The 72,089-nt window shown below is 32.9% G+C and overlaps 4 protein-coding genes across 5 annotated transcripts; 1 reads left to right on the top strand and 3 right to left on the bottom strand.

Annotated features, from left to right (window-relative positions):
- Positions 1-15,379: 15,379 nt before the first annotated feature.
- Positions 15,380-20,662, top strand: LOC124944610 (UV radiation resistance-associated gene protein). Its single transcript, XM_047484909.1, has 6 exons — positions 15,380-16,049; positions 18,126-18,332; positions 19,357-19,531; positions 19,690-19,841; positions 19,947-20,207; positions 20,288-20,662. The coding sequence occupies exons 1-6, from the start codon at positions 15,822-15,824 to the stop codon at positions 20,405-20,407; spliced, it is 1,143 nt and encodes a 380-aa protein (XP_047340865.1). The 5' UTR covers positions 15,380-15,821; the 3' UTR covers positions 20,408-20,662.
- On the bottom strand, positions 20,611-24,667 carry LOC124944608 (flowering locus K homology domain-like). 2 transcript variants are annotated; one of them, XM_047484907.1, is made up of 7 exons: positions 24,478-24,667; positions 23,839-24,125; positions 22,576-22,822; positions 21,767-21,915; positions 21,338-21,685; positions 21,048-21,245; positions 20,611-20,968 (listed from the first exon to the last, which is right to left on the bottom strand). In XM_047484907.1, the coding sequence occupies exons 2-7, from the start codon at positions 24,118-24,120 to the stop codon at positions 20,738-20,740; spliced, it is 1,455 nt and encodes a 484-aa protein (XP_047340863.1). In that variant the 5' UTR covers positions 24,121-24,125; positions 24,478-24,667; the 3' UTR covers positions 20,611-20,737. The 2 variants fall into 2 exon arrangements, with proteins under 2 accessions (XP_047340863.1, XP_047340864.1); XM_047484908.1 differs by having other exon boundaries at positions 21,048-21,242.
- A 19,114-nt stretch (positions 24,668-43,781) lies between these two features.
- LOC124910729 (uncharacterized protein At2g34160-like) lies at positions 43,782-44,975 on the bottom strand. The gene is made up of 5 exons (XM_047451409.1): positions 44,733-44,975; positions 44,580-44,628; positions 44,407-44,469; positions 44,256-44,323; positions 43,782-44,175 (listed from the first exon to the last, which is right to left on the bottom strand). The coding sequence occupies exons 1-5, from the start codon at positions 44,880-44,882 to the stop codon at positions 44,035-44,037; spliced, it is 471 nt and encodes a 156-aa protein (XP_047307365.1). The 5' UTR covers positions 44,883-44,975; the 3' UTR covers positions 43,782-44,034.
- A 1,368-nt stretch (positions 44,976-46,343) lies between these two features.
- On the bottom strand, positions 46,344-49,389 carry LOC124910307 (light-inducible protein CPRF2-like). The gene is made up of 6 exons (XM_047450935.1): positions 48,916-49,389; positions 48,492-48,588; positions 47,921-48,125; positions 47,361-47,436; positions 47,145-47,270; positions 46,344-46,969 (listed from the first exon to the last, which is right to left on the bottom strand). The coding sequence occupies exons 1-6, from the start codon at positions 49,321-49,323 to the stop codon at positions 46,622-46,624; spliced, it is 1,260 nt and encodes a 419-aa protein (XP_047306891.1). The 5' UTR covers positions 49,324-49,389; the 3' UTR covers positions 46,344-46,621.
- Positions 49,390-72,089: the final 22,700 nt, after the last annotated feature.

The following is a 72,089-nucleotide window of genomic DNA, read 5'->3' as shown; positions in this document are numbered from 1 at the left end:
TGACAGACTTAAGGTACTGGAGACCATAAGTAAGAAGTTGGAAACCGATCTCGCTCATACCAGCCAAAAGGTCGGTTTGATAGACCTAAACCTCATAACAACCAATCAAAAGCTGAAAAAGATTGAAGGGGATCTGTCTCAATTCGATGTGCAGGCTGGATCCACACTTGAGAGAGTGGAAATGCTTGAGGAGAAGCATGCCAAGACCGAGGTCGATCTAAAGGCGGTCACCGAACAGCTGGCGGAGATGGTAGCGGCAAAGCTAGCAGCCGACAACGCACTTGAGGAAGAAAATGCGCTTGCGGCTTAGAAGATTCAGGATGCCCTGGACGAGCAAGCCCGGCTTCAAAAGGAAACGGAAGAAGCGGATGCGAACTTGGCCGGACATATGCAAACATTAGAAAACGTTGCACCGGCCATAGCGGTTCAGCAAAATGAAGATGCGGCTTGACTGATCGGCCAACAGATAGCATTTGATGATTTCGCCGACGCCTATAAGAAATCAAAGGTGGTTGCCTCCCCTTCCGGACCAACTACTAGAAAAAGAAAGGCTCCTACCAAGAGGGCGGCAATTTCAAAGCTCTTGGACAACGTTGCTGACACGGTCGTCGATCCCCCAATCAACCCGATTTTGCAAGAAGATGAGGAATTCGAGGACGGATCCGTACCGCTGGTCAAAAGAACGCGAGGTCTCGAAGCGGTCCCACTAAGATCGGTTGCTCCACCGGCTTCACCTTTTACCGGCACTTCAGGTGGTCAAGGATCCTCCTCCAAACCTGGCGTCGATTCTCGCAATCCGGGCACGGGAACGATGACTGCAGAAATGCTGGACAAATACCTGCCCAAGAAAAAGAAATAGAAGTTTTCTTTAATTATATATTTTTCCTATGTTTCACTTAGTATTATTTTATATATATATCAAGTATTTTTGGGAACCGGCCTACTTCTTACTTCTTACATGGTTTTGAATATTTTAAATAAAATAATCAAAAAGGGAGAAATTGATGAGATAAAAAAAATTTCAAAAGACAAAATTTTTCTAAGTCATTTCCCAAAAATCCGGCCAAATGAACTATTTAAAACAACCGGCCTACATTCTAATCCTTACATGGTTTTGAATATTTTAAATAAAATAATCAAAAAGAGAGAAATTGTTAGATAAAATTAGACCGATTAAATAGAACTTAACAAAAACAAACTTCCTGTGCAGGAACGGTTAAAGAATCCAACCGGTCAAGTAATTCAACTGGTCAATCAAACCAACCGACCAAAACCTAACCGATCAGAAAGACAAGACCGGTCAGAAGAAAAGAACAAAATCGGAAGTCATTCGGTTAACCTAAACAACCGATCGGTGCAAATAGATACTTTGAGTATCTGTTGAAGATGATACTAAAGGACAGATCTTAGTATTACCATATTCATACAAGTCTGAGGACAATCTGCAGACTGCAGAAGACCGTCCGACAAGATCTTTCCACTCCGGGATAAATCAGAGACGCAATCCTCCAGGTACAGGTAACTGTCCAACCGATAGTTACCATACTAAGTAAAAGACAAACCTAGCTAGTTTGACCTATACACTGGAAGTCTAGACCGCCAGGTCTGAATCACTGAACCTCTGCTCAACCAATCAGATTCAAGGTGATGAAATGTGACCGTTGGCACATTTCACCTATAAAAGAAGAAGTTCAAGAGAAATAAATGCAGCCCTAGAAACAAGAGTTTGAGCAACAAGTTACAAGAGTTACTAAGTTCCACCAACCACAAGCTTTAAGAGTTATTACAAGTTTATCTCTCTAAGATCAAAAAGAGCTCAAGTGTTTATTTGAAGTGAGATTACAATTTCGGTTAAAATTGTACGGGTGTTATCGAGCAGAAAATAAGTCTCGATCGGATTGTGTTTGTGTATTCATTAGTGAATATCCTTCTCGCGGTTTCGAGAGGAAGGGGTGACGTAGAAGTTTTATCTCCGAACATCCATAAAAACATGTCTTGTTATTTACTTTCTGTCGGCCTTACACTCTAACCGATTCTACCTAAACTGACTTACTGAATCCCAAACCGACCCACCATACTACAAACCGACCTTATCCAAATTCGGTTTTGTCCATCCTGTGTGTGTGCTGCTTCAACCTGAAACAAACCACTTCCGCACTTGAACTCGGTTCAAGGGTTTGTGACAGTTTGTGTAGTATTGAAACCCCGGTGTTAATCTCTAACCGGATTAATCACCAACCGTTGAGTGAAAGGCGCTAACCGGCCAGACCCTGGTCCGCCAGCCGTGATCTAGATCCTAACATCTTCCTTAATTAATTAGGCTTTAATTATCACAATAATTAGCTTAGTTAATTGTTTAAATTGGATTTTAGCCATGAGGTTAATTATTTTGATCTTCTTTATTCAAAAATAAGTCAAAATAATTATTTTAATTTTATAAATTGGTGTGTATATTTTTAGTGCTTATAGAGTGCCTCGAATTGAGTTTGAATACAATAAAGTGGTTATGAAAATGTTGATTCGAGTATGACATCTAACACTAGGTTATCTAGTCCAATTTATACTGAGGGGATTTAGAGAGATAGAACATGTAGCGTGCTGATTATTTGAGTGACCTTGTGATGTTGTGTATATTAGTTTATCAAGGTGCTTCCAAGCGTTTCTGTAGGGATTTTTTTTGTAATTATCCTAACAATAATAGTACTTGGGGAATCTTGTTTTACAGAACTTAACAAGGTATTTGTAAAATCCATGTGGTAATGATAATTGAAATATCAATTCCTATCTAGCATGTATATCAACATATTATTCAAGATTTAGTCATGTACAAATGACTATTGATTAATGTCATGAGATAGGTAAGTGAACATGAAAGTTTTAATAACTTCCATGTAGGTTACTAACAAGTAATACTTAGGGTGATCATAAATATATGATCATGAGACTATCAGCATATAAGTCTTGGTGAAAGCTAACAAGCTTGCTTATGAGGGCTTTACTAACAAGTAATGAATCATGTGATCATGTATATATATGATCATGGTGTCATCCAAAGATAGATTTACCGCGGGAGTTGATAAAATTAACATGAAGGTCGCTCATAGGTGAGGTCGAAAAATGATCATGTATAAATAATTGTGGTGCTATCAATATATAGATTTATGTGGTTGTGAATTAGAAGGAGGATGCCTATTGAGAAATAGGATTTTATTGGGGTACGTATCAAGAGATATGGGTTTGGTTGCCTATCGAGTGATAGAGTTTTGTTCGAGGACCTATCAAGTGATAGGGTTTTGAGGTACCTGTTCGGATGACAGGGTGTTAGTATTAATCATATACATACAATCTCTGGTCCTTGTCGGACGAAAAGATTATTAATGGATAATCATATAAATGATCTATGTGCTTGTTAATAAACAAGGCTTGGATACCTATCTAGAGGTAGGGTTTGTTTGATAGTATTTTGATTGGAGAATACCTATCAGGGATAGGATTTTGGAATAACTATTTGAGTGATAGGTTTTATTTACCTATTCAGGCGATATGATTTCGTGTGATTTGATTATGTACAAATGATCTAAAGGCTTGTTAACAGACGAGGCTTGGGCATCTATCAAGAGATATAATTTGGTTGCATTGATGTTGTGAGAAAGGATACCTTTCAGGAGATAGGGTTTTAGCGAAATCATATATAAACGATGTCTCGACCAATTGATAAATATGGTTTTCAGACGGAATCGTGTACGAATGATTAGCACAACAATTAACATATAGGGTTTCTAACGGAACCATATAAATATGATGTCTCGACCTATTGACAAATAGGATTTACATACGAAATTGTGTGTGAACGATTAGAGAACCTATCAATAGATAGGATTTCTAACAGAACCATATACAAATGATGTCTTGGCCTATTGACAAATAGGGTTTTTAAAGGGATTCGTGTACGACCGTTTAACACACTTATCAACAAGTAGGGTTTCTAACGGAAGCATTTACAAATGATGTCTCGGCCTATTGATAAAAAGGATTTTCAGACGAAATCATGTACGTGATTAGCACACCTATCCACAGATAGAGTTTCTAGCATAATCATATACAAATGATATCTCAACTTATTAACAAATGGGTTTTCAGACAGAATTGTGTATAAACGATTAGTGCACCTATCAACAGATAGAGTTTCTAACAGAATTGTGTAGAAAATAATTAGATGTGTATCAAATCGATTCCCTTATTTATGGAGGTAAAATTTGGGATAGTTGATTTATTGTGCCCACACAAACCTTCTATTTTAGCTCATCCACATGTTGGTTCATATTTACCACCATTGTATTTTTCATAATAAACTTACTACATTCTCCTTAATATTTTTTCATTTCTTAAAATTTTTTTTTGTTTGTAAATCCCTTTAGTATATTTTAAAATATTAATAGGGTTTTCTATAGAAATGATTTTCAAGCTTAAATAAATCATATAGCTTAATTAGATCACATACATCACTCTATCATTTCATCTTTAATTGTTTTTTTGAGGTTCGCGTATCTTCGTCTCCAAGTGTTATTTATCTTCTCATATGTTTCGTGTAGATAACTCATTTCATGTTTGACAAAAGTGATATGTTAGCTCATGCTTATTTTGGCATATTCTTATATAGGACTTGTAGAATATTCTTTCATCCAAAAGTCGCATGGAGATAATGCATGATTATTGCATTTTTTCAGTTGTTCCCTATTACTCCACATCTGAAACATACATCTTTGAGCTTTTCATACTTGAATACTATCCAAATACTTGATTTTCCATCTCTAGTTATTTTGATACATGTTTAGATCGGTAATGTGATACATATTTTGATTTTGAGTCTAACAAAGTCTGAGATGTCTTTTCTATAAAGGCATCCATTTTATTATTGGGCCAATATTCTTTACTATTCTTCTATTTGATTCTTCTATAATTAGTCTCTATGTGAGACCGTGGATCTACATCCAAATAGGTATTTTTGTCAAATCAATATCTTAAATCAGGTCATATTTACATCATTCCTTTGTTATCATTAGTTGGTTATCAATCATCTAGGGAGATTTTTGTATAAAGTTGTTTCGGTCATCCTCTTTATTGAAAATGAAAGAAAATATGTTGTCTTCTCTTTTTTGGATCACCAAACTGTTGTGTTTCCATTTGCCTTTTGTAATCATCCATACAGATGATTTTCTTTTTTATTTGTTGCAATAACTTTCTCGACTGGATTTTAAACTATTCATGGTTGATATATCTTGTTGTATCGTCATAGTATTGCTTGATTTTTCCAAACTTTATTGAGAAATTAGATCACTAAATAAAATCTTCAGAAGAATTTACTAGAGAAAAAGTCTCATAATCTATTGTAACGGTCAATTAGACGTTATAATTTTAAAGAGAAATAAAATAGAGAGAAAATCCTACCAATAGCTTAATTATTAAAATTTATAATAATATAAGTGTCAAAATTTTAATGCCGTTTAAAATTTAGATCATTTTAAATAAATTTGATATTTTTTACTAAGTTGGTATATATAAATAGAATTTTGATACTTAATAAATAAATTTGACGCTTTAAAAAAATGGGACAACAGATTAAGTATGTAGCCCGCAAACACACATAACCATTTAACCAAGTGCAGAACTTGCCGCCTGACGGACTCGAACCCAGAAACTTAGGGTTAGTATACACCTCTTATTGCCGCTAGGCTAGAAGAGGGGATAATTTGATGCTTTAATTCAACTTTGGATCAACTACAATTATTATATAATCATTTCACGCAACCAAACCATACCAAAAGAATATCGCAAGTGTTGGGTGTGTTCGACCCATTGAGCTTGGACTAATAATATATTATATTATTGTATAATATAATATATTATATTATACTATATTGTTATATATTATTTTATATTTTAAAATAAGCAGCAAGGGTTTTCAATCAACATAGACAATCAAGAAAGAAACAAGAAATCAGACAAAGAGAGCAAGACGAGGCATGCGTGAGGAAGAAAAACTATTTTTCTTCAACTACTTTCTCTTCTCTTTCTAGATACTTAAGTTTAGGTAATTCTAACATTTGTAAAGATACATTATATACCCTTAACGATGATGAGGCTGTTAAAAGTTTAGGTGATCTGTTAGATTGTAAACCTTATTTTGTAAAAAATTTGTGTAAATAAAATAGCTTATCTCAAACTTGACTTTAGTGCTAGTACTGAAAGACATTATTGAACGAGTTTCCCTGATAAAAGTAATATTATAGTGGATGTTTTAAGTAGCCTAAGGGTCTTGTGGTTTTTTACTCTTGTTAAAGCGTTTTCCACGCTAAAGTTCGTCTCTTTATTTATGTTACTTGTTTGGATAAATGAAGATTGATAGGTTATAAACGGATTACTAAAATTAAAAAAATATATATTTTCCGCATTAACTTTTTTTGAGATTTTTTTATCAACAAGTGGTATTAGAGCGATATTGTAGTCCTTGTGTTGTTTATAATAATGGAGAGCAATATGAGTATAATAATTATTCTTAATGTCTCTAACTATCATGTGTGGAAAGAGAAGATTGAAGATCTCTTTTACGTCAAAGATTATTATTTACTTGTGTTTGCTAATGAAAAGCTAAAAGATAAAACTGATGAGAAATAGACCTTGAGTCATTCTTAGGTGTGTGGCTATATTAGGAAATGGGTGGATGCTCATATTCTCAACCATATTAGTGAATGGATACACGTGAAAGGTTTGTGGAGAAAACTTGAAGAGTTATATGATTGGAAGACTAGTAACAACAAATTGTTTCCAGTCAAACAAATGACAGGCTTGAAGTACCAAAATGGAAAAAACATGTCCAGTCACTTGAATACGTTTCATATAATTATTAATCAATTAGTTGGAAGGAGGATTCATTTTGATGATAAAGTTCAAGGGTAATGGCTTCTTGGTATATTGTCGAATTTATGGGAGACGTTCAAAACGTCATTGTCTAACTCAGTTGCTAATGGTATTTGTACTATGGAGGTGGTAAAGAGTAGTGTCCTCAAAATAAGATATGAGAAGAAAATCACAAGGTTTTTCTTCGCATTATGACGTCTAACTTACTAAAAGAAAAGGAAGGATTAAGAGTAGATTCCCAAATGAGAAAAGGTAAAAGTAAAAACAAATCTAATAATACTAATACTAAGTGTTATCATTGTGGCAAAGGGGGGCTATCAGGAAATTTTTTTGAATAATCCTAGGAAAGAATAAAAATACAAATTATAAATAAAGGAAAATTGATGATAGTGACAAACATGATAAAGTCAATGTGATTGTCGATGGTTTCGTTAGTTGGTATGACGATGATGTTAATCTCGCTTGCTAGGAGACTAGTTGGGTGATTTATTCACATACTACACTTCCAGTGATTGTGAAAGTGTTATAATGGGTAACGATGAAATTTCCAAAGTTATTGGTTTTAGAAATGTGTTCCTAAATCAAAATAGTAACACATTAGTTCTGAAGAATGTGAAACACATCCCTAACATTCGTATGAATTTGATCTCCACTAGTAAGCTCAATGATAAAGATTTTGCAATACTTTCGTGAAAGGAAATTAAAGCTTACTAAAGATCCTTCATATTGGAAAAGGAAGAAAAGTGCTCCTAATTGTATATGATGTGGGTAACAATTGCAGATTCTTTATTCTATGCAATTGATCATGAAGAAAACGTTGAGCTTCGGCACAACAAACTTAGTCATATGAGAGAGAAAGGCTTGATGATATTGTCTATAAAAGTCTTTTCTCTGGAGTGAAGAATGATTCTTTGAAAAAGTGTTCTCATTGTTTAGTGGAGAAGCATACTAGAGTTACCTTCAAGAATGTTCATCACTCGTGAAACTAGGTATACTTTATTTAGTATATTCTGATGTGTGTGGTCTTATGAAAACAAGGACACTTGGTAGTGCCTTATATTTTGTGACTTTTATTGATGACCATTTAATGAAGAATTAGGTGCATAAATTAAAGTCTAAATATCAATTTTTAGATATTTTCAAACAATTGCAGCTCTTTTTTGGAAAGGAAAACTAGCAAAAATACTTAAGTGTGTTCGGATGGATAGTGGTGGTGAGTATTGTAGGAAGTAAGGAATTTAATATCAAAAATACCTCAAAACACACATCAATTAAGTGGTTTAGTTGATAGGATAAATCGAACACTAGTTGAAAGGGTGAGATGTTTATTTTTGCAATCACATCTTCCAAAATCATTTTGGGTGAGGCTTTGAATACATTGGTACATGTTTTGAATCTCACGTCATGCATTTCATTGGATTTTGAGCTGCCAGACAAGATATGGTTGGGAAAGAAAGTTTCTTATGACAATTTACGTGTCTTCGGGTGCAAGGCTTTTGTTCACATTATAACAGATGAACGATCTAAGTCTGATGTGAAGATGAAATAGTGTGTTAATCATTTATGGATTGGATGGGTTTGATTATATATTCTATGTTTTGATTCGAAAAAAGCTTGTTAGAAGTCGAGTTGTTGTGTTTATCAAAAAATTTAAAAAAAATAGATATTGATAAAATAAAAACAACTAAGAATAATAACGATGATTATATTGAGTTGGACCCATTTCCTACACATGCAACACATCATAATCAAGGGGGATATGTGTTAAATAATAGTGATGTTTATTACTAATGATCAAATTTCACTGACCAATGATGTTGATCCAACTGAAAATGTTGATGAAAAAGTTTAAGATAAACATTCTTTGAGAAGATCTATTAGAGAGTGTCATTCCTCGATGAGGTCCCCCTCAGGTGAGTATGTGATGCTCACGGATGTAGGGGAGATAAAAACTTACCAAGAGGCAATTTCTATTTATGAGAAAAAGTCTTGGTTAAAAGTTTTGGAATATGAGATGCACTCACTTCATGAGAACCACACTAGGACTTGGTAAAGTTGCTACAAGGCAAGAAGACTCGGGGATAGATAAATTTACAGGATTAAGATCGAAAATAACAATTCATAACCCAATAGATACAAGGCTCGGTTGGTTGTTAAAGAGTTTTGTCAAAATAAAAGTATTGATTTTGAAGAGATATTATCTCCGGTTGTGAAGATGTCCTTGATCCAAGTTTATCTTGGTATAGTAGTGTGCTTGAACCTAGAGATTGAACAACTTGATGTGAAAACTGCATTTTTCATGGTGATTTGGAAGAAAATTTATATGGAGCAGCTAGAGGGATTCAAAGTCAAGAGAAAAGAGCATCTTGTGTACAAATTGAAAAATAGCTTGTATGGTCTCAAACATGCTCCAAGATAATGGTACAAGAAGTTTGACTCTTTTATGGTAAATCATGGGTACAATAAGACAGTGTTTGATCACTGTATGCTTGTCAAAAGGTACTCAAAAGATAACTTCATTATTATTCTTTTATATGTTGACGACATGTTAATCATCGGCCTTGATACTAGCAAAATTGATATACTGAAGAGAGAGTTGAGAAAATCTATTGCGATGAAAGATTTGAGACTAACGAAGAAGATACTCGGCATGAATATTTCTCGTGATAGAAAAAATGAGAAACTTTGGTAATCTCAAAAAGATTACATCGAGAAAGTTCTTGAAATATTCAACATAATTAAGGTCAAGACAGTTTGTTCTTCACTTGCATGTCATTTCAAGCTCACTTTTGAGCAATGTCCTAAGAGTGAGAAAGAGGAAGCAAAAATGAGTAGAGTTCTATATTCATTTGTTGTCAGCAGTTGATGTACGCCATGATTTGTACTTGGCCTATAATTGCTTCATATGTTAGAGTAGTTAGTCGTTTTCTCTTAAATCCTGATAAAGAGCACTAGGAAGTTATGAAATGGATATTAAGATAATTGAGAGGTAATTCTAGAGTCAGCTGTGTTTTGGTGATAGTGATCATATGTTAGTTGGGTATATAAATTCAGATATGGCAGGTGATGTTGATTCCAATAAGTCTTTAGGATTTCTGATGACTTTTGTACGGGGATCTGTTTTAAGGCAATCAAAACTGCAAAAATGTGTTGCGTTGTCCACCATAGTAGTTGAGTACATTACAATCACTGAGGGTTACAAATAAGATTTTTGGCTGAAAATTTTCTCGAAAAGTTGAGTTGTAACCAAGAGATATTTGTTGTGTTTAGCTATAGCCAGAGTCTTAGCCACCTTTCCAACAATTCGTCATTTCATTCAAGGTAAAAACATATTGATTTGAAATACCACTGGATTTGAGACATGTTTGAAACAAAGAAATTGCACTTGAAAAAAGTTCACACCAGTGAGAATGAATTGGACATGTAGACAAAGACTTTGTCGAGTGAAAAACTTGAGGTTTGTCGGTGAAGAGCGAACCTATTGGAGCCCACCATATGAGACGGAGGGGGATTGTTGGGGTGTCCGGCCCATTGGGCTAAAACTAATAATATATTATTATATATTATTTAATACTATATAATAAGCAGCCAGAGTTTCTAGTCAAGATAAACAATCAAGAAAGAAACCAGACAGAGATAGCAAGAGGAAGGCGTGTTAGGAAGAAAAACTATTTTTCTTCAACTATTTTCTCTTCTCTTTCTAGTTACCTAGGTTTAGATATTTCTAGTCATATTTAACAATGATGATATTTTTAAAAGTTTAGGAAATCTGTTATGATTGTAAACCTTAATTTTGAAGAACTTTGTGTAACTCAATATAAACGATATTATATTAAATGGTTTAAGCGGTCTAAGGGGTCAGTTGTTTTTTACTCTTGTTGAAGGGTTTTCCACACTAAAGCTCGCATCTCTTTATTTATGTTACTTATTTGGTTGAATAAAGATTGATAGATTATAAATTGAGCACTGAAACAAAAAAAAATAATTTCCACATTACTTATCAACAACAATATTAATAATTCGATTACAATTGTTTTAGAATTTTGAAATCGAGTTTTTCGATTTTAACCAATTTCAATGGGTTTTATTAATAAAAAATCACTCAATGTTGTATGAGAACTAATATGAATCACCAATTCAAGCCAAGAAAATTGTATACATGAATTCAAAAAACTTATTATAAATCGGGTTTATTAAAATTGAAGTAGCAAACGTTTAAATGAAAATCTAGAATCGATTTCAATAACTTCAACAACTCAATAGTAACAGCCTAGCAATCCCTATTGGGTCCAAACAAGCTAAAACAATCAAATTGAGCAAAGGAGCTCATTAATGTCACAACTCAAATCTTTTAGTTTATCTTCCCCTAATTGCTCTAACCCCTCACTTATGACTTATAGAAGCTATTTATATCAAGCTCCAATTTCGAGTCTTTGAATGAACCAATTTAGAATTTTTTTTCCAATTAGTAACTTAATACTATCAAATTTGTACAATCGGTTTGATGATTTCGGTTGAGGTCTTCTGAAGAATGATCATTGTCATTCATTTAACAATTATCTTCGAAACTTTTGGATAAAGAGCTTCGGATCAAAAATTGTCACACGAAAAAAAGGCAGTTGAAGAAGACACCCTTGGCCAAACTTCGTCATTTCGAACTTGACTCTAAGTTTCAGAAGGGATCCTTAAACAACATGTTTCAATTCCTGCACTATGAAGTTTCTTTCTTTGTAACGCGGATAAAAATTGTTGTTTTAGACCACAATACATATTTTTTTCAACTCGTAAAATAAACACAAATTATTATTTAAGATATATTTTTCTATTATGTTTTATTTATTTATATCTCATCTAATTTTTTTTATCTTTTACTTAGGATGGCAATGAGTACCTGTATACCCGATACCCAAGGGTAACCAATGGTCGAGTTCAAATATTTAAAATCGGGGTCGGAGTAGGGGATGGGGAGTGAAAATAATTACCCGATGGGTTCGGGGATGAGAAGTATGTGAAATCCAAACCCGATACCCAAAATATAAATATATATATATTTGTTAAAGCTTAAAATGTCTTTTAAAATTGCACATCATTATAATTTATAATCATTATAAATTTACAATAAATATATTACGTTTAAATGAAAATCTAGAATCGATTTCAATAACTTCAACAACTCAATAGTAACAGCCTAGCAATCCCCATTGGGTCCAAACAAGCTAAAACGATCAAATCGAGCAAAGGAACTCATTAATGTCAAAACTCGAATCTTTCAGTTTATCTTCCCCTAATTGCTCTAACCCCTCACTTATGACCTATAGAAGCTATTTATATCAAGCTCCAATTTCGAGTCTTTGAATGGACCAATTTAGAATTTTTTTTTTCCAATTAGTAACTTAATACTATCAAATTTCTACAATCGGTTTGATGATTTCGGTTGAGGTCTTCCGAAAAATGATCATTGTCATTCATTTAACAATTGTCTTCGGAACTTTTGGATAAATAGCCTCGGATCAAAAATTGTCCCACGAAAAAAAGGCATTTGAAGAAGACACCCTTGGCCAAACTTTGTCATTTCGAACTTGACTCCAAGTTTCAGAAAGGATCCCTAAACAACATGTTTCAATTCCTCCACTATGAAGTTTCTTTCTTTGTAACGCGAATAAAAATTGTTGTTTTAGACCGTAATATATTTTTTTTTCAACTCGTAAAATAAACACAAATTATTATTTTAGATATATTTTTCTATTATGTTTTATTTATTTATATCTCATCTAATTTTTTTTATCTTTCACTTAGGATGGCAATGAGTACCTGTATACCCGATACCCAAGGGTAACCAATGGTCGGGTTCGAATATTTAAAATCGGGGTCGGAGTAGGGGATGGAGAGTGAAAATAATTACCCGATCGGGTTCAGAGATGAGTAGTATGTGAAATCCAACCCGATACCCAAAATATAAATATATATATATATTTGTTAAAGCTTAAAATGTCTTTTAAAATTGCACATCATTATAATTTATAATCATTATAAATTTACAATAAATATATTACGTTTAAATGAAAATCTAGAATCGATTTCAATAACTTCAACAACTCAATAGTAACAGCCTAGCAATCCCCCATTGGGTCCAAACAAGCTAAAACGATCAAATCGAGCAAAGGAACTCATTAATGTCAAAACTCGAATCTTTCAGTTTATTTTCCCCTAATTGCTCTAACCCCTCACTTATGACCTATAGAAGCTAAGCTCCAATTTCGAGTCTTTGAATGGACTAATTTAGAATTTTTTCCAATTAGTAACTTAATACTATCAAATTTGTGCAATCGGTTTGATGATTTTGGTTGAGGTCTTCCGAAGAATGATTATTGTCATTCATTTAACAATTTTCTTCGAATTTTTTGGATAAATAGCCTCGGATCAAAAAATTTCACACGAAAAAAAGGCAGTTGAAGAAGACACCCTTGGCCAAACTTCGTCATTTCAAACTTGACTCCAAGTTTCAGAAGGGATCCCTAAACAACATGTTTCAATTCCTCCACTATGAAGTTTCTTTCTTTGTAACGCGGATAAAAATTGTTGTTTTAGATCGTAATATGTATTTTTTTCAACTCGTAAAATAAACACAAATTATTATTTAAGATATATTTTTCAATTATGTTTTATTTATTTATATCTCATCTAATTTATTTTTATCTTTCATTTAGGATGGAAATGAGTACCCGTATACCCGATACCTAAGGGTAACCGATGGTCGGGTTCGAATATTTAAAATCGGGGTCGGAGTAGGGGATGAGGAGTGAAAATAATTACTTGATGGGTTCGGGGATGAGAAGTATGTGAAATCCAAACCCGATACCCAAAATATATATATATATATATATATATATATATATGTTTGTTAAAGTTTAAAATGTCTTTTAAAATTGCACATCATTATAATTTATAATATTTATAAATTTACAATAAATATATTACGTTTAAATGAAAATCTAGAATTGATTTCAATAACTTCAACAACTCAATAGTAACAGCCTAGCAATCCCCATTGGGTCCAAACAAGCTAAAACGATCAAATCGAGCAAAGGAACTCATTAATGTCAAAACTCGAATCTTTCAGTTTATCTTCCCCTAATTGCTCTAACCCCTTACTTATGACCTATAGAAGCTAAGCTCCAATTTCGAGTCTTTGAATGAACCAATTTAGAATTTTTTTTTCCAATTAGTAACTTAATACTATCAAATTTCTGCAATCGGTTTGATGATTTCGGTTGAGGTCTTCCAAAAAATGATCATTGTCATTCATTTAACAATTGTCTTCGGAACTTTTGGATAAATAGCCTCGGATCAAAAATTGTCACACGAAAAAAAAGGCAGTTGAAGAAGACACCCTTGGCCAAACTTTGTCATTTCGAACTTGACTCCAAATTTCAAAAGGGATCTCTAAACAACATGTTTCAATTCCTCCACTATGAAGTTTCTTTCTTTGTAACACGGATAAAAATTGTTGTTTTAGACCGCAATATATATTTTTTTCAACTCGTAAAATAAACACAAATTATTATTTAAGATATATTTTTCTATTATGTTTTATTTTTTTATATATATTTTTTTTTTATCTTTCTCTTAGGATGGCAATGAGTACCCGTATACCCGATACCCAAGGGTAACTGATGATCGGGTTCGGATATTTAAAATAGAGGTTGGAGTCGGGGATGGGGAGTGAAAATAATTAACCGATCGAAGTATGTGAAATCCAAACCCGATACCCAAAATATATATATATATATATATATATTTATTTATTAAAGTTTAAAATGTCTTTTAAAATTGCACATCATTATCATTTATAATTATTATAAATTTACAATAATATATTATTTATTACCCATAAACATACTCCAAAGTCATTATAATTTCAATTTCTCTTCTCTATAATTCTTACTCTTTAATTTATTTAATAATAAAATATTTTATCTTTTTAGTCACTTTTCATTTTTTATTTTCAAGTTTATCATTCATTCAATTTTCTTAACTTTTCAACTTCTCTCTAGTTTTTGTTGAACTTTATATAATAATAACAACAAAATTGTTATATTTTTGTTAAACTTCTATAATATAACAATGCAAATAAATAATATTTTCATTTGTGTTTTTAATATCTAGAAAATAATAAATATAAATTCATATTTTTATCGGGTAATTTGGTATCCGTCGGGATCGGATAATTAACGAATTGAGAATGGAGATACAACTAGAGATACCCGTCGAATTCGGAATCAAGTAATAAAATAAAATTCGGGTTGACGATTCGTTGTCATCCTTTCTCAAGTAAAACAATAGTTAAAATAAACATAAATATATATAAAATTTTAATGAAATGGTTTTGGAAAATATCTTGAAAATGTAAAACGGCAATAATATAGTAAAGTAGTAGAGCAAGTGGTGTACACCTCCTTAATCCAAAATTACTCGTCTGTCTATGAATTTTATGATCGAATGAATGCACTGAAGAACAAGGTCTGAACGAAATTGGCAAAGTCTGTCCGCCGGATTGAAGTGGCGCATCATTTCGATTCATCCACTCAATTTCACCGGCAATCTCATCCTTTCTCTTTTTCATCGCCCATCATCTCCAGCAGCAACAGATTTTTGCTTCTTTCATGATCTGATTTCCTGGATAACCGATACTTTAGCTGATCGTTGAACGAACGTTTTCTACAAACCATTAGCAATTACTCAATAAAAGTAATAATTGATGGTTCCTCTTTCGGTATACGAACCCTAATTGCTCCTATTTGGGACAATGGTGGTAACAGTGAGGTTGCTTACAGATGATCTTCTTTGTTTCGTCTTCTCTACTTTCGTGAACCCTAATTATTCAACTTTACTCGCTCTTCGCCATGGACATGGACCAGATAAACCATTCCACGGCGGAAAACATTAGCAAAGCCGTGGTTACTTCCAGAAAGAATCCGCCGGAAAGGGTTGCTTCTTCGTCGTCTTTGAAGGTTATACAGTGGGAGGATTTCGAGCATGAGCTTGCTAGATTGCTTAGTCTCTCTTCTGCTCTTAATGAAGTCAAGCAAAAGAAACTCTTACTTCATCAGAAGCTTGATTCTCTCACGCAGGTACCCCCAAATCTTCTTCTTCAAATGGTTTTTTCTTCATTTTTACTACATCCTATTAATGAGTCTTTATATTTTTCTACTATTGGTTGTTTCTTTACAAAAATGTATCTGTCCTTACCTATTCAGTTGGTTGGATGATGAAACTGTCCAAGTTGTGGAAATGTAACATAGTTGGATGCTTGAATTGAACAAAATGAAGTACATAATTGACATGAGATTAATTTACTTGCAATTGTACCAGTCCTGGACAGAAAACTTTGTTATTGACAGGAGACAATGTCTTTGTTTCTTCAATTACAGTTTGGGACTGAATGGAAAGCTTTGTTAGAATGCCTCAATAGTTTTACATGCAGTTGTGAAGCTCGGTTAAAAGGATATGTTGAATGAATTTTAAAAGTATTATAAAGACTAATGTTAATGAATGAGGAAAAGCCAAATAAAATGGACATAGCTGTAGAAAAATCATAAATGAGGTACAATATAACCTAGGGAAAAAATATCTTAACCATAATTTTTTTTTCTAATATCAAGATAGAGTTGATAAACAAACAGTTTGAAGTTGAACATCTTATGGGGGAAAGTTTTGAAGTTGACCATGCCTGGAACTGTGTACAATTAACAAATAAATGTGTAGCCCAAATTAGAACTCTGTTGCTTGTCAAGAAAAAAGAATTTCATGATTGCTGCCACCATCATATGCATTTCAGCTTTAACTTATCTCACATCTTATTAATTGTACTGGGGATTCTCAATGATCTAAAACTATATACTGTTCATGATGATTTACTCGTTTTCTCTAGTGCGCTATACATCTGATGTTGATACAGGATGTTCTCAGTTATCTGAAACCTTAAAACCTTAATGATTATTTACACATTTTCTCTAGTGTGCTATACAACTGATGTTGACAAAGGATGTACTATCACTTTAGAAAATAAGAACTGGAAGAAGGTCTGGGAACATGTTCCTTTCTATCTTTAGGTTGATATATAGTTAGAAACAGGCAAATTAATTCTCAATGTTTTGAACAATCTCGTTTCAAGGACAGTTGGATATTATGCTAATCATTGTTTTCAGATTAGATTCTTTATCCTGTAGTCTGTTGTACAGGTTCTATGAGTGCTCTTTGGTATTCGTGGTTCTAGGTTTTGTATTGTTTTCTCTCCAGGCTTAACCCTTTTTCAGTTCTTATACTTATCAAATTGTCTTAAATCTTGTAGATAACTCCATAAAAGATTTCATGTAATACAATTAATCCTAATCTATTTAGGACAAACATAAAAATACACTAGGTAGTACATCTTAATATTCATAATCCTATGCTGATATATTTCTTATTTCTACAGTGATATCTTAATTTACTGTAAACATCATTTACATATTATTCCCTCGACCTAAAATGGGGGATTCCATGAAGCACTAGATTCTTTTGGTGTTTGACCCAGCAAAACAAAATAAAGAAGTGGATAGAACAATGTACAAGAATGTAACTCGAGTAACCACGTTTCTGGAGTTTCATGGATTTTTTATGGCCTACCATTTAAAGAGTGGTTATATCATGAAAGTCTTCCTTTTTGGACTAGGAAAAGACTTTGATTTAACATGTTGATTGTTCAAGTGTTGAACTCCATTTGGGGATCATAGGTCCCTATTTCTCACAGTAATTGTAACCATTGCTTAAGATAGTTTGTTCATTCTATGGAAGCAATGAAGAAAACACAGTTTGTTAGTTACACTTCTTCAGCAAATAACAAATCTTAAAGTATGTTTCTTGTTTTGTCTTGTCCATTTAATTGATTGAGGAATTCAAGGAAAGAAGCCAACTTTTTATCACCTTTTACATCCAATGCTTAACACTAAAGACTGCCCAGCTGATTATGCATGCCATTAAACATAAATCCGATATTTTTAGTTTCTAAAATACCTGTCTTCTCCTTTCCTTTTGTATGATTTTACTAGTGTCTCAACAGTTGAATTATCATTAGGTGAATCCATTTTCTGATGTCCGTTTGTTGGAGTATATTTATCATTAGATATGTTCCCTCTTTTCATGAGTTCTAATTACATATTGGTCAGGTGAATGGAGAATCTATCAGTCGGTCAAATGAGCTAGATGAGATGCGTGAGAAACTGGAATACAGAAAACTGCTGATGGGAAACATGTCAATGCATTCAAAAATCATACAAGAGAACGTAAAAAGTGAAAAAGATAGAATTAGTAGTGAAATACGATCCTTAGTCGTTGCCGGAAGCGCTCTTTCTGTTGCCAGCAAGGGCCTGCAGGTACAAACAAAGTTCATTGAAATAGGACATTATTGTATAGGTTTGACTGTGACGAGCATTTGAAGTATAATATGTTGTTTTTTCTGTTGTTGTGGGAACATTATAGTGGGACATTTTTGTCATTGAATTGAAATTTACTGTTGTTTGAAAAGACTGAAGGAGCAAAAGTTAGTTATTTTTCCATGTTTAGGTGTGGATTATTTATGTTGGATCTTTTTCAGTGGCATACAATTACAAGAGTAGGCTTCCTACAGAATTTTCGGAGTTCTTATTTATGTTGAAAAGACAAGCTTAAACTTATTACTTTTAGGAAGAGTTACAACAGATTATATGGAGTTCTTCTTGGTTTCCCAAAATGTTTAATATATGGTCACATAGGATTTACATCTTACACCTTATAAATTGAATTAGCCAAGAATTATGTCACTTACCATCTTGGGTGTTCATATCTGCTTACATGTACCTCTATTGATCAAGACTCACCTAGACATAAAATGTAATTGGTAACAAAATATGCAAAACCCATAACCACATAAGATACTTTCTTCTACAAGAAGAGGAGTTTGGAAGATTGCATATTAGGAGTTAAGATGGTTTCATTCACGAAAGAATAAAAACACTAGATTAAGCTTAAATTATCCAATATAGAATATCATAATTTACCTCTGCATAACTTTTAGTCTGGAAAGGCCACAAAATGGTCATACGGATTGATTAAAGTTCTTAAGTACAATTTACTTGCAGAAGTCTCTCAACAATTTCTCCTTCCTATTTTTAGGTTTTGGGAACCAGGAGAATTGATGTGAATTCTACTTCACATTGGGTCCATCTGTATTTCCTTTCATTTGTTGTACAATTCTTGTGAATTAGCATATCTTGAAACTGTTATATAGTTTTGCTTAACACTATAGAAATATATAGAAGAATAAATGGAAATATGTAGGGTGTTTGAGCATTATCAAGCTCAGTTGAAATTATCCTTTTGTCATTAGAGTTGAACCTGTAGTGGTGTTTTTTGATTCAGGAATCTACTAGATCACTTAGTGGGGAAGGAGGAGGATATGCAAATCTGAGAAGCTTGCTGAAGCTGCTAAGAGTTAGGCAACAGTATATGATATCACAAGTTTCATTGCTTTATCCTGTAAAGGTGGTGATTGGGCATACACGTGAACAGGAACTTGAGTCATTTAGAAGCAATAGTAAGTCAAGTGAAGATGATTTCTAATTACTTCCGATTTAAGGGATTCCACCCTCCCCAAAATGGTCTTTCTCTTAATAATATGTTTTATGTTGCAAGATTTGTAAGTAAGAGTGTCAAGTATTATTGTCTTTCTTTTTGTGGTGTCTTAATTTTCAGGAGGAAGCAGTGGTGAAGCGAAAGGTATTGATGAAGGATCCATAACTATTTCAGGTCTGTATCTGACAATGCAACCTTTCAAGAAGATGAGCCTTTTCACTGATAAGAAGGAGGTACAGAGAACTTCGACTGCACTGGGATACATCGCACACGTGTGTTCACTTTCTCTCTCTTTGTATAATTGATGGTTGTGATTAAGAAATAGCTATTGTTGTGTGGTAGTAATAGTGAGGAATTGAATGTGTTGTGTTGCGCAGGCTGTGTTTCTTATTGGTTCGTACTTACAAGTTCCTCTTCGGTACCCACTGCAGTTGGGGGGTTCTAGGTCATATATACATGATCATGCGTCTTCTTCATCAGTTGATGAGCCTACTCCAAGTGATTCAGCAGCAGCAGCATCATCATCATCGTCAAGTTTATTATCATCAGTTTCAAGTTTAAAGCCTGCAGAGTTTCCTCTGTTTTTAGATAGTCAAGATACAACAAGAGCAGCTTACGCTATGTTTCTGCTTAACAAGGTACACTAACACCATGTCATTCTCAATACAATTTTTACTTGCAATTTCCTTCTTTTCTTAGGATGCTAAATAATGGACAGGATATAGAACAGCTGTTGAATTTCATTGGGAAAAGAAGCTTGGGGCCACGCCATGTACTGGGAAATCTAAAGGAGCTTTTGAGGACGATTCTCTCCCCTGAATACATCGTCAATACCTAGTAACACAAAAGAGAGTTCCTTCCCATATGTAAAATGATTGGGTTATATAATTCTTTAGCAGGGTTGCCATATTTGTTCTTTTTTCTTTTTAAAATATTGCACCTTGCATGACAATGTGTGTGGGTGGGTCTTAAATAGTGTTGGATCTTATTGTAGAACAGTGGATATTGACAAAAGTTCACAAGAAAGTTACTCATTCATAAGAAATTGTTGCAATAATAATGATACAACAATAGTCAATAAGTTGTACAGAAGGAAAGTAAAAAGACTACTAGATGTTGGTAAAAATGAAATGAAATCAAATCAAAAGCAAACTGGAGAGAAACTGGATCAGTAACCATAGTTGTTGCTTCCATAAGCAGCTGCAGCAGAAGAGCCATATCCTCCTCCAGCAGCAGCACCTCCATATCCTCCTTGACTCGAAGGTGGTGATGAGTAAACTGAACCATGCCCACCTCCTACAGCTGCAGCTGAATATGATGTATTATTATATCCTCCTGCTTGTTCAATTGACCCACCGGCCTGCCCCTGTGTCGGTGCTCCAGCCCCCGCCATAAAGTTCTGCAACACAAACAAACCCTAACTAAATCAGTTCTGCAACATAACAGATCAATCATTTTGCATTGATTGAATTTTAGACCTGAATGAGCTGCTGAGCTGCCTGAACCTGGGAAGCTGTACCACTCATTTCAACTGTCATTTCACCTGGAACACCTCTTGTCTCTTGTATAGCAACTGTTGCTCCACTAGCTCTTCTAATGTAGCTAATACTTGAACCCGCTGTTCCAATAACTGCATCAGCATAAGCTAATGGTATTTGCATTTGTTGTGTTACCTGCTGATCATTATAACATCATCATCAGCATCCACTTCATTCAGATAAACAAACCATTTCTGACATTTAACAAAATCTAAAAATAAAATAGATACCTGTGTGATCATTGATGTGGCTGTGTGATGAGCATTATTAGCTGATAAAGTATGGACACCACCACCGCCTACTAGAGGTTCTCTTCCATATGCAGATATACCTTGATGAGGCTGTTGTTTCTCCATAAGAGGAGGAGCCATTTCTGCATGTGGATAATAGTTTTCATGCTGCCTGCTGCTTGGAGCTGCCAGGTAATGAGGATGATTATTAGCTCCGTATCCAGAACTAGCAGCAGGGGGGAAGCCCTGATGTTGTCCTCCTCCTGCTGCTGGACCCCATGATGACGACTGGGGAGGGGGAAGCCCCATGTTGTGATGATGATCCATCTGAGAATTCGCCATTTGCATCTGATCATAAATGTTTCCAAAATAAATTACAATTTCTCACTTGTCAACTGCAACTATTTGATCAAATTAACAAACACTCACTTGCATTTCAAAAAGCGGAGTGATACTCTTATCAACTAAAAACTTTCGTAGGTGAGAAGCAATTAATTCAATTGCCTTGTGCACCCCAGAAGGTTCCCCTACAACCTCAACAATCCTATCGTCTTGAAGAGCAAAAATTGGAAGGTCATCTGCAATTATCAATTTTATACAAAATGTCAAAGTCCAGAATCATTCAAGAAATAGATGTTGAGCTTTAAAAGAAAAGCAATAGTGAAGGCTCAAAACATATAGATATGATTTCACTGCATTATCAAATGGGTTAAACTAAACAAAGAAAATGATTTACAGGCATGTTTAATAATATGTTTTCTTCTTTTTCTTTTCTCTGTAGATCGTTATGCTATCCATACACATTAACAAATTAGAAAGGTATAAAAAAACATTCTTTTTTTTTCTTATTTGTACCAAAAAATATGGAAACAATTAATAGTTGTAATACCATACTTAAATTTGGAAAACTGGAAGGTATTCAGATAGTTTTGCATAAGATGACAGGTCAGGGTGCCAGTAGAAGAACAATCAGAACACTAGGTCCCTTACCCCCATAACAAGCACCAACCAGAACAGGCGAGAATAAACAGAAAGAAGCAAATGAACTTTAAATTAAACTGATTTGACATAATATACTGCAGCAAATCTTTTACACCCCTCATATTGCAAATCAATATACAGATCTTAAGCATATACAAACTTATACAAGAACATGTTTCACAGAAGAAGAACCGTAGGTAATAACTCAAAAAAGTCGTACAAATAACAATAATGTATACAGGGACAGGAAGGCATACCAAGCACTCTAACAATGCAACTAGATGCTTCTTGAATTGATTTAACAGTTGTTCCTTGTTTTCCAATTAAGCTACCTGCCTGAGCAGCAGGTACCAGCAGCCTAGTAGATACCTTGACTCCCACAGCTGGTAGAGCATGAGAAGAATCATCATCCAATCCATCTACTATGCGCATATGAACTCTTAAAAGTCCATCAATAGCAGGGGGTAGAGAAACATGAGGCTCTTCTTTTGCGGATACCATAACCTTTTTAAAAAGAAAAATAACACAATGAAATAAGTATATGAGGAAGACTCTGTTTAAGTGGTAATTTTTTGGAACATTCAACCAAACATGTCATGCTATGCTATGGAAGAAGTCTTGTTTTTAACTGATGGATTGACAACCAATGTAGAGAAAATGCAACATCTATCTTCTCTGACTTGGAAAAATAAACAAAAATAAAGATACATGATACTTATGTGGTTGGGAAAAACAGTTAGTAATGGGTCCTAGACATGATGCTCAAACTTCAACCAAGTCAGCAATCAAATGGATGATACATTTTGGTTCATTTGGAAACATCATTTCTATGAGAGATGGGATCACATATGGAAACAGAGTATATCTGAAGTGAACATTATCTAACAAATATTCAGAAATTCATTGTCAGATTCTCTGTTAAATCTGGATTCAGGAACAAGTGTTTCCAAATAGGGCATATTTGCCTGCCATTATGTTACCCCAAACAAAAAAAATACTTCCCAATTGAGTCATTTCTTATTCTAACATAAGTAGTTCTCAAGTAGATAAAAGAACTTAAATTGACAAGTGATCTCCATTGAAGAAAAAAGTAACAAAAGACCAGTGGCATTTATTTATTTAACAAATATTTGTTTGATCCATTGACATCAACTCTTAAACCAATAAACTTGGTGACACCATGGAGAGTATATGAGCCAGAGTGACACATTCCAAGGAGAATTGTATAGTTTGCATATCTAAAGAAAGATTCACAATGAATTTGTAAATAAGAAAATTAAGTACATACAAACCAAAACTTGATCATCAATCAAGTGCACTCAATTTACGAATTCTTACTTTCATTAAGAAACAAATGGGAGGAGAAATTTGAGTAGGAAACAGTCTGAGAAACACACTAACATTTGAATTCCCATATATAGATAAGAGAATCGGTGAGAAATTAATTTTCTTATTCAGCAACTGCTTGTCATAATCATACAAGAAAACAGCAAGGAAACACAACACAACAAAAGACTTACAGCTCTTTCAGAGGTTCCAGGAGGACCATCAAGAATTTTTATTCTGGCTCTTGTTTCTTCGCACATTTTCTTTATGAACTCCCCTTTTCGTCCAATTATACTACCTACCTTCTGCACAGGAACCAGCATTCGGAAGACACTCTCTCCAGGCCATCCAGGCCACCTCTTTTCAGTTCCCTCAATAACTGTATTATCTTCTGGCTCTTGTTTGACCTCTGACTCTGTGCTTTCAGGAACTTCTTCAATTTCATTTTCATCAATGTCTGGTTGGTTTTCTGCCATATCCTCTGCACAACAAGAAATCATGCATTGATGCAAAAGAAAAATCAATAAAGCATATCCATTCGTCTGTACTTGAAGAATTGTTTTTTCTTAGGACTTTACATTACAAATAAATTAGAAACAAGAAGATTTAGCTATTCAAAAGTAAAGATTTCCTACATGCATGTCATATCAGTTGAATGCTAATGGTACTTCTAAACCCACATGTATTGAGTCATAAGCGTCATTACCCATCAACTATAAATACTGAATTACGAAGGAAATAAACTAGAAAGTGAAAAAAACACACACACATAAAATAAAAAACTAATCTTGGGTCATGATATAAGCACAAGAATGGAGAGTGGACTGACTAACCACAGAAGAAGAAGGAATGGAGAGATGTTGGGTATGTTTCCCTGCAGCGTACGTGTGAGGCAGTAGTGCGAGGAGCCTTCTCTTGGTTACTGTAAGTTCTCTCTGTGCGCTTTTCCACCACAATTAGGGTTTATTTCCTCTTTTCGCGCTCACTCTCTCTCTCTATCCTTTCCTTCTGTCTGACTAATCTGATGTAGGTCCTTTTTTTTTAAGATTCTAGGATCTATATGTAATAAAGCCCATGATGACTAGAAGCCCATAGAACTTTACTAAATTTGTTTATGATTTGTATTGTAATAAACAGTTAATATTTATGTTTTGTTTGGTTTTAAGTATAAAAAAAAACAGTATAAATTGTTATTTATAGTTTTAGTATGGGATTAAATGAGTTGTACAAGGATTAAATGATATTTATGTTATTTTAGTTTGGTATAAATATTAAATTTATCAATCAACTTTTGTTGGAGTTTCAAATTTATCTATTAATTAAAATAATATTTTATGCATTAATAACTTTGTAAATTTGTTTCATATTTTATTTTCTTGTCATGTTAGATAATAAATGTATATTTTTTATAATAAAATACGGGTACATAACTCAAAAAAAAAAAATAATAATAACAAATTATTGAAATATAATATTTCAATATGAGTTGTACTAATATAGGCTTCATTGCGTTATTAAAAAAATCAATTCAAAATCAAATATCACTCTACATCACATCACTAAATCATTAACCAAAATATTAAAATATTTTTTATTTTAAATTATTATTATTTATTTTATTTATATATATATATCAATATTTTTTAAGTCTTTTTATCAAAAATAATCATTATCTCCTCAAAATCATCACCAATTTGATTTTTCTCTCTCTTTCTTAATTTCTTAAAAAACTTACAACCAAACAACCTCTTGATCTTTATATATGTATATAAAGGCAGAATTACTTTATGGTTGAGCTGGAATTAAGCCTAAAACAAAATAAAAAAAGGAAAAATTATCATTATTATTTTTTTTTAATAGTAACCTAATCTTGTAAGTTCTTTATTTTTTCAATTTAATTTGTTATTTGTTTATATAGTTAAAAAAAACAGACTTATTGATTCATGAGTGATTCTAAATTAAATTTTGGTTGTAAAATATGATTCTAAATTAAATTTGGTTGAAATTTTACTTTTACTTAGTATATGTTGAAGCTAATCTAATTTATTATTTAAATTCAATTCTTTTATTACTATTTATAATATATTTTTATTAATATTATACTTTATTGTTAAATATATTTTAAATTTATTATTTATATTTTATATTTATATGTACACAATTAATTTATTATTTTTATATAACATTATATATTATATAATATAATCATTATCATAACTGCAATTATATTTAATTTCTCATCTTTTATTTTTTTTTTTTTGTAAAATTTAAATATATAATTTTAAATCTTATATTAAGTTAAATTTATATCATAAAATTTATAACTATTTATGTTTGTTAAATCTACTTTTAATAAATAAGAAAAAAATAAAAAATAAAAGGGTCAAAAGTCAACTTATTTTTTACAATAATAAGGTAGGGTAAGGGAGGGGAGATGTGACTAATAAATATATATATTCAGTCATTTTAAAATAAAATTATTGTAATAATATTTATTAATTATTAAATTAATGTATTATAATTATGAAAATATTTTAAATTAATTATATTATTAAATAAGCATATTTTTTATAAAAATATTAAGTTATGATCTTTATTATTCATATTTAATATATTATATATAAAGAAATATATAAAAAAAAATTATAATATATTTAATAATAAGATATAATATTAATAAAAATATTAAAGGTAAAATAAATATGGAAAGTGAGTTTTAATAGTAAATTAGGTTTGTTATATACCTCATACTAATGGAACGATCGAAACTACAAACAAGAACGTGATATTATCTTAAAAAAGATCACACAAACATAGAGGGAGTGACATGAGAAACTTCCTTATGCTTTATGGGGTTATTGAACGAACGCTCAGACGTCTAAAGGAAAAACTCTTTATTCATTGGTCAGTCGATTGAGCTCGAGATACCTACTCTTAGGGTACTCTTAGAAAGTCACGTCATCGAAGAAGATTGAATTAGATCTAGGTACAATCAACTCTCTTTTATCGAGGACAAAAGGCTTGATGCCTTGGGCAAGACACAAACATATCAATGACGCATGTCGAAAGCTTTCAACAAGAAAGTCAAACCTCAACATCTTGTAGTTGGAGGCCTAGTCATCCGCAAAACCTAAGAGCTTTAGGATCCAAGAGGGAAGTTCCAACCACAATGGGAAGGACCCTACATCATCAAGCAACTTTTCTCTAAGAGAGTTGTACGTCTAGCCTCTATGGATGGTAACGAATTATTTGCCCCATATAATCTTGATACGCTCAAGAAATATTATGTCTGAAAGTGGAAAGTAAAACTCGAAAAGTTGTACATTCTCTTCCTACCAATATCTCATCTTAATCTTAGACATGGCTATCCCAGACACTTTCCTTAGAGGATTGTAGTCTATAACTGCACAGACCTCTAGCTTACACTAGAGGCATTTCTATGAGAAATATGATGAATTCTTTAATTCAGCCATTAAATGATCGTTTTCTCTAGTGAATTGCATCATATTGTAAAATTCTTGATCATTATAAGAATATCTAAAAGCGGAAAATGTGGGACTCTTGAATCTAATTATCAAGATCCTTTTCTCAGCAAGTCACATTCTTATATAAGATTCATAGTCTTACTAGGGATGCCCCGAGGCAGAAAACACAATGCTTTTCGAGTTAGTTGGTAAAGGCTTTCCTTCAGCAAGTCGCCTCCTTGTGCAAAATTCCTGATCATACTAAGAACTTCCCAAAGCGAAAGATGCAAGTCTATTGAATCTAATTATCAAGATCCTTTTCCAAACAAGTCACATTATTATGTAAGATTCTTAGTCTTACTAGGAATGTCCCAAGGCAGAAAACATAACGTTCTTCGAGCTAACTGTTAAAGGCCTTTCTCGAGTAAGTCGATTTCTTGTGCAAAATTCCTGATCATATTAGGAACATCTTGAAGAGAGGATCACGACGTTTTTATATTCAATTGCAAGGAACTTGTCTCCAACAAGAAATGCTTGGAACAAGTTAAGACCTTGATTCACGTCTCAAATTTTGTAAGACTCCTGATTCTTTTTAGGATCGTTGCAATTTCCATATCTTTAGTTTCTACTCTAAGGATACTCTTGTTGCAAATTATTCATTGAATTCTCGAACATACTAGGGGGATTTTTTATACAAAAAATGCATACACAATGAATTCATCGTTCACCAATCAATGCAGATATTTTCCTAGCGTATCATAAACAAAGATTCTAGTCCATACGAGAAGCTTCTAGCAGGAAAATCATTTAGATATTTAGCCCTTGCTATAGATTTTTACCAATGTGTTACATTGTAGAAAAGAAAAAAAAACTCCGACTTTGGGCATAGAGTTTTAAATAAAACATAATGTGTCTTGTTTTCTAGTTGTTGCATTAAATACAATTCTCTATGGATCATTTATTAGATCCTTAGCCTACATTAGGGGTATTTTTTCTAGAAATGCATCAAAACCTGTTTAGGTAATACCCTTTAACCAACCGTTAAGGATGTTTGCATACCCACGTGGTATTTTGACTTTAGATCTATTTCAAATTGTGAGTATGTTAAAAATCCTCTCAAAATCCTTTAGCTCCGAATGATGGTAACTCTTTTAAGCTTGTTCTCGAAACCCTTCAACATCTCTAAGGTGGATGCCACAAATTCTTTTGAAATCCTTCAGCTCCGAATGTTAAGGTAACCATTTTGAGCTTGTTCTCGAAACCCTTTAACATTGCTAAGGTGGGATCCTCAATATCCTCTTAAAAGCTTTGAACGTTAAGGTAACACTTTTAAGTTTTCCCTTGAAACCCTTCAGCATCACTAAAGTGGAAGCTTCAAAATCCTTTTGAAATTATTCAGCTCTGAATATTAAGGTAACCTTTTTGAGTCTACCCTCGAAACCCTTCAATATTGTTAAGGTGGGAGCCTCAAAATTCTTTTGAAATCCTTCAACTTTGAACGTTAAGGTAACATGTTCGGTCAAATTATTTTGACTAAGTGTTGAAATAGTTTGACTATTGGAATTTTGATGATGAAATGATGAATGAATAATCTATGTGTCTAATTGTTTTTGATGCAGGTGTATCGAAATTAGATTTTAATTAGACTTGGTTCTAATGATGTTCATTAGACCGATTTGGTATTAGATGCATGGTGTTAGACGTGCAGTCTAACTAGCGAAGTTAGACGTGTAGTCTAACTAAGAGGTGTTAGACGTGCAGTCTAACTAGTGAAATTAGACGTGCAGTCTAACTCGTGGAGTTAGACGTGCAGCCTAATAAACTCGGAATTAGACGTGTAGTCTAATGGACTCGTAATTAGACGTGCAATCTAACTCGTGGAGTTAGACGTGCAGTCTAATAGAATCGTAATTAGACGTGCAGTCTAACTCGTGGAGTTAGACGTGCAGTCTAATGGAAAGAGAAAGTTAGACGTGCAGTCTAATAGAACCGTAATTAGACGTGCAGTCTAATTCGTGGAGTTAGACGTGCAGTCTAATGGAAAGAGAAAGTTAGACGTGCAATCTAACTCCTTCAGATTAGTCTGAAGTGATTGTAATTAGACGTAAGTCTAATCCCATTAGACCAGGTGGGTCTAATGGATTCTGTTATTAGACGGGGACGTTTGATTTCATTAGACGAGGTCGTCTAATTGAAATACGTCTAATGCCTTGCTTAAGCAGTTGCTTGAAGCTAGCACCCGCCTACCCACGTGCTATAGATGTACGTTACTCCTACTCCACTTTCTAGTGAAGATCAGTTCGACAGCCAGATGCAACCAATCAACCAATGACACGTAAGCGAATATCCTTCCCACTACTTGTTTTGCAGGTAAATCTCTGAAGAATATTTGGCGCACTACCTGTTGTGTACGGCCACGATCCTTGTATTCAAAGTCTGATGTGTACTATAGAGGCGTTCCAATGGAAGAGTGCCACGTATCAGTATGAAGATTCGACCGTTGGTACTTGTTCATATTTAAAGATTCTTAAGGACAATAGAAGAAGAATCTTCCTTGCCTTACTTACTGGAATTACAGAGAGTGAAATTAATCGATCTATTCATTCTGTCAAACTGTTAGCTGCTTTCCTGATTGTATTGTGTGTTAATCAAGAGAAAGTTAGAATCAAAGCATCGTTTTAGCTGAGTAATATTCATCATATTGTAAGTTGAAAAGAATCTGTTATGTTCAACAGTGAGCTATTCGTGCAAACTGTATTTGATTCAAATCATATTATAGTGAAACCTTCCGGTGGTTGAAAAAAGGGGTGACGTAGGAGAGTTTTCTCCGAACATCCATAAACAATCTGCTGTGTTTTTCATTTCTGTCATCTTCTCATTCTTGATCATAAGCTTCAAACCTAAGTAAATATTTCCGCACTTGATTCTGTTTCAAGTGTTTACAAGGGTTTGCGTAGAATGGAAAGTGAATCAAATCCCTAACAAGATTTCTTTCAAACTGTTTTTCATAAGCCTTCATCAATCGCCAGACCCCCGTCTCTATTGATAAAGTCGATCCTATCATAACCCATTTGAGCTAACCCTCAAACCCTTCATCATCGCTAAGGTGGGAGCCTCAATTCTTGAAATCATATAGCTTTGAATACTAAGATAACCCTTTTGAGCTTACCCTTGAAACCCTTCAGTATTGCTAAGGTGGAAGCCTCAAAATCCTTTTTAAATCCTTTAGCTTTGAACGCTAAGGTAACCCTTTTGACCTCATGGTCTTCGATTTCCTCAATCAAACTACATGTGGACCTAATTCCCTATTTACATGGATATGTAGGCACCTCTCGACAGGTTCAGTTCATTATATCTAAATTCTTCCTTCCCATTTATGAAAACCCAAGACCCTAGTTCACACTAAGGGCATTTTTCAAGAAAAATGCATAAACATTATTAGTATTACATGCATCATTCACATGATCAAGAGTGCATTGCATATCATTGCATTAATTATATAGCTATCAATCGGTGAACATTCTGAAATATTTTAAAACCCTTCGACATCATGCTAAGGTCCGAAATTTATAACCAATGCATTCGGTTTCCAAAAAAATGGAATTACCTTTGGACATGATTCCTCTTCCATGAGGATAGGTAGGCAACCTATCAAATATGTTTGGTCAAATTTGTAGAAAATCGTATCATTCTAAATTGAAGAAGATCAAGATCTCTTTCGTAAGAAATAATGACACTATGAAACGAGTAAGCTTTAATAATATATCTTAAATGAGGGATTGTTTCAGGTGCAAAGCAAGTGTCAAAATCTTCTTAAAATTTATGTGAAGGATTAACTGTTTTAGTTCCTTTCTGTGTCTAACAAATTGCTTAAAGTTTTCTAGACTCTACGATGTTCATCGACAATCAAACCCTAGTCTCAAAGCTGAGTAGATTAAGAAAAGTGTTTAACTTCTTGAAAAGAAAAATAAAATTAAAAAGAGGGATTGACTTCAAACTTTGGACAACTAAGTAAATTGTCAATGAGAAAAAAGTATTCATCACAAGGTTGAGACAATAAAAATATGACTGGACAATATCGCTAGGTATGTTGATTTGTCAGATATATCGATGATACTTCAACTAAAATAATAGAAAAAGACAACAATGAACACTTCTATGAAGGTTGAGGTTTTTAAATCATCAACGGAAAATCTCGCTAGGTGTGCCGATTCGACCAGATACACCATGATTGTTAAATAAAATATAACATACTCATAGTGGTTAAGTTTTTGAAATCACCGTTGAGCATCTTTGCTAAGCGTATCGATTAAACCAAATATTTTGAGTATAAACTCGCTCAAGTTCATAGTTTTTTAAGATTTCTCTCTTAAAAGAGAAGTAAAAGAAAAGAGCATGCTAAAGTAAATGAAATTATGAAATGTTAGGCTCAAAAGACGAACGACACGAAGAATTAGGATCTTCACTAAGATTCAATCTCTAGTTATCAAATAACCATGTCTCAAATTGATTGCTTGCATACAATGTGGAACTTACTCTAAGTAATTCCATTTGTATAAAAAAAAAGCAAGCTGAAATTAATCTCCTCTGAAACGGTCCAGAACCTTTCACGAGTCTTAAAATGCTGAAGATGTTTTGATCCAAACTTGACAACACAATGATGAGATCAAGATCTTCACTAACATCTACGCCAAGAAAGAAAAATACTCTAGTCTTCACTAGGAAAATTTTCAAGCTTGCATTCACTTAGTTCTAAGTTAATCATGCAATTTGCATCCTAAGAATTCTAAAATGCTTTAGTTCATGCTAAGAGAATTGAATTTCAAAACATGCTTTCATTTTTACAAGTCTTACATAACAAAATGCGTTCCAATATTTTGGCCACATGTCAAGCATGCATTCATGCATCATGAAATAAAAAATCCATCGTTCATACTAAGAGTGTTTGTTTTAAATCATGCATATAATCATTAGAACACCACCGACACTATGCCCATATTTTCCCTAGTTTATACCATATATTATGATTACAAACCGAGAGAACCCTCAATTCATCTTGAGAGAGTATTCCCCAACAATGTTCGTACTAATTGCCCTAGCTCAAACTAGGCATGTTCTTCGAAAGTTCTTTTATGGCATGTCAACAAACCCATAAAAAATTCTTTCCTCAAATCCTTTGTAGTGTAAAACCAGTTCTTGAAACATCGGTAACTCTTATGACATCTTTCGAAATGTCATATAGAAATAAAGAGACATGGTATCAATCCCTAGATGCAATTAGCTCAATTTACTAGGTCATGATTACATGAATTTATAGTCTTTGCATGATAAATTCATCTTGGTATTTTCTCTAAGATGTTAACAAATATCTATCAAGGTTTGAGACGATGTCTTAGGAACCATGTTTCAAGATGTCATATCAAAGTAAAGAGATATGGTATCGCTCTTTAGATACACCTGATTCAAGTTATCAGGTCATGATTGCTTGGATCTACAAGCTTCACGTGCTAGATTCATCTTTTGCTTTTCTAAAAAATGTCGGGTCTTGGTTAAGACCTAAAATGAAGTTTTAGAAAACAAAACTAAGTTACATATTCTTGAACATTATCAATTCCCCATGGGAAATGGATGATGTGTTTGTACCACATTGATTTATCATGAATATTATCTCATGGATGTTCATGAATTAGGCATTTATGTTGATCACAATAGCAGAATTAGAAAATTTCCCTCAGTTCCTCATCATCGCATCGATATAAGAACCTAGTGTTCTACGGTAGTCTCTCATCATTATAATGATATGATGACTCTTCGTTTCTAGCAGTTCCTCATCATCACATCGATATGAGAACTTAGTGTTTCCCATCAGTCTCTCATCATCACATTGATAATAGAACTTCATGTTTTTAGCAGTCTCTCATCATCATAATGATATGAGGACTCGCTGTTTCCACCAGTCTCTCATCATCGCATTGATATGATAACTCATCATTTCCAACAATCTCTCATCATCGTATCAATATGAGAACTCAATGTTCCCTAATAGTCTCTCATCATTGTAATGATATGAGGAAAGTAGTCTCTCATCATCCAATTGATATGAGAACTCATTATTTTCCAACAATCTCTCATCATCGCAATGATATGAGGAGTCTTCGTTTCGAGTAGTCTCTTATCATCGCATAGATATGAGAACTAGTGTTTTTCAACAATATCTCATCATCGCATTGATATGAGAACTTAGTGTTCCCTAATAATTCCTCATCATAGTTTCAATATGATAAGTTAGTGTTTCCAACAATCTCTCATTAACGCATCGATATGAGAACTAAGTGTTCCCCAACAGTCTTTCATCATCGCAATGATATGATGACTCTTTGTTTCTAATAGTATATCATCATCACATTGATATGATAACTCAGTGTTTCTAGTAGTCTCTCATCATCGCAATGATATTAGAACATACCAGTAAGCTCTCATTATCGCATCAATAAGAGAACTCAGGGTTCCCTAGTAGTCTCTCACCATCGCAATGATATGGAACTCTTTGTTTCCAACAGTCTCTCATCATTATATCAATATGAGAACTTAGTGTTATTTGGTATCCTTTCATCGTGGCATCGATAAGAGAACTCAGTGTTCCTCGACAGTTCATCATCATCGCGTCGATATGAGAACTCAGTATTTCCAGTAGTCTCTCATCATTGTAATGAGGACTCTTCGTTTTCAGTAGTCTCTCATCATTGTAATGAGGACTCTTTGTTTTCAATAGTCTCTCATCATCGCATCGATATGAGAACTTAGTGTTTCCAGTAGTCTCTCATTATTGTTTTAATGTGAGAACTTATTGTTTCCCTAGCAATTCATCATCATCAATTGATATGAGAACTCATCGTTTCCAATAGTCTCTCATCATCTAGTTGATATGATAACTCGATATATTTAAGTTAGAAATAATGTGATCATTGGTAGGCTTTCATTATTTCGGAATAATTGAAACATCGATGGTCAAGATCAACTCCTCATCTCAACGTGAATTCACGTCAACATGACTTGTGTTGGGTTGAATAGAAAAATGAGGAAGGAAGGTTACAAAAGGAAATGAAATATTATTATTTTGTTTTTTTGGTTGTTCAATCATCCCATTACAAATTAAATATATAATAAAGATCAAAATCTTTTCACTATCTTAGAATTAAATATTGTAACTTATAACCTCCCAATATTATCCTAATCAATACCATAATTAATTAAAAACATTAATTTCAACACTCCCCCTTAATGTTTTGTTGGTCATGCCTAACAAATCTCGTAAGTAGACGAATTTGTTTAAAGGAAGTGCTTTAGTGAAGATATATGCAAGTTGATCTCCAGTCTTTACGTGCTTGATCATCACTTTTTCATCATCCACTACTTCACGAATGTATCGATGTGTTTTTTCGACTATAAAATACCGCATTTTTCGACATAGCAATTTCCGATTTTCTATCGCAAAAGAGAACTATAGCCATATCTTGTTTCTCCCCCATGTCTTCTAAAATCTTCCTTAGTCAAACCACTTGTTTGGTTGCTTCGTTTTCCGATACGTATTCGGCTTCGGCGAAGGAATGTGCAACTCTCTCTTGCTTCTTCGACGCCCATGAAAAAATACCTAAACCGAGTGAATAACAATACCTGGATGTACTCTTCATGTCATCCATGCTTCCAACCCAATCGCTATCACAGAACCCAAACAACTCAATATCTTCACTATCATTTCTTTCAAACATGAGACCATACTCCATAGTCCCTTTAATGTATCGCAACACTCTCTTTGCAACTCTAAGACGTATTATTGCTTGGTCGGTACATAAACCGAGATAATAAACTCGTAGCATACATGATATCGGGTCTCGTAGTCGTAAGGTACAACAAACTCCCAACCAGACTTCTATATTGTACCGCATCAGCATCACCACTACCATCATTTTTCACCAACTTCTCATTTACTACCAATGGAGTCATCACGGGATTACAATTCTCCATTTTAAATTTTGAATGAATGCTTTGGGCATACTTCTTTTGACAAATAAACACACCTCAATCATTTTGATCAATCTCAATACCCAAGAAGTAATGTAACAAACCCAAATCATTCATCTCATATTTCTTCATCATATCAGTTTTGAACTCATTAATCATGTTTTCATCATTTCTAGTAAAAATCAAGTCATCAACATAAAGAGAGACTATGAGTATACCGAATTCACCATGCTTGATGTAGAGTGTCGGCTCGCTAGGACTCTTGAAAAATCCTCTCTTAGAGAAATAGTCATCGATATTTCCATACCAAGCACGAGGTTCTTGCTTCAATCCGTACAACGCTTCATCAACTTGTATACTTTTTCTTCTTCTACTTCAACATTGAAGCCTTGTAGTTGTACCACATACATCTCTTCTTTCAATACTCCATTCAAGAATTCAGATTTCACATCAAGTTGGTAAAGCTTCCATCCTTTGTGAGCGGCTAATGCAATCAACATCCTTATCGTTTCGGGTCTCGCAACCGGTGTAAATGTCTCATGATAGTCGACTCCGGGTTGTTGAGAATACCCTTTTGCAACCAATCTTGCCTTGAATTTTTTATCCGAACCATCGGGACTCATATTCGTCTTATAAATCCACTTCAACCCAATCACATCTTTTTCTTTCGGCTTCTCTACTAACTCCTAAGTTTCATTTTTTCGATCATGTTGATTTCTTCTTCCATTGCTTTCACCCAAATCTCCTCTTGAATAGCTTGTTCAAAGCTTTCGGGTTCTACAACACAGAAATTACATCGAGCATATATGTCGTTCAAATTTCTCATTTTTACAAGGATCGGAATGGATGAACTCACCCCGGGTTGTGTTGTCGGAGATTGTTGATGCTCACTTTCTTCATAACCACTTTCATTGACTTGTCTAGATGAATCTCTCCGATCTTCTTCAAAACCCGACATCTGTACATCTTTAACACCTTTCTCTTTCCAATCCCATCGTTCTTTATCATTAAAGATCACATCCCGACTTTCAATCACCTTATTTTTCTTCAAGCTAAAAAGTCGATATCCCTTTGACTTGGTTCTATAGCCAACGAATATACATTTTCACATTTATCTTCAAGTTTATTTCTCATTTGCATCGGGACGTGAGCATAGCAAATGGATCTGAATACTTTCAAGTGATTGACCGACGACTTTCTACCCCCGGACCATGCCTCGAATGATGTCTTGTTTTCAACCGCCTTTGTCGGACATCGATTCAACAAATAAACTGTTGTATAGGTTGCTTCGGCTCAAAAAAGTCAATGGTAACCCCTTTGCATTCATCATGATTCTCGCCATCTCGATAATTGTTCGATTCTTCCTCTCAGCAGCGCCATTTTGTTATGGCGTATAACTCGTCATCAATTGTCATTCAAGACCAATATCTTCACAATATTTCTCGAACTCATTCGAGTTGTATTCTCCTACTCTATCACTTTTTAATCTTGTAATCACCTTACCACTTTGTTTCTCAGTCATTCTTTGAAACTTCTTGAAAACAAAAAGTGATTCCGATTTTTGCCTAAAAAAATAGACCCAACACATTCTTGTAAAATTGTTGATAAAAGTGATAAAATATTTGTTACCTCTGTGAGAGTTTTTGGACATCGGACCACATATATCAGTGTGAACGAGCACATGCCTCGCAAACATCATGTTTATCGTCAATATTTGGCAACCCATACACCATAGTTTTTCTACTTAGAAATTTCAAGCTCTCAAAGTTCACATGTCCAATCCGTTTATGCCACAACCATGACATATCTTCAACATTGGTCTTCATCGATGCACAACTTGCAGGTTTAAGATTAAGAGGAAAATTTCGATTCTTCTCCATCTTAACAACCGCAATCAACTCTCTATTATTTTTCTCGTCAAAATTTTTACAATTATCATCATCGAAATAGAATGCATGATTATTTTACATAAGTTGCCCAACACTCAACAAATTTTGAGCTAAATCCAGAACAAACAACACATCATGGATTAGCAATTTACCTTTCTTTGAATCTACGACAATTGTACCTCTTCCATTTGATTTCACCACAGCACCATTACCCATTGTGATCTGAGTTGTGTCACTCTTGTCAATTTTGCAAAAAATCGACTCATCTCCGGTCATGTGATTGCTGCACCCACTATCAACATACCACTCGTTATCATTTTTTCCGATAGCCGCTTGACATGTCAAAAATGTGCTTCCTTCACTTTCACAATTCATTTTCTCCTCGGTATAATTGGCATGCTCTCTTCTTTGATCTCAACAATCCTTTTTCATATGACAAAACCTCTTACAATTAAAACATTGAGGTTTACCTTTGTGATAATAGTCTTCTTCAACGTGACCCGATCTTTTACAATGATGGCAAAATTTGTTATCATGGAAGTTTCTACCTCCCCCTCGTCCACACCCTCGACCTCTTCCATAACTTCTACTGCCACGAGAATATTGACGTTTACTCGAGCTTTCAGTAGAATCTTCTTTTACACTCACTTTCGATTGAAAGGCACTTTCGAGGGAAGCTTCGGTATGTCGCTTCATCCGTTGTTCATGCATCTCAAGGGAACCCATCAAATCGTGAATACTGAGTGACGAGAGGTCTTTCATTTCTTCAATAATGATCACCATATTGTCATACTTTGGAGAAAGACTTATCAAAATCTTCTCGCAAACCGTTTTGTCGGTCAAGTCATTGCCAAGACACTGATTTGATTTACAACTTCGATCACCCTTGAGAAGTACTCTTGTAGAGTTTCTTTCTCCTTCATCCTCAAATTTTGAAACTCTCGTTTGAGAGTTAGGAGCTTCACTATCTTCATTTTTTCGCTCCCTTTAAATTCCTTTTGAAACATATCCCACGCTTCCTTCGATGTATTAACCCCTATTATTCTCGGAAAAAGCTTACGAGAAATACTTTGTTGAATAATAAATAAGGCCTTCGCATCTTTCTTTTTGTTCTCCTTTAACCTTTTATCGGATGAACGATATGATGATCCTGCGGCATCCTGGTCTTCAGTGTGTACGTTCTCCACCAAATCCCACAGATCTTGTGAGACTAGGAGTGTCTTCATCATAACACTCCAATAATCATAATATTCTCCGTCGAAAACGAGTTGAACTCCTCGTATCGGCCAAAAATCTTCTAGCATCGTCATGGATCGATCTTGAAGCTCTGATACCACTATGTTGGGTTGAAGAGAAAAATTAGGAAGGAAGGTTACAAAAGGATATGAAATATTATTATTTTGTTTTTTTGGTTGTTCAATCATCCAATTACAAGGTAAATATATAATAAAGTTCAAAATCTTTTCACTATCTTAGAATTAAATATTGTAATTTATAACCTCCTAATATTATCCTAATCAATACCATAATTAATTAAAAATAGTAATTTTAATTAAAAACATTAATTTCAACAACTTGAACTTCACTTCTATCATTGATATGATTCCTTAGTCACCACGACCAGGTAATCGACAAAACACAAGACATATTGCAACTCTAATTATTTGTCAGTTCTTTGTTAATTGATGTTGTAAGTTGTACTACTCGAGATGTACACTTCATGATCGATACACAAGTAGAACTATCCAAAACATTGCTTTGGAGGTTCATGGAGCCTCTACGTGCAAATACATGATTGAAAGATAACTTGTTATGACCCTACATGGGATCAAAACACAACGAGTTCCAAAACTTATACTTTGAATACATTGATATTTTTCTTGCATGTTATTTCTTACCGATAATTTGTATGAATGTTGCTACAGATACGCATATGATTCCTCAAACACATGTGGTCACGTAAAGTAAAACAGAATAGAAAATACACGACTCTAGGTTGTATATTTCTTTCTCTAGTTGATATTTTACGTTTTGGGTGTACAAAATTGGTGCATATTTGATCAAGCTTGGACAAACATTTTACTAAGCGAGAATCTTCTTCTTTAAACTTTGTCCAAGAGGGTCATTTTATAGACACTCCATTTTTATACCCATAAATTAAAATTAATCTGGCAGTCTAGTATGATGATCACACTTGATTATTGGACCGAGCAAACAAGTATTAAGAAATACTTTTTAAAAATGGATTAAAATGACCCTGGAAGAGTGGTCCAAATGCCAAATTTTGAAAATACTTAGAATTTGATTGACCTAATACCTTTGGATTGACCCTTTTGAAAAATCATGAATTTTGAATATAATGTTGATATTGGGAAAAATATATAGGACATCTATTTTTAGGCTTGTTCTTGCACTCATACATCATTTTTCATAAAAGTCGGAATTTGGAAGACCTGATACGTTCAAATTGACCAATTTCGAAAAATTATAAATTTCGAGTATAATATTAATGTTTTCAATTTTGTGTAGAATACTTTCAAAAGGGCAAAAGAGTGAAAATCGAGTCAAACTAGGCGGTTTAATGCTAGGTCAACGAAATTCAACACAAAAAGCTCATGCATGTCCAAGATTTTCAAAGGAACGGGTGAGATCATCATGACGTCAAGCGCACTTCATGTAAAAAAATGCCCAAATTCCATTTGATTTGGCATGTTTCAACTTGAGGAAGAACATCAAGGACCTTCAACTTAAAAAATTCACCTAGATAGCTACACTTTTTAGGTGATCTGGGATATTTTCGAAATTTTAAAGAGTCCTTTATAAGGACCGTTTGAATCTCGATTTGAATCGAAGTTCTTAACCTCAAGAAATCAGCGGTACAAGAAGATGCGACCATAATAGGATCAAACCGACCACACATATAGTTTCTAAAATTAAATATTCCAAAGTTACCCTTGATCAAGGGTATATAAAGATTACTCCTCATTCATTTGAGGTATGGCTGTCTATTTTGCTAAGTTTACCACCTACACATAGAGAGAGACTACTAGAGAGAGCTCAAGTGACCAATTGAAGAACACTCCTAAGGCGATCCGACAAGAACTTGGCTTCTTCGGTGACCTCGACTCTAACAATCATTTATTTTGTCCTTTCTTCTTTGGTCTTCTAGGTATGCTTCCCTAACCATATGTTTGTATAACATACTTTGATTATTGATTTTGTACATCGACGTTAAAACAATTCCTAGATTATTCAATTTCAATTTGTTGATTTAAGAATTGATTGACTATTTGAATTGCTTGGTTGAGTTGGTTACACTTAGCTTCTAGAGGTTATGTTAGAATCATTTGAGTCTAGTTTAGGAAGAGGTTAGGTCAAGAAAAGCCTCAAACCTCAATCCTAATCGGCATTGCATGATTCTGTAACCATCGCCAAAGAAGAAACTACCGAGTAGTTCTTCAAGTGAGCTTCAGAGAGCCTCCAGGTATTGGAAAAGACTCATTCAAAGCTATACGACACGAGGAATTGAGCATCAAAAACGAACAAGAATGAGCCACAACGAAAGACCACTCACGAATCAAATCCTCGGACATTTTTTTCGATACGTAGGGGATTTCTCTTCTAACATCCTTTCTTCCTCTTCTAGTGAACTGCGATTCCGTGCAACGATACTCATGGAATCAACGAGTCCTTGAGACGAAGAACTCCACAGTCTGAGGCGACAACGAGATAGAGTATCCCTTCGGAAAAGACAATTTCTGATATAGAATAGAGGAGAAATTCTCTATTTTGCGACTATCTAGATTCTTTTTTCTATCCTCCGAGAGCTAGACAGTAGTGATGGCGAGGCGAGCTCCTGAAGACGACCTTGAGCAGATAACCTTCAGAGATTCCCTACGTGCAGTAGCCACGGTAGTGGAAATCGGCGACGGTAGAAGAAGACAAGCATAAGACGATGAAGAATGCCTACAACTTTCCCAAAATACGTCATGTCTAAATTCCTAAACTCTTAATGTAGGTTCAATTCATCCCTAAAGGTTCTAATTATTTTAAAATTCCCCAGGAACTTTAATTCTAAATTAATTAATTAATTTAGAATTAAATTATGCCCTCCACTTTATACCAATGTGAAATTTGGTCCATTGACTTTTTGAACGTCCAATTTTGACCTCAAACTTATAATTTCGAATTATTTTTAATAATTCCAAAGTTTTTTTTTTTACATTTAGACTGTTTGTTCATGTCCAATTCGACCCTACAACTTTATGTATGTCAAATTTTGGCTATAAAGTTTCAATTTCAACATTTTCTTTGAAAATTCCCTAGGTTAGTTTGGTTCCTTTTACACCAAATAACATTGTTCCGTCAATTAGAGCCTCTAAATCATTTTAGAAAAAATTAAAAATTCAGGGAAGTTCGAAAATATTGTTTTTTATTAGAATAATATTTTTGCACCATTTTTAAGACCCTTTGAAAAACGACCTAATTTGGAACTGTCATATCTTGAGTTATACCCTTCAGAAAATTACAAAATTTCTATCAGAGATCCACACAATTATTTTTTACCTCCACAAAATGTTTTAGAATTTCTGAACACGTTTTGAAAAACACTCATTTTCGTAGTGTCATATTTAGAGTCTTGTAGCTCAAAAAAAATCCATACTCAAGTGCAATGTGCTCCCAAAAATATGTTCAACATGCATAAGAACTTTTAAAAACTTTAAACATCTTTGGAAAAAATCTTGATTTTGGATTTGTCTTAAACTAGGATCAATCCTCAATCCACATCTCCCCGGACTCATGAACTCATTCCTCATAAAGATTCACAATTTGTTCTATACTCGTGAGCTCCTTTCCTACAAGGATTCATAGTTCAAAATTGGCAAGCAAACACTCAAAAAACATGTAAATTAGCGAGTTCACATTGTTGTTGATATGTGTCCGAGGTGCATTCAAGATTTCATTATATATTCTTTTGTATAAAAAGAAACCTAATGAAAGTTTAAAGTCATCTCTAAACTAAGAATAAAGTTATCCTTCTAAATAGACTTAAAACATGATAATGATAATCAAGAGAATTTTAGTGGCTTAATATCAACCTTTATCTAAATCTAATTGAAGATTAGAGTCATATTTACGCAATGATAATTTAGACATAAGGATAAGATATTTACAAGAAAAAGAATTATGAGCTCATAATGCATGTGTAAGGAACATTCATAAACACAGTGGCCAACTACATTCAAGTAGAGACGGTCATTTGGATAGGCGCATAAGTCATAGCGCTATGGCCCTTTCTTAATGCGTAACAAAGCATCGGACCCTTAATTCGCGAGTGCTCTAATTTACTTTCCTTTGTGAAATAACTAAAGTGACGATTCTTAAAATCAATTAGATTACTACATTTCTATACGTACTAATCTAAAACTTGTACGGGCTAACCAAAAAGTCTATAATATAGAACTCCACTTTGGTTCTTCATCTCTAAAGATACGACAACATCTTATACGTGTAGTCTTCCTATATACTTTTTACGAGATTCGAAAGGAAGGTAAGCCAAAGGGTTCTATGATATAACTTCCGTAGAAAAATATATTTTCTAAAAAGTTTACGAATTGCGTCTACCATTCAAGTCCTTCAATGCACCCTCTCCGTGGGCAGAGCACTCGAACGGATAGGTAAGACATGAGACTAACTAACTTTATATCGCATAATGATGCTTAATTTTCAAAGTGTCTGGATTGCCGTGTTGAGAGTTGTGGTTAATTTCGATATATATGTGAGAGTAATTTCGATATATATGTGGGTTGACCAGCCCATAAACTTAAAACGGTTAAAAATACTATCACCTTTTTACCGTTATTTTTTTTCACGATTTTTATATTATTATTCGTGCAAATGCAAAGACTATATGCTAATATGTTATTAATAATCTATTGACTATTTACAGCTAAAAATTCAAGCTTTATTCTTTCATAATATATTAATTTTCAGGAAATGCCAAACAAGGACCATAATAGCCAGCAAGTTAGGCCAACAAAATATTATCCTAGGGGATCAGAATTGAGAAGCTCAAAAATCACCAATTTTGTAAAAACATTATCAAGTTTAGTTATTGAGATGTTGCAAAAACAAGAGTGTATCGATTTTATGTATAGTTATCAAATATTTATATATATATATAGTTATAAAAAAAAATAACATTATTAGTTGATATATTAAAACTATCGTTTTTTTCACCAAGTTAAAATTTGACTGGAATAAGAGTGTATCGATCTGAGATAAACCTTTAATAAGAGTTTTTTAAAAGCAAAAATATCAAATTTCCATTAACATTATAAAATTTGTAGATATTTTAAAAGCAAAAGTATCAAAGATGGCCAAATCATTTTACAGATATTTTATGAAATAGTTTAAATAACATTTGTACATTATTAACTTCTAACATAATGACTAAATTATTTTTAAACAGAAATCTATTATAATAAATATATGTAAAACCTATATTATTCAACCATATCCAAATATATATATTTAACCTAGCTACATATTCATTATTAAAAAGTTTAACTGGTGTGGATTGCATATTAGTTTCATAAATTAAAAAAATAAATAAAAATATTTAACTAAGAACAATCTAAAGAAGAATATATTATATAGACAATCAAATTGTATAGGGAAATGTATTTAGATGACATATATATTTTATAATTGAAAGAGAAGCATATATATGTTTATGCTTTTAATGATATTACGCTCACATCAAAATTCAACAATTACAACAAAAACAATTTTGAAACTAACTTCAAACAAGCTAATTATAAAGAATTAATAATATAATAAATCATGTATCGCCGCGACCCTGTTGCATGGATTTCGGTGGTGGTGGCCGGTGGTTGTGGTGGTGCGGCGGAGACTGAAGAATATAATAAATACATACATGAATAATTGTGTTTTTTATATATACATATATATGCATCATGTGTATAAATATATGTATATAATTTATTTATATTTATTCCTTGCTTTCGTTTCCTTCCTTATCCTTGTGGTTATCGTTTGATATTTCTTGTGATGTTGATGTTGGTGCAGAATTAGTAGAACTTGCAGTCACTAAAGAATCAAATTTCTCAGTCTTCACCAATACAACTTCAATCTATATATAAAACAATTCATTATTAGTTAAGTACGATTAATTAGTTATTAAATAAATTATTAAACAACTAGTTAGCTTACTCGAGCCTTTTGAACTAGTCGTCCACCTTTGTTCTCGTCTTTCACACCAACAGTTGATGTCAAAACTTCTGTTGCACCACCCAACAAAAATAAGTATCATTTTAAGACACGATAATCATAAATGATTTGAGAAAAATTTAATAAATTATACCCTTTGTAGTTGCTAACCCGTTATTCTTCAGAATTTCAGCAATTGTCACAACTGTAGTGATTGCTGTTTTATTAAAATGAATGGAGTGATTTGGTTAATGAAATTATATAAAAAAAAATTAAAAAGAAAATGAGTCGAAGAATAATTGATGATGAATTTATAAAAACATGCACCGGTTCCTAATGCAGAGAGCTCAACGTGACCGTGTTGTTGGATATATCTCTGCATGTAATTAATATAAAGAAGAAGATTATAAAGATTATATTGTATGGTACGGTATGGTATTAAATAAATAAATGTTACATATATAAGAAACGTTACATTACCTTGGCAAGATTGACATAAAAGAAGAGAGGTTTCTTGGTGTTGGAAACTTGAATTCTGCTGCTGGTGCTGCCGCTAACCTTCTTCTGCTGCTGCAACGACTCGGATTCAGAAGATACTTCTTGCGGTCGCATTGCTTGTTCCGACGCCATTTTCTTTTAATTTATCGTATAATAAGATCGGGCAGATAAGTTCGGGTCCTCGAATTCGAATATAATTATGATCTTTCTTTATTGATTCTTATGATCACTAGATGAACTAACGGGAAATTATGGGAGATTGAGGAAATTAACATATATTCTAATAGAATACATCGTAAATCCAGTTGCACCATTCACTTTGTCTTCCACGTGTCATATTCTTGACCAAGTCAGCTTTCCAAACATTTCGGACTTCATAGGATTAGATAAATAGAGCCACCTCTCCCTCCCTACAATTTGAACATACAAAATATCTGCGCCTCCCGTTTTATAACAATATTATTATTTACAAATTTATTTGTTTTTTCTTAATATATCTATATTTATCCAATTAAATTTCAAATTAAACAATCCCATATATACATATATTACATCAAAATCAATTCAGGGTTACTCTCAAATTTAGTTTAGCGACAAAAGATATTAATAAATATCTTCAGGCACCTGAGCTTTAAGAGGTCCTGGGTTCGAGCCCGTCAGACGACAAATTCTGTGCCTAATTAAGTGTGTTTACTATGGATGACAATGAGGCGGTTTGGAACGGGGAATGCAAATACCATCCCCGCCCCGTTTTAATTTCGGGGATTTTTTTAACACCATCCTCGTCCCGTTCGGTTTTTTTCAGTTTCGGGAAATCTTGCGGGTCACCATTAATAATTTTTTTAAAAAAATAAATAAAAATTATATAATAAAATTATATAAATGAATTTTTTAATATAATATATATTGTAATATATTAAAATTTTATATTATTATAAAGAAATAACCTTACTACTCCTATAAAATATAGTGAATAAATAAATATATTGGTGATTTAATATATTTAATTATGTTTATGGTATTTGAGGCAGAATCGGGGTGAAATCGGAGCGGGTCGGGACGGAGGACGCAAATACCATTCCCCGCCCCATCCCTATTCAGTTTCGGGAAAAAATCGTCCCAAACAGAACAATTCGGTTCGGTTTTCGCGGGACGGTTTAAATTGTCATCCTTAGTGTTTACGGATTATATACTTAACCCTTTTGGCCAAACGAGACTTATGTCTTCAAATCCAATATTGTCTTTCAACAAAAACAACTCTCTTGTGAAAAGTTACCAAATTTGTATACTCATTTAATAATAAAATACAATGATTCATATTAATATATTATGATAACTCAAATTAAAAGAAAAATGTTTGTTTAAAAAAAAGTGCCAACTTTCTCCAGATAATAATTCTTGTTTAAACAAAAAAATCGAGACTGATTACTTTGGATCTGTCTTTAAACCTTGATTTAAAGAAAAGAATAGTTGCTTGGTGGAGAAAGAGTGTTAATGATCAAGTGGACAATATGCATTAATCAAAGTCTTATTCTTTAAATTAGTTTACACAAACTATGGAACCAGAAATATTTATAAGTTAACACTATTATAGATCCAAACCAAACAACATTCAACTCCATGTAATGTAGTAGAATGGTGGAGAAAAGTCTTTCATAGTAATATTTCAATGGGCTAAATTTCCCAAATTCACTGCAATCCATAGAAAATCAACACTATCAACTGTTGTTTTAGTTGATATAATTAAGTCCAAGTTTCCACTTCAGACCTTGCTATATCTAAATGTAGACAAAAGGCTTCATCAGATGCCTATACCTTCCCCCGAAAAAAGAAGAAAAGTATGAAACTTTTGAGCTGCTAACATCCATCCCTCAGATTCGCTTCTTAAGATTATTGTCCATTCTGCCTGCTGTTTGCTTTGGAGCAGATATTCCCATCTGATTTCCAGCAGGATCCTGCTGTTGCACATTATCTGCAGAAGGGATTTCAACAAATCCATTCTGAATTCCCAGATTGTGAATGGTGGGCATGTGGTTGTTTGAAGAAGAAGAGTGATATAAGTGTTGGTTTGGACCACCTTCTTGAACAGAAACAGTTGATGCATCAGAGGGGCTATTAGAAAATGATGGCATTCCGCCAATCGTAGATATGTCAGGAATTGCCTGCAGAAAAGGATTCAACCCAGTTACTCTTTTAACTGTTTCCTCGGCCATCTTCACCTGTAAAGGAAGCCAAAAAGCCTCAATAAAATACTGTCTCGACAAAAATACATTTCTGAACAAGGAAGGAAAATAGAAAGGAAATCCTAAATCTTAGCTGTTAGAAGTCTTTTCTTTTATATTTCAAATAATCAGGAATAACTAGGCATCGCGATGATAACATTGAATAACTCACTTTTGCCCTTAATGTTTCAACATCAGCTTTAAGAACTCTGTTATCAACAGCTGCTTCATTGTACTTCTGGCTTAATTCAGTAAGATTTTTGAGCAAGGAGGATTTTTCAACATGTAATTGGGAAGCCTGACCAGGAAATTCTTAACAGCATTAAAACAATAATTCAAAGTTACTAAATACAACTGCTAATTGACAGAGTAAACAAACTAAAAAAACCTGTGTTTCAAGGTCGCTCAGATGAGCTTGCTTTCTTCTTCTGGAGCGCCTAGCTGATTCTCTATTTGAAAGCATTCTGAAAGGCAATAAATCAATCAGTCCTGAGACTTTCCTTCTTTTATATGTATATCAGTTCATGATGTTTGTTCTTAATCATTGAAGTAGATCCACCTCAATTCCTTTCCTACAAGATCTTTGGCTTCTATATGTTCAAGAAATCTAAGCATTTTGTTACTGGATCTGAATCCAATCCAGAGGAGAAACCACTAATAAATTTCTGTGTTTGATTAAGTTCTGTTTCCAAACATGACTATCACAAAGCATGACATTCAGATATACATATGCATAACCTTTTAACTTAGAAATTAAAAAAAAAAATGATTCATCATAGTAGAAGCAGTGGCAGTTTCTAAAAGTGGAAAACTATAATCCAGACTTCTTCACTTATCCACCAAAATAACTAAGCAGAATAATAATTAGCAACAAGTAGTTTAAGAATTAAATTAACCAAAATTTCTCTTCAATGTCATTCACGAAACATAACTTGAAAACATCTTTACCTTCTAACACGTTTTGCATCAGAAGGATCCCTGTTTTCTGCAGTCTCTGCATCTTCATCAGCTTCATCATCATCCGACTGTTCTGATCCACTCGTTAGCGATTTGACAGGAGTTACAGATCTCTTTTGCATGGTTGGCAAGGAAGGTATTCCGAGTGTCCCACTAGCATCCTTGTCCAAAGCCTTAGATGTACCACATCCAGCCCCTGTGAACATAGAACAGGCGCAGAGCAATAAAAAGAAAATTCAATATCCATCCGCATATGATCAAGCGTAATCAAGTAAGTAACGGTTATACAGCCATTCTCATCCTTGTTCTGGTCATTTTAAATTTGTATAGCAAGTAATCAATATTCTTTTTGGGTTTTGAGTTTGCATTCATAAATGTCAACAGTAACTGCATCAATATTTATAATATCATGTGTCTACATCAATCACTAGAAGTAGTTTCCAAGTGGGCCATTATCATTGATTATTGATTCCTTTGTAAAACCAATGATAGTGACTGAGTACCATACTCCAATTTGTTAACACAGAAATATGAGATACATGCATTACCAAGAGATACCTACCAATGGAAATAGGTGGAGAATCCAATTGTGAGGTCAATGAAGCATTTACTCCGTTCTCAGCTCCTGCAGCCGGGGCTTGAATTTTTCCTTGAGATACCTAAGGAAATGAGTGAATATATTCAGCAACAAGTGTTAATGGGTTTTTTTTGTATGTCTGAGGGATTCATAAGTAGTTGCTGCATAGATATAGATACATTAAGGTTAAATAAAATCAAAGTGATCTAATGGTGTAAGGGTTCAATCATATAAGCATAAACAAAAACAAGTAATATTCAGAACAGCTAGAAAGAAGAGTTTACTTGTTAATTTGAAAATTCAACCAGATACCATTCAAAAGGGGTCAAATTTATACTTCTTTTGAGGAAAACTCATATCATCTAATATGACATTAAGTAAGTATTGACAGAGAAATTAAAGAGTGTACCCTAGTCAAGGCGGCTGCACAAGCCAAATTGAGACGGCTCTTGAGAAAAGCCTGGTAGTCCTCGGAATCCATCTGAAGACTGGGAGGAATTGTGGAATGAAAGGAAGGCATAGAAGATGATGGTGGTGGTGAGGGAGGTTGAGGTTGGAGATCTCTTGCATCGGCGTTATTTTGGGGCTTAGCGGACGAGGAATTGTCAGCACCGCAGGCGGTGGTAGCGGAGAAGGAAGAAGATGGAGGGGAAGACCCAGATGTGTTTTGGTTGCATTCACGAATAAATCTTTCAAATGCCCAAACAGATGAACTTCTATTCATTGATGTTGTTGATGAAGAAACCTCCTCATCGGCCGCCGGCGGTGCTGGCCAAAAATGGTCCGCCATATCGTCCACTGGAAACACCCTGTCCATCTCTCTCTCTCTCTCCCTCCCTCCCTCTTTGTACAGAAGCAGACAAATCGCGATTTCGCAGGTAATTCAACGTCGACACAAAGAACAGTTTCCAAAGTAACCTTGTTTGGCGTTCACTTTCCCAAACTAACCTAGTTTGTTCATTTATTCCCAAACTAACCTAGTTTACTATTCAAACTCAGTTTTTTTTTTTTTTTTTTTTTTTTTTTTAATTTCAAATTTATTATATATATATATATATATAAAAATTATTATTTATATAAACTAAATTATTTATATTTTGATATATATTTTAAATTATTATTTTTATAAATTTAATTATTTATATTTTGATATATAATTTAAATTATTTTTTTATAAATTTAATTATTTATATTTTAATATAAATATTTAATGGTTCATTAACTTAAGACATATTTTTTTACGACCCTTAAGTTAGGAAAAGTTAGGAAGACAACACAATAAAATTTTTATTGTAAAATTATATAATAATGAAAAGTTGTCAAAATTATTTTAATAAAAGAACCCAATAAATATAAATAATAATTTGAATAAAAAGTTGTCAAAATTATTTTAATAAAAGACAACCCAATAAATATAAATAATAATTTGAATGAAAAGTTGTCAAAATTATTTTAATAAAAGACAACCCAATAAATATAAATAATAATTTAAATAGTAAAAAAAATAAATTTATGGGGATAAAAATCATACTGCCATATATATATTGCCACATATATATATGTAAATATATATATATAATAAATTTGAAATGTAAATATATATATATATATATATTAAAATATAAATAATTAAATTTATAAAAAAATAATTTAAATTATATATCAAAATATAAATAATAAATTTATAAAAATAATAATTTAAAATATATATCAAAATATAAATAATTTAGTTTATATAAATAATAATTTAAATATTTATATATATATATATAATAAATTTGAAATGTAAAAAAATAAAAAATAAAAAAAAAAAAATAAAAACTGAGTTTGAATAGTAAACTAGGTTAGTTTGGGAATAAATGAACAAACTAGGTTAGTTTGGGAAAGTGAACACCAAACAAGGTTAGTTTGGAAAACTGTTCCGACACAAACACTGAATCCGTCTAATGAATAGAGACAGAGTAAAACATTAAAATAAAATAAAAACAAGTGATGAATCACATTATGTGATGACAAATTAAATAATATTTCTGAGCAAAAAACAAAATAATATAATAGGTTAAAAATAAGAAATAAAAAAACAAAAAATAGATCTTTAAAATTACCTTTGATGTGGGTGGGATATTTTTAAAAAATTAGGTTATAAATTATTGTATATATATATATATATAATAATTAATGTTTATATTTTTATAAAAAAAAAGAGTAGGTTTTTGGGGATGATTTTATTTTTTTAATTTTAAAATTTATAAAATATATATATATATTATAATTAATTAAATTTCTTTATTTGGAGGAATTTTTAAAGGAATTCATCTAAAATTATTTTTTCAAATCAACCATCTTATCATCAATTCATTCAATTACATTATTTAAATCATCTTTCAAAAATATTTTTTATATTTTAAATTTATTTTTTATATAATATATATTTTAATATTACATTATCATTACAATCTTTGTTTTTAATTCAAATTATTTTTGATTAGTCCTAATTTGTTTTATTTATTATATTTATTATTTAAGCAAATTATAATTTATTTAATTAATATTTTTAATAATTATATTAAAATAAATAAAATTTGTATTTACTAAAGAAATTAAAAATCAAACAAAGTCTTATAAAAAGTCACATAGAAATCATTTTAATTATTATAAAAAGTTTATTAAAGTTCATTATATATATATTTTAGGTATATACATAATTTTATTGATTATATTTAATTAATTTTATTTTTATTTAAACATTAACTGTTTTGGTACGAGAATCATACTATAAAATTTTTTTGTTTATTAATAAATCATAAATTTATGCGACAATTTCATCTCGAAAATTATTCGTGGTACTAGATTCAATATATGTTTCATCTTCTTCGACATCCATGAAATTGTCATTATTAGACTCCAGAATGATAATATTTTCTTCTATCATATTTCTTTGGATAAAGTTATATAATCACGCGGTTGTATTAATAATATTGAAAGAGACAACCTGTTTGGTCTTAAAACCAGATTACCAAACTCTTAATGCATGCTAAAAGGGATAAATCACAATTAGTAAAGAGAAAGCTCAACAAATAACAGTTTAACTCAATATTCATTATCTCTAGGATTGAAATTTATTGAAAAAAATAGAATATGAAAAGATAGTTAAATGATCAGTTGATGCAATGAAGGAGCTGATGAAGGCTCCCAAAACCAAGACCTACACTATCAGGAGTAATTCAACATGAAAAGTGAACGAGGTGTAGAAGAATAAAGAAGAAAAGAAATCTGAAGACCATGTCTACAAAGGAAAAGTCTACTTGGCAGATATCCAAACAAGGGTAGAGGTACTCAACTCTCCTTTTGAATTCAAACTGTTTTCTAAAGTATATGAGAAATGTATTAAAAACTGTGAGTTTGTGGTGGTTGGAAACTTTATTGAAAAAACATAGTATCATTCCCAACTACCAAAGAGGCTCTAATTAAATAGTGGGGAGAAAATGGGCTTAAAAAAATTTCTACAAACATACATGACCTCTACTTCCTGCAGTTCAAAAAGGGCTCAAATCTAAAAGAAATATTGGAGAAAGGGCATACTTACATATGATCAAATTGCATGAAGTTGAAAAAATGGTGAGAAAAGATGAATCTACAGAGCAGACCAAAGGAAACTGCCCAAATTTGGTTCAAGTTCTGGAACATTCCAGCTCACATATACAATGTTGAAGCAATTAGTCATTTTGTAGGTACAATTGGGAAACCATTATATATGGACCCAATAACTAAAGGAGGAGAGCACTTGTCCTTTGCTAGAATTATCATTAAAGTGCATCCTAGGAGTGTCCTGCCAATAAAAATGATAGTTGTTGACAGAAAAGGAAAGCACAATATCATGGAGATCTCTTATGAATTGAAACCAACAAGATGTGCGTTCTATAACATTTTCCTACACAATAAATGACGAGAATTATCGAAACCTCTAACACACAGGTCGAATGGTATGATCTTGTCTTAGGATACACCTATCTTCTCAAGAGTCCTCTAAGGACATATATTGAGAGAGGATCCATTGTCTATCAAGACCACTGGAACGATATTTTCATCCATTTACACAAAAATGTAGAGGGCTTTGTCATGATTTATCTTGGATGATGAAAGATCCTTGTCTTTGAAGCCAGTCATGTTGTGTTGAGAACTAGCAAATATGATTCCTACTAGCTCTTTAGGGATGGTGTTGACAGAGACGTTAGCCCTTCTTAACTCATTGAGGACTGCTTTCATGTGCTCGATAGAGTACATCAGAATTTCCCAAATAGAAATCTTATCATTTGTCCTTTTAAGTTGATTGAGGAGGATGTCTCCTGGGTTAAAAGCTCTAGGCTCATCCTCCCTTCTAATTCCTATAGGAAGCTAAGAGGTGGATAACACATTGTCCATGTGGTTTTCATGAAACTGGGTTGAAAATCCGTTCCACCAGGCGTTGTTGCGATATTAATCGGGTCATAGATGTAAGCAATCGTGTTTGACTTCCACCATATAGAAGTCTCACTAGAGCAGGCTTTAGACTTCTCTTTAGGCTAAGGATCGGTCATGTTGATATTTGGTTCAATGTTATGGATCAGGTTTAGTAACACATTGTAGTCAAGAGATGCTTCGTCAGTGGTGAACATATTGACTTTATGATCTGGTAGCAGATTCTTTGTTATTTCCGACTTGGTGATCATGTTTTGATCGATCAAGTCCCGAAATAGATGTTGGAGGGCACTACAACTATCTGTATTGTGGCCATTTTCTTGGTGATAGTCGCACAAGGCGTTCTCATACTTTTCCAAGAATTTTCTATTTATTCTTGGGGAAAGGGGCTTAACGAGATTACTTTCCTAGAGAATCTTCATCACTTGACTTAAAGGCATCATTATGTCATCAAAGACTCTAGGGGGTTTAGGTGCCTTTGGGGGTGTGCCCTTGGTAGGAGTAGTTGTATCTACTTTGGGCTGTAGAGACTTACTTAGGGTCGCCTTTTGAGGAAATTGCTCATGCCAAACAGCGGTTACCTAGTGTACTTGCGTCCTTTCCTTTCTTGGGAAACGACTTGAAGGTGGTGTAGCTTTGACTGCTTTTCCTTATTATCCTTCCTTCTCGATAGCGTCATCGAGGTTAATTCTAGTTTTTAGCAATTTCTTCATAGTTTGGAAAGTTTTGACGACAAGTCAAACATAATATCATCCGTTAACATTTTCAAAAATCATATCGATTTATCGCAGTTCGCTTGGGAGGGAATTAATTTCCTTGGCAACAACTTTCCATCATTCGTTAAACACAAAATTTCTCATTTTCTCCCTATTTGATTTTCTTCAACCTCTTTTCTGGTCTTTTGAGGTTGAGATGCATTGAGAGGCGTTCTATGAACACTATATGCAGCTCTTCTGTGCTCTATAGATAAACTCTATTTTGTTGGTGATACTAGCACAAAGCAGCATCATCACGATACTAGAAGAATAGGTAGAGAACAATTGGTTATCCAAGTCGCAATGGGGTCATTGCAAAAGCATACATTTTGAAAAAGATAAAAGAATCATTTTTTCTTGTGTACTTAGAGAGAGCTAGAAGTTTGGCATATATTGGAATAACTGCTCGTTCGACAACTTTCATAACGCCCTTCCAGTCATGGTGTTCTTTAGTGCTTTTTCCCTTTGCTAACTTGTTTAGTTGGGCTTGCATCTCTGCCTACATGGCTTGAACTTGAGCCATTTGGTGTTCATATTCCATTAGTGGTGGTTGGTCAGTCACTGAAATTTGTTTTTCTGTGAACTCAGGAGGTTGATTACTTCCTCATGTTGTACCCGTGTAGGTTGGTTGATATCCTCTTCAGAGTCTTCGTAGAGAATGACTTCTTCTTGAGCTTTTTTACTAGTGGGACAGGGCTTAATGAGAGTGAATATAATCGGGATTGCCTAACTAAGAAAATAAGGAGAACGAGAGATGTTCTGGGATGTTGACGAAATTTGTTGATTAGCTAAATAAGTTGTGATCAATGCGAGTTGCTCCATTACATGTTGTATAGTTTCCTTCATTTCTCTGAATTCGGTCACCGAGACCGATTTAGGTACGGACGGTTCTTCAACCATCAGGTGGCTTATAAAACGTCCAATTTTTGGATCTCTCTTTGTTGGGGCCGTGTCGACTTGTCTTTGTCGTGGACTGTTGTGAAGAGAAAGAGGTGAGGGTTCGCAGATGTAACAAAGTACAAATACAACGCATATGTATATAAAATGAATCCTAAAGAATGAGCATCTCTTTTTGTGATTCGATTAAACAAACGTAGACTTGTATATAAACATACTCGCAAAGTTTGTTACAGACATAACTCACTTGCTGATATTTTACAAAGAGAGTCTAAAAGGGAAAAAGTTTTGACGGAGATCAAAGACTTTAGGTTCAGCTGTAGCCCGTTTCGACACTAGCATATTCTTCTACTTCATTTTCCTGAACTTCCTCATATTGTTGGAGGATGAGATTCATGTACTTTGCTCGCTTTGACAGGATATTCATTTGAAAGGCGTCGTGGAATTTTTTGAGATATCCTGTATAGGCCATGCGGTCAATGGGCTTATCCACATCGAAGGCAAATCGATAAAGTTATGGCCGAAATGTTTGAACAGGCTATAAGTGTAGTAATAAGTAACTCATTTCATTCCCATAAGTATTAATGACTTGTAATCCATCATGAAAGTCATTTTCTCGATGGGATTCCATGGGAGAATGTCTCGGATTTTATCATTGCTATGTACCGGAGGTCCAAGCAAGGCTTCCTTCATTCTTCGATATTGGATAAAGGGGACATGACGCCATCAAGAAGAATTGGTGGTAAGTGCTTGACATTTTAAAGAAGTTTGATGTAGAAGATTAAGGGGAGCCCTTTTTCTCATTCTAGAAGGATAAACATGAGTTGTTCAGGCCCATTAGCGTCTCTGCTAGAATAACACCAAATGGATCTTTGTTACCTCTTTGCATTTGGTGTGCTACCTTAATGATTCTTGAGGAGGGTTTACCATTTACTGGTACTAGAAAGAAATGAGTTAGTAGGATTGACATCGTTATCATGGATGATCTTAGCGTTAGAGGGATCTCTCCATTTCTTATTTCCATCTTAGTCTAAGATTGGAAATCGATGTACGTTCTCGCGAGGATAATATCGGATATGACTTTGGAGTTTCTGTACTCCTCTTGTGACTGTGAATTCAAATCATTTACAAACACACATTTGTTTTGAAAAGAAAGAACATACTAAAAATGTTCACTTAGACTATACACATATTACATATATAGTAGCCACATATGAGGTTGTAATGATGGGGTCTTTTGATTGTCTGGGCACGACAAATAATAGACTTGGTGGTAGTAACCAAGTTTTTTTCTAATGGTAGAAGGATAAGAGAGTTTCATTCACCGATAGTGGAAGAGATAAACCTCTGCCATAAACCAAGGAATATCAACTCAATTAGAAATTTACTCCAACCTCCACAATGCCTTCATCCTATCGGACGACTCATCGCCAAAGGGTGGGTCGATCCTGGTTAATTAGTTTTTTCCTCTCGCAACATCACTGGATTTGTAACAAATTGTCATTCCACATTGATAATCTTTGCACGTAAGTGTAGAAGTACTAATCCGATCGAGTACTTCTTTGTAAGAAGAGATGTACCCTTTACGCATAAAGACTCTAAAAATAGGGATAAAACTTAGGAAAAAAGCTCACTTAGATGTATGTACTTGTACAACTAGCTCACTTAGACGTATGTACTAATAAAATATCATTTAAACCTACATACTATAAAAAAATTGGCTCATTTAGCCTCTTTAATTAAACCATAATTAACTTTCATTTTTTAATTTATATATTTATTAATTAAATATTAATACATTTTCTCTCTCTCTTTTTCATTAATAAATGAACCCTCCATTTTTATATTTTTCATAAATTTATTATTATTTCTATATGAGTATTTATTATTGATTATTTTAATTTTATTTTATATATATGAGCATTCATCATTAATTATTTTAATTTTATATGTTTTTTATATTTTTTTCTTATATTAACATTGATTATTAATTATTTTAAAATTGTTTGGTCTCAATGAATGAATATAACAATGACTTATCATTTCAACAATAAAAATCTTTCAACACAACATAAAAATAAATAAATTAATGATCAAGAATTGGATAATAATAGCAAGTCATTCAACAAACACCAAAAGAGTAATAATCAAATATTAGACAAAACAATGTTCTTACTATTATTATAAGTCATGAAGAAAAATTAAATAAAAAATTATTAATTTCATTTTTGTTCATATTAAAATAATAAGAAATAAATCCTTCAAAAAAATATTGTAGTAAAACATAAAATTCATAAATAAGTTGCTAAATTTTTTTAAAAAATGATAATCTAAAATTATGAAAAATAAAAATTGATAAAAAAAAAGAAATGAAATAAAAAAGAAAACTAATATAAAAATAATAAAAAATTTAAAAATAAAATAAATTACCTGATTTAATTAATGAAAAAGAAGAAGAGAGAAGATATATTAATATTTAATGAATAAATATATAAATTTAAAAATAAAAATTAACTACAGTTACTAAAAGAGGCTAAACGAGCCAATTTTTTTATAGTATGTATGTTAAAATGACAATTTATTAGTACATACGTCTAAGTGAACTAGTTGTACAAATACACACATCCAAGTGAGCTTTTTTTCTAAAACCTATGCGTCTTTTAAGGTATTGTACCTTGTAAGACAAGCCTAAGTGTGAAAACGTGATACAAACACTTTAAAAGCCAAGTTTATGTTTATGAGTTAAACATTTAATTCACAGTAGAGTCTCCAGAAAAGATGTAACCCCTGGGATTCCTATAGCTTAGCACGTGGTGAGCACATGGCAATATGAGCCCGGAGTGGCTCGAGGTTCGATGGTTTCAACCTTGGTTTATGTGTCAGACATATTTTAAAATAAAACATTATTTTTAAAAGATTTTGATAGTAACTAGTAGCTTTTAAAATTAATTATGTAAAAAAAATTAATTTTATTCAAATTTAATAATATTGAGATTTGTTATAATCAAGTGACGATTTGATTTTTATGAAATCCGATATAAATTAATTAAACATAATTAATTTAAGCAAAGATTATTTATTTGAAGATAGAATCACCAATTGATGTTAGAAAAATCAATAAAAAGGTGTACATGTACAAACATATTTTGCACCAGAATTTTGTTTTTGGTTCGAAGTTTGGTGATACTCGGGAAAGAGCTTTCACGCTTCATCCTCCGTAGCTGTTTTAAAAGCGGTATCTACTTATAAAGTTGACTTTTGAAAATTAGTTGTATAACGTTTGAGTTTTAACCAATTATTCTTTCGGTCCTAGTCATGTTTCTAGGTTTAGCGTTATTTAAATTATTGAAACATCAATATTTAAATGTTTATACCTGTTGCAGATGAAACTAGGGTGGAAATACTTGAAGAATATCAGTCATTTTTAAAGGCATTATGGTTTAAAATAAACACTAAACAAGCCTTTATTGAAATATTTTTGTGGAAATATCCCCAAAATATTTAAAATGTATTTTCTAATTTTTTAGGATTATTAAAAAATTATTAAGAATCCCAAAATTGCAAAAATAATTTTGGAATTTTAAGAGTGTAACCAAATAGACCTTAGTACCTAAGTCTTAAGGCTTGGGTCTGATTTTATCGGTCGGGGTTCAGAGACCCTCGATCGTTGTACTAGAGTCTCTCGGTCGAGGTGCTAAGGACTCTCGGTCCTTAGCTGATCTTATCGATCAAGGTGGAAAAACCTATCGGTACTGGACTAACCTAGAGATAGGTTTCTCGGCCGAGGTGTATAAATCTCTTGGTTCGGGGTTAACTATGGGCTAAGTTCCTTAGTCCTTGGTCCCAAGTTTGGGATTCTTGGTCCCAAGTCTAGGATTCTCGGTCCTAGGTGAGAATCCTCGGATGGATTTCTCGATCCAAGATCAAGAACATCAGTCTTAGGTCTTTGTCTTAACACAAGAATACTAGTCCTCGGTCTCGGTCCTAATTTATTTTTATTGGTCCTTGGTCTCGGCCTAGAACCGAGGATTCTCGGTCGGATCTCTCGGTCCTAGGTTCACAAGACTCGGTCCTCAAGAACATAAGGATTCAATTTTTATAATTCATTTTTTTAGCTCTAATTCTTTGATCTAAGAGCTTGGGTAGCTTCACAAAGCTCTCGGGAACATGTTGATCATCATCTCAAGGTATCGATCGACTTGGATGATGATCAATTTTTTCAAAATAGTTTGTGATCAAAATTTGGGTTTTTGATTTAAAAGTTGTTTTGAAGTGAAAGGAGCTATTCAATAGCTTCCTTATATCACATATATTTTTTTTTGGAAAAAATCAACTTAACGTTATTTCATTAAAAAATTCCAAAAAAGGGAAAAAAACCAAAGCGTTATTGAATTTTTCTAGACATGCCTAATTTTTTTTGTTAGTAACAGTAAAAAACAACGGAATTACAAACAAGTTCAAACAACGTTTATCTCGCTAAAAAATCAAAGTTTTTGGTGACTTCCTGATATGATACATTCCAATTTCCGCAAAGGCTCCAATTCAGTTTGTTCTTCGGGGTTCTTCTCCACATCTAGATATTTGCGCTACAATAAATTACGATATCATCCCATATCTTCTCTAAGCTTCTTCGATTCCTCGAGAAGGCCCTCGTGTTTCTCTCTAGTTAGATGTTGTAAAATGTTGAGTCGAATCTGCATTTGAATATCTTTGATTTAAATTTTGTGCAGTTTTCTTTCTTCACAGCCACTTCCTTAATCTCTTTCTAGTCTCTCAGGTACCTAGTCATTTCCATATTTTTTGCAAAATTTCCCCAAAGCTTTGAGGCAAATAAACAGTTCCCGAAAAAATGATCAGATGTTTCTTCGTTCCCTACACACAACATACATTTTGTATCTAGGATCTCCATATAATTCATAATGCAATTTCTCATGTTTATCCTTTCCCGAAATACAAGGCATAATATAAATCAGCGTCTCTAGATATTCTTTGATGACCAGACCAGTTTAGCCCAATCTATAATATGCTCCTTCTCTTGGATGGTGTTCCACACTTTGCTTGATATCATCTTCCCGTTTTCCTCGACTTTCCATCGGTGAATGTCTGTTCTTTCGTTGAATTGGATGTTGCTTATATGTTCGATAATGCGTTTCCCCTCCAGTATCCACCTAAGGAGCGAATTCTATAGCCCATCTTTAATATCTCTGGCCTTGGAATCTAGGTAGTCTTGTATGATCCTCACATTTCTGAATTCCTTTTTATGAATTAGCGGTTGGTCTTCGTACCATGGGTCATGCCAAAATAATGTGTTTCTGCCGTCTCCCCAACTAATGTCAAATAGTCTTGCAATATTGTTTCTTAGCTTAACAATTTTATTTAACGACCATCCCATACCATCGCTTATTTTGCTCATCCAAATGCTTGCTTCGTGTTTCATAAACCGGGTGTGAACCCACTTGATCCAGAGTGACTCATGTTTTCTCTCAATGACCCATAGGTGCTTATACGTCAACACTTTGTTCCATTCAACCTAGTTTTTGAGTCCTATTCCACCTTCTTTCTTTGATTTGCAAAGTGCGGTCCACTTAACTTTCTTTCTGCCTCTCCCGCTACTTTCCCAAATAAAGTTTCTCATTAGCGCATCAAGTTCTTTCATTATTTTCTTCGGGATCACGAGTTATTGTGACCAGTAACCAATGATTCATATTACCACGCTTTTGACTAGCTCAATTCTTCCCACATAAGTAAGTTTCTTTGTTGCCTAGCCGGAAATTGAGTTCTTCACTTTATCGATCAGTGGTCTTTAGTGCAAGATTTGGATCTGTTTTTCCGTAAGTGGTATTTCTAAGTATTTGACCGGGAAGCTTCCTTCTGCGATTCCCATGATGCTGTAGATGTTTGCCTTCGTTTCCTCCTTCATTCCTCCATAGAACTCCAAGCTCTTGTTCTCGTTGATCGTCAAACCTATAATCTCAGAAAATGTTAGTGCAACTCTTATAGTTTTTATGGAATCGACGTCAGCATGCATGAGAATGAAAAATCGTCAGCACAACATAAATGGGTAATCTCATTCTCCTCACAGAATGGGTAAAAGATGTATGGTCGATTCTTTTGTAAGGTCGTAAAAATGCTCTCAAAGATCGCCATGATGACGATATAAAGGTAAGATGACATGCCTCACGTTGTTTTCATCCTTGAAGTAGCCTCTGTGGATCTCATTGATACTAACTACAAAACGAGAGGTATAAACGCATTACATGATCCATTCTATAAAAATCATAGGAAAACTAGATACGACCATAAAGTCCCAAATAGATTCCCATCTAACAAAATCAAAGACTTTTTTATATCAATTTTAAAAGCCACTCTCGGGAATGTTTTTCTTTTCCCATAACCTTTGAGGAGGTTCTACATGAGCAGAATATTATGAGAGATAGTTCGATCGGGAATGAATGCAAATTGATTTAAACTAACAATTTTACCAATGAAGTTTTTAAATCATTTTGAAAGTATTTTTGAAATGATTTTATAAACGACATTGCAGCATAAAATCAGTCTAAATCTTGAACCTTTTCGGGAATTGAGGTTTTGGGTATTAAAGTCAAGATTGTAGTGTTCCACTACTTAAGCATCTTTCCATTTTTGAAGAATTCCAAAACCCCTTCTGTGTGATCTTGACCCACAACCAATCGGTTTTCTGTGAAGAATTGAGCATTAAAACTATCCGGTCCTGGACTTTTATTCTCGTTGATGCTGAAAAGAGCTTCTTTGACTTCATCCCGTGTGACCACCCTGATTAGATTTTGATTGTCTTTAGCAGAAACCCTTTTATTGATGATCTGATATAAGGTATTCAAATAATTCAGCTGCAGTTTCTTGGTACCCATAAACTTTTTATAGAAATTGATAAGCGAGATCGTGTACCCTCTTTTTCCAATATACATATTCACCCTCATCATTCTTCAGTCTGTAAACATTGTTCATCGGGTTCTTAGTCGTACATTTATGATAGAAGAAAGCAGAACCGAGAGAAAGCCAGTTTTGTCTTGAATTTTACTTCACAAAACTCTCTTATAATAAACTCAGCTTCCTGAAGTTACCATGGGCAGCCTTCTCCTCCTCGTTAAGTTGCTATTTGTTTTCTCCCCCAAGTAACTTGCTTTGGACTTCTTCTAACTCGATTCTGGCTATTTGGACTCGTATGGAAATGTTGTTGAACTTATTCTTATCAAATCTTTTCAGTTGGATTTTTAGAAGTCTGAGCTTTTCCGAGACCTTAAATATATTTGATTCTTCCACGCATTTGTGCCACACTTTACCCAGTATATCTTTGAAGTTATCGCTCTCCATCCAAAAATTAAAGAACTTGAATGGTCTTTTGAACCTCTCCTCCTTCTCCCAGAAGAGCTTGATCGGGCAATGATCCGAAATTCATGGATTCATAACATGCATTTGGATTCTCGGGAACTAAGCAATCCACTTCTCGTTGACAAGGCTTCTATCGATTCTGCTTTTCCAAACTCCTCGAGCTGATGACTAGGTAAAGAAGTTCCTAGAATTAGTAGGTTCGATGCATCCCATATCTCTAATGCAATCGTTGAAGTCAATCATATCCTAGTTAATATCATATTCCAGGCTTCGGCCAGTTTCGCTTCTCGTAACATTGAAATCACCAAGGACAGCCCACAGTTTATCACCATTAATCTAATTCCTAAGACAACTCTAGAGAAATCTTCTTTCGATACTTGAGTTTCTACCATAGACTATAGAAAGTTGGAACTCGATTCTATTGATTTTTTCATTAACCTCAACTAGTATTGTTTGGTCATTTGAGAAAAGCGACTTGACCTCCGCAACCATTGGGTCCCAAACAACCAAGATTCTTCCCGTTCTCGAGTTTAAATTATGAATGAGCTCCCAACTACTATCAACACATATCATGCAGACTTTATCAACATTTCTACTTTTGACTTTTGTTTCTAGAATCCCCATGATAGTAACATTTTTATTCTCAATGATTCTCTTAATTTCTTTGCATTTGAGAGGATCATTGAGACCTCTTATGTTCCATGTTACAATATTCATGAATGGATATAGGGGTTTGGCTCATGTATTTCGAAGTTGTCTTGGACTTCGCCGTTTAACTCATCATCCGTGAAGTCATATGCATCATAGTCCTCACTGTCATCAATGGAAACAGACTATGTTCTCTAGAATTCATACTCATCAATAATTGGGTCTGTTGCATCCGGATCAACTTACCTAGTGTCGACAGCCCCTTCTTTTTGTTCATGAGTATCAACATGCACTCTTCTGTTTAGCCTTTTTTATTTGGACTTCCTCACTACTAGATTCATTCGCGGTTCCAATTTTGATTCGACCCACTTCGGAGATTAGGAATTCTTCTTCAATACCTCTCTTGTCTGGTTTCAATTCCTGATTTTTAATTTCTCGGAAACCAAGCTTTTCCAGGTCACGTTCAAGAGATTCATCAATAAATTCAACGTTTTTGAGCCTTGGATTTCCTTGGTCACAATCTAGAAAAGTAGTTTTAGGTCCTAAACTTCCTTGTTCATTTTTTATTCTTAAAATATTTCGACCCATGTTTTTCTTGTCCTTGCTTGCATTTCCAACAATATGAGGGCTAAACCCACGACGAAGATGTGTGGCTTTTTGAGGACCTATGAAAACTCGGTCTTAACTCTTGGTTACAACATCTTTATCACTTTGTTGTTGTTTCTGGTTTTCTCGGTCAAGACTTGGCCTTATTTATTCATATGGACTCATAATTCCTCGATCCTTACCTACATTTTGAGGGTTCAAGATTCCTCGGTCTTGATTTCGGTTCTGATCCATAATTTGAGAGATTTTCTAATCTTGATTCTATTTTCCTCGGTTATTTCTAACTTGAGTTTCTTGGTTTTCTTTATCAGGGTTGATATTTCTCTCTTCTTGAGATTCCTGGTCAACACGGTCTTGACTGATCTTTTTTGCTTGGTCTTAACCGATGTTTTTAGCATTTTTGTCCTCTGGGACCGATGTTTTTAGTATTCTCTCTTCGGGACTGATATATTGAAGCTCTCCACAAATTGGACCAATTATTTTAGAACCCTGAAGGACTCCAATATCACATTTAGTATTTCCAACACCTTCCTGGTTTTCTCGATCTTGACTCACAGTTGAACCCTAATTCTAATCCAGACCCTGATTCGGACCTAGATCCTCATTACTCTTAGCCCTATGCTGATCTTGACCCATAGTTGGACCTTGATTCTGACCCAGACCCTCCTTGCTTTCAACCCAGTGTTGTTCTTGATCTTTGGAACCATTTTCTTTACCTTGATTATTACCCGACTTTGATTCTCAATGTTCTTCTAGACCCTGACCCATTTCATTTTTATTTTTATTTTGACTCTGATTTGGCCTTTAGTTTTATGGTTCCCTTGATCTCTAGCTTTGTGATCATCTATCTATTTACATCATCAGCTTCAACTCAAGGCTGATTTCCTACATTAACCGTCTCTATTTGGACCTAGTTCACTTTCTAATTTTCTGTAGGGATATTAGAATTGGTTGTTGCTTCTAGTGTTATTCCAGCACTTGTATTCTGATTGTTTTCACTAGTATCTTGTTCTCTCCTCCTAGATGCTTGATTGCTTGAATTAGCATTTCGAGTATTTTATATCACATATACTTGATTGGTACCAAAAAAAGAGCACTTGATATTCGTTTTGACTAAATCAATAACTCAAAATTTTCATTTATTTTTAAAATTTTAATTTTGATCAAATATGATCCAAATAATTGTCCATCATCATTACAATCATATTGAGAAGCTTTCTAGGCTTTGATTCGGCCGAATTAACCCAAGAACAACAACCCGTTTTTTTTAATTCAAATTTGAGTTTTTATTATTTAGATTTATTGATCGGTTCTATCCTATCCAGATAGTTTATAAATCGTCTAAAGATTAATTCTCAACCATAAAACACCATAAACATCAATCATACAATTTTATGCAATTTGAAATATAAAAATTTCAAATTAAAACTATATGAATGAATTAGAGGTTGATTGGAACCTTACCAAGGATTGGAGAACACTTCTTGATCCTTAAAGAAACTTTCTGGATGCACAAACCCAATCTTGAAGGCCTTAAACAGAAAATTCGAAAAATCCGAAGCTTTGAAGCTTTAATGGCGGATTTCGATTTTCTTTGATTTGAGGCTTTTGGTAGGTTGGATTCGGAATGACTTGAGGATGATATTTATACTACTCCTAGGTCGGTTGGAGAAGTCTAGTGGACTGAATCAGCTAAAAGCCATTAATGGCTTTTAACTATTCTTGGCTGGTAGTCATCGGAATAGGCCATGACAAGGCCTATTCTTGTAGGGAGAATGATCACCATCGTAGGGTGATGATTTTGGCTTTTTAATCAGTCAAAAGCATATACCAATGGCCGAGTTCCAAAACTCAAAATCATCACGGCTTCTTCATGTTTATCCTCGCGACGTCGCAATGAAGAAGGTGATCGGAGCCAAAAACGACGTTGTTTCGTCTGCTTTTTACGTTCCGTTGGCGATCTATTAGCAGTTGGGCATTCTATTAGCGTTCTAGCTAATGGGGCTAACGTCTAGTTAGTTGATCTGATGCTCCTCGGTGCACTCTTCCTTCCGCTACAGCAGACTACGCGGAGCGCTCTAGCGCATTGGATTGGATTCGAGCGTCCATCCGATGGACGCAGTTCCTACTGCACTGAATTCGTTTGTTTTTGGCTACACCCGATTATAGGTTTTATTTTTTTATTAAAACCTTAAGGGTTTATTTGAAATTGATTTATCTTTTCCCCTTTTGGCTTAATTTTGATCTTTATAAATACACAAAATATTAAAATAAATATGTCAAATATTTTACCAATTTTTTTATTTATTTATTTTTAGGATTTAAATAAAATAATTCATCAAATTTATTTATTTTGTCAATTAATTTTTTTAAATTATTTTGAGATATTTTGGATACAAGATTTATCCCAAATAATTTTATTTTTTATTTTGATCTTAAATTTTAATTAATTTGAATAATTAATACATTAATTAATTCTAATTAATTGTGTAAAATAGAATTTTGTCTATGAGGTTAATTATTTTGATCTAATTTATTTAAAAATAATTATATTAATATTATAAATTAGAGGGTATTTTTAATGTTTACAGAAAGGTTATATATATATAATTAAGAAAATAAAGATTTATATATGAATAATTAAGGAATTAATTAAATAAAATTTTATTGAGAAATTAAATAAAGACATGAATAAAGAAATAAAGAAAGTAAACATCCCTTTTAGTTCAGACATTCTTTTTATTTTATTATTATTATTAATTTGTAATTAAAGAATATTCAATAAATTTAAGATTTATTGCTTTAAAAAAATTAAGAAAATAAATTATGACATATCAATTAATCTAATAAATGACATGTTTATAATTTTGAGAATTATGAAATTTGGAATTTTAGTAAGATATTATATATATATATATATATATATATATAATTAATTACTTATTAAATTTTTTATATACAAAATTTGGGTCTTTAGTATATATTGTGTTGTTTGATATTAAAAAATAAAATCAAAATATTTTGGTGATTAGTAAAATCACAATTATTTGTTTTGTGTCACATGCGATTTTAATACATAAAACAATATTCGGATTTCCAGTGTTAATAATACATTCTAAATTTTGTTAATCGGCCCAAAGGAATATTAATAAATGGCTGGGTTGCAAATTTAAATTATGTACAAATTATTAATTTATAAAACTTGTTGATTGAAGTTATCTAATCAATCTATTTTATAAGATTAAGATGGTTGTGTTTGTAATTATGCGGTTATTAATCGACCCAAAAGAAGTTTAATAATTGGTCGAGTTACATATATTACAAAAGTTATTAATTTATTTAATCAATTAATTGAAGCACCATTCTATCAAAGTAGTCTCTCTTGTGTAAGTTAACATGTTTTATAAATTAAGAAGGTAGTGTGTGTAATTAATGCAGTTATTTAATCGGCCCAAAGGAAGGTAAATAATTGAACATAATAACATTATGCACATGTGGTAATAAATATATAACAATTATTTGGTGTGCCATGTAAATAATTGGACTATCCAAAGATAACCAACTGTTTGATAGGACTTAATATTAATATTTGATTACTATAAAAGAGTACCGTTTGAAAGTTAATATTTAATGTCCAAAGACAAAATATTAATGTTGCGTTTTGTATCTTATGATGAGACGTATCATTATTTTGAATTTATGTGATTATTAAAATTTTGTGAGTATGGTTGTTCAATTGTTATATTATCTAATTAAGTTAATACTTCTGCTTATACGGTTTTTTCTTGTCAACATCTTAAGTTCATTTTATATGATAAAGTTTTAAGGCATGTTTATAATTTGTTATTTTTAATAATTATATCTAAAAGAGTTAAAACTGCTAAGGGTATTATTAGAATAAAGATATCATAAGAAATACATAATAATATATATTTTATTTTGTTTCAAAATTAAATGTATTAAAGTTAGAGTTAAACTAATGTATTCTCATGCATCTAATTTGGATTTTTTTATCCACACTTAAGTTAATTCGATGTGAATTACAGTTATCTAAAAAGAGACTTAGTCTCTATATGAACTCACGTCATATTGTGTGTATGAAAATAAAAGATTGAAACAAAAATAACATAAATAGTGTTCACTTAACAAATACCTTAAAAGATAATAAAGTAATGAAGTTATAGGAATTACAGATGTTGCACCTGAAAGAAAATTACTGAAGAAAATGGTTCATAAAAGAATACATATTACATTTTTTTTGTTTGTTCTAAGAGTAATTTAACTTTGGTACATAAAAACATTTGATGGTAACTTCGGTGTTTTTTTTTTTTGAGAATGCTGGGTTCCGCTACTCCTATGGAGTGCGACTAATCCCCGCGGGTTAAGTACATAGCCCGCAAATATACTTAACCAATTAACCAGGCGCAAAACTTGCCGCCTGACGGGCTCGAACCCAGGACCTCTTGGAGGCCTGAGGGATATCCACCTCTTGTTGCCACTAGGCTAGAAGAGGGGATAACTTCGGTGTTACTATCTAAAGTAAGTGTGTTGATGTATGATTGAATTAATTGTTAAAAGTCAATTAATGGTGAAAGAAATATCGGTGTGGACAATGACAATTCAAATTAAAGATAAGGAAATAAGAAATAATTTCATAAACTCTTTATTTATAAACAAACATTTAGGACATATTTCCATATAATAAATTTATTTGGAGAAAAGAATTAAGAACTACAACTTATATACGGAATAAAGTTTCAACTAAAACAACTAGTGAATTATTTTGGAGTTGTCCAATTAAGGTTAGACCTTATAGGTGCAAAGAAAATAAATTGGACTAAAGAATTGTTAGATGTTAATTGTTGGATATTATAAAAGATTTAGAGACAAAATTAGTCTCATAAGTACTTCAAGATTAGCCTTGAAAATAAATAAATACAAAAGACTCATTAAACAAGAGTCTAATGTATGCTCAAGATTATATGCATCAAGAAATTAAGTATATTTTTTATGTTGAACAAATACTTAAAGGATCCCTGTTTGGATCATTAAAAAGCAACCAAACAAGTAATGTAATATTTTAAGAACAAAACATTACATACTCATATAGTGAAATCGAATCGGATGGAAATCATTTAGTATTTTTATTCGAATTTTTTGGATACAAAATAGTCATAAATTTGTGCCACGTAATTTTAGTTTAATTATTAGTTGAAAGAATTAATTCTAGTAAGAGTATTAAGTAGACACTCAAACTATTTCTACATGATGACATAATTTATTAGGTATTTTATGGCATCCAATTAAAGAAAGACCACTAAAGATATTATGTGACAATAATTTAAAGTTCTTTTACTTTAAGAATAATATGAGTTCAACTAAGTTGAACTATTTGAAAAATAAAGAATTCAGAATGTTTAGTTATCTATTTAACATGTTTGAACAAACTCTAAAATTACGGATCATTTCTCTAAATATTTATTATCCGAGGTCTTTTATGAATTGTTCACATATATATTGCATATTTGGATGATATATAATTTTAGTGGGAGCTTGTATTGTGATGCTTGTATAAATATACTTTGGAATTTATGTTCACATTAAAGATTCAGTTTTAAAATAAATTAAAGAATCAATTTTAAAGAAATCAAGATTATAAAGTTATTTAGATTGATCTCTATAAGGAATAAAGGAGGATCAGTTGATATTAGAAATGTTAAAGATCACACTACACACCAATGTTTGATCTATGTCATTTGATTGTATTGACATATGTGACTATTGAGGGTTTAGTTACGAAGTAATGTAACAAAATCGTTTTAATCCTATATTAATATAATTGATGGAAGAGATTGATATAAATGTATTTGGAAAATGATAACAATATTTTGAGCTCTTAAGGTTATAATATACAATTGAAGGAAATATATATATGACTCAAGCCGGAGATTGTTGGAATTATTTACAATATTTGGGTACATATATTATTTTATAATTATATATTAGTTGTTATCATAATAAAGATTAAAACCCAATTAAAATGATTTATTATAATATAAAGGTTATGAACTTATTTAGACATTTATAATAAATATGAGGACATATTTGTATAGAAGCAAAAATATCATTTATTATTTCGTTGATGGGCCGAATAGTAAATAAGTATATTAGGGCTAGGTCCCCAACCCATATAGATATTCTACCTATTATGTTTCTCTCATCAGACAAAAGGTAGAGGTTGTTTATCTCTCAAGAACACTCAAGGGATATTGATAGAGGGTTATAAGACTTAAACCTCACTCACATCAACATTCTGATTCAGGTCCAGATTAAGAACTGGGAGATCCAAGATCGAGAGAAAATCCGAAGAAAAATGAAAAACAAAAAATGGCTTAATGAACCGTTCTTCAATCTAGATTCAAGTATGTTTCCGCAACTAAAAATTATCTAAATTTATCGACCTAAATTATTAAAATTATCAAACTAAAGAATAAAGATTTAGATTAAAGATTATAGCTGAACATTTACCAACAAGGCTAAATTGTTTAAATATCAATTTATTTATTTTTGTCATTCACAAAAATCATAAATAGTTTACGAATGCATATGCATGTGATATAATGGATTTAACCAATAACTATAGGCTAAATTTAGTTCACACAATATTTGTTTCCATATGATATAATAGATATAAATTGTTAAACTAAGGGCTAAACAAATTGTTAAACTAAGGGCTAAACAAATGTTATCCCACTCTTTTATTAAATCTTGTCTTATGAGACATGACAGTGTCGGTTCTATCCCCGTGCAAAAAAACGTGGGAAATTTTTTTTATGCCCTAATTTTAGTTAAAACAAATTGTTATAAAATATGTAAAGAGGTCAAAACCGAGAGTAAAAACTCTCAGTAATGACCCTATATTTTTCGGTATAGACCTAATACCGAAAGTTTGGGTGACTCTCGCCATTCTTCGGTATTGACTCTTTCGATAAATATAATTGGGCATTTACCGAGATATATCGTAGAGTTTTCGAATTAAAACAGAATGTTTTTAAGAGGGGCGAAAGCGAAAGTTTTCTAATAAAACTTTCGCAAATACCCCTTCCCATTTTTTTAAGGAGGGTCAAAAGCGAAAGTTTATTAGAAAACTTTCGCAAATACCCCTTACCATTTGTTTAAGGAAAGGTCAAAAGCGAAAGTTTTCTAAATAAATTTTCGGTTTTGACCCTTCCCAACACTTAGAATTTTTTCATCTTTTTTTAAGGTAAGGTCAAAACCGAAAGTTTATTAAAAAACTTTCGCAAATACCCCTTCCCAACACTTATAATTTTTTCAGATTATTTAAGGAATGGTCAAAAGCGAAAGTTTTTTAATAAACTTTCGCAAATACCCCTTCCGCAGATTTTCTTAAGGAAGGGTCAAAAGCGAAAGATTCTTAAAAACTTTCGCAAATCCTAGGGTCAAAAGCGAAAGTTTTCTAATAAACTTTCGCAAATACCCATTCCTCTTATTTTAAGGAAGGGTCAAAAGAGAAAGTTTATTACAGAACTTTCGCAAATACCCCTTCCTCATATTTTCTTAAGGAAGGGTCAAAAGAGAAAGTTTATTACAAAACTTTCGCAATTACCAATTCTGGATAGTTAAAATCGATGATTCTTTTAATAATCTTCGCAATTACCCTATTTTCCAATTTTTTTGACAACAGTGTAATTGAAAATGTTAAATAAATTTCTCAAATAAAGGCAAACCAATACATATAGAAAAAACATTCCTAAACCACATTAATAAACCAAAAGATAATTATAATTCATAAGTCGATCTAAACAAATGTCAAAAAGTACCAAATTATCCAAAACATGTTATCAGTCGAACGAAAACGATTACAAATAATTATCCATATACTGTAATCTAGTTAGTAGGTGGGGGAGGAGGAGGTGGTGGTTGATTCTGCCTCATGAAGAATTCAATTTGTTGTTCAAGATTCTCCAATTTTTTATTCATTTCATCCCTGTCCGCTTTAATTTCAGTAAGCAATTGAGCTCTTTTCGCATCCCTCAATTGAATTTTCTCCAATGCCGATGCTAGGTGTCTCTCGCATCCTCCTCACGTGTAACATTCGCAATAGTCATTGGGTCCGCCGTGACAGACCCTCGGTCAGAACTTGATTGTGATATCAAGTTTTGAAATGACGGGGGAGTTTCTCTAGTGTTTTTCGAAGACGCGTCCAATTACTCATCCTAAAATCATTTCATTAATAAATTTATGAAACTAACCACAATATATAACATTAATAAACTTAATCTAACAAAAATAAAAATATAATATATATCAAACCACATTTAACATAAATAATCATACTAATCAAATATAATCAAACGAAATAACATAATCATACATATATCAAACAAAATATAACAAAATCATACATATATTTAACAAAATTTAACCTAATCATACATATAACAAACAAAATATAATGTAAACTAACCTAAATAAAACATAAAACTAAGCAATAACAAACCTAAATCTAACCATATAACCAAACGAAGAATCTAACATAATCAAATAAAACAACATAGCTAAATATATACCTAATCTAACATTAATCTAACAAAAATCAACCTAAATACATAACATATCACATAATATAAGATTAATTAACCCTAAATATATAAAATCTAACCAACACTTAGAGTTTACCTTGAAATAGCGGCGACGGGAGTCTTCCAAGCGGCTGCGGCGTCTTGGAGGATGTAAATCTTCAAATGGCGGCGACGCGGACGGAAGGAAACTGGGAGAGAGTGAAAGGGAAAGAAAGCGGGCGGAAAGAAGAAAAGAAAAGTAGGGTTTT

The sequence above is a fragment of the Impatiens glandulifera genome, chromosome 7 (assembly GCF_907164915.1).
Source record: "Impatiens glandulifera chromosome 7, dImpGla2.1, whole genome shotgun sequence".
NCBI classification, from domain to species: domain Eukaryota; kingdom Viridiplantae; phylum Streptophyta; class Magnoliopsida; order Ericales; family Balsaminaceae; genus Impatiens; species Impatiens glandulifera.
This window is presented reverse-complemented; position numbering and strand designations above follow the sequence as displayed.

Bases quoted from the DNA above. Each gene is read 5' to 3' on its own strand.
- LOC124944610 (XM_047484909.1), top strand. From the start codon at position 15,822: ATGGACATGGACCAGATAAACCATTCCACGGCGGAAAACATTAGCAAA. The intron at 18,333-19,356 runs GTACAAACAAAG...TTTTTGATTCAG, and splicing joins TTGCCAGCAAGGGCCTGCAG to GAATCTACTAGATCACTTAG. The intron at 19,842-19,946 runs GTGTGTTCACTT...TGTGTTGCGCAG, and splicing joins CACTGGGATACATCGCACAC to GCTGTGTTTCTTATTGGTTC.
- LOC124944608 (XM_047484907.1), bottom strand. From the start codon at position 24,120: ATGGCAGAAAACCAACCAGACATTGATGAAAATGAAATTGAAGAAGTT. The intron at 21,916-22,575 runs GTATGCCTTCCT...TGATAATTGCAG, and splicing joins TTGCATTGTTAGAGTGCTTG to ATGACCTTCCAATTTTTGCT. The intron at 21,686-21,766 runs GTGAGTGTTTGT...ATTTATGATCAG, and splicing joins CTCCGCTTTTTGAAATGCAA to ATGCAAATGGCGAATTCTCA.
- LOC124910729 (XM_047451409.1), bottom strand. From the start codon at position 44,882: ATGGCGTCGGAACAAGCAATGCGACCGCAAGAAGTATCTTCTGAATCC. The intron at 44,470-44,579 runs GTGCATGTTTTT...TTAATAAAACAG, and splicing joins GCTCTCTGCATTAGGAACCG to CAATCACTACAGTTGTGACA. The intron at 44,176-44,255 runs GTAAGCTAACTA...TTTTATATATAG, and splicing joins GACTAGTTCAAAAGGCTCGA to ATTGAAGTTGTATTGGTGAA.
- LOC124910307 (XM_047450935.1), bottom strand. From the start codon at position 49,323: ATGGACAGGGTGTTTCCAGTGGACGATATGGCGGACCATTTTTGGCCA. The intron at 48,589-48,915 runs GTACACTCTTTA...TCATTTCCTTAG, and splicing joins GTGCAGCCGCCTTGACTAGG to GTATCTCAAGGAAAAATTCA. The intron at 47,271-47,360 runs GTTTTTTTAGTT...TTTCCTGGTCAG, and splicing joins TGAGCGACCTTGAAACACAG to GCTTCCCAATTACATGTTGA.